Source organism: Nicotiana tomentosiformis, chromosome 8 (genome assembly GCF_000390325.3).
Source record: "Nicotiana tomentosiformis chromosome 8, ASM39032v3, whole genome shotgun sequence".
Lineage (NCBI taxonomy): Eukaryota > Viridiplantae > Streptophyta > Magnoliopsida > Solanales > Solanaceae > Nicotiana > Nicotiana tomentosiformis.
Genome location: NC_090819.1, coordinates 102,044,009 through 102,116,097, shown reverse-complemented (window position 1 = coordinate 102,116,097; position 72,089 = coordinate 102,044,009). Strand labels below are relative to the sequence as shown.

The window sequence follows — 72,089 nt, the reverse complement described above, 5'->3', positions numbered from 1 at the left end:
CTTTCTTTAGTATTATCTTATATTAAATATTCTAAGGGTAGATTTTGACCCATACAGTTAGTACCTCCACTTATTGAGGTCGTGCCCACGTATGAGGTTGATGAGCGGACAATGTCGTTCATAGTTGGCAAGGGTCGTGGTTGTGGAGATGGGACTATGTGGCTTTTTGGTGTCCATATATTTTGAATTTATCAAATTTCCCGGAAAACTAGTTGGAGTTATGTGGGCCATGAATAGAGGTGACATCATGGCCTCGTGCGTCATAATGGCGTCGTTTCCCGATGCATTGCATCGATTCAGGTGGAGCTCTTGATTGGCTTTGTCGGTTCGATTTTTGTGCTAATTATGTCCCATATGGTTTTGAAGTGCCCTCCAAACTTCTAAACAGAGGAAGATTTTCAAATTCTAGAACTTTTCAAACTCTTTCTTCTCCGCTAGCACCAACTTGTCTTATTTATTTTGCAGAGCACTCCTTTTTCTCTATTTCTGAGGCTTATCATGTTCTTCATTCTTCTTCGTGTTCTTTCGAAACCCTACTCTCTTATTGAGGACGATGTCTAACATAACTTCTGAGTCCGGTGAGGGGAGTTATATGCCCTCTTGGCAGTGGTGTATCCTCCTTATGAGGAGGATATTCCTGCCACCGCTGATGACTGAGCCTTCCCGTTGGTGGAAGAGATAATTCCACGCAATCCCGATTTCCGTTCTGATTTCACCAAGTCCCCCGATGCTGAACCTGGGGCTTTTTCGGTCAGTGATGACTGTGAAAGAAAATGAAGAGCTCAAGGCTAAATTCAATATTCCCAATCATGTTGAGTTGATTCCAGCAGGGTGGGACGCCGTGTAGACTCACCGTCCTGGGTATTGCACCTTCTATGCCTACTCGTTCCAAGTCGGCTACACTCTTACTCTTCTTCCATTGGCGGAGGAATTCTGCCATTATTACGGAGTTTGCCCGGCTCAGCTAGCGCTGTACTTTTACAAACTTATTCGGATGCTAACCAAATTTATCGAGCTAGCCGGGGTCGAACTGATGCTTCGACATTTGATACATCTCTTCGCCCCTAGATTTTATAGGGGGTGATGGTAAATCTATGCCATTGAGGAGGTAAATGCATGGTGGTGAAGATGGATGACAAGGCCAACCGCCAATTCTGGTTCAATTTCTTCTTTGTCAAGACCGAAGACGTGGTGGCCAATGCCGACGATTTCCCCAAGACTTGTAGTTATACTTATAAGTATTCAATCTCCCTGTAGGTACTTGATTGTTTCTTTGTGCCCGACCATGGATTTTGACTTCTCGTCCCTTACTCGTGTAGCCAAGACTTTGCCTCCTCCTTCGGTTTCCCGTATTTTCAATTGGATTGGTCGACTTCTTATTCATATTGCAGGGATTCGCGAGTGGTCGGGTTTTTTGAAGAAGTTTGGACCTGCTCCCCTTTCAACTGGTAAGTTCCTCTTATTATTGGCATCTTGGGTTTCTTTTCCTTTTGTTCACCTTTGTTGACTTTCCTCTCTCATTGTGTTTTTTTTAAGCTTCGACTATGGGATCTTCAAGGAGGTCTAGAGCTCCCGCACCCACGTTCCGTAAGAGGAAAGATGATGCATCTTCGGCTCCCGTCCCTTCTATGACTGCGGTTGATCCCGCTCACTCCTTGGTCCCTCATGTTGTTGTACTAGTATTTGTTCCTTCTTTAACCGCGGAGACTTCAGCTGTAGAGCCTTTGGCTTCTCCCTTGCACCGTCTCATAGATGAAGAAGAGGAGTCGTTGCCATGCGATGGGGACTCGATTCCTCGTAATATGAGGGCCGTGGACATCGTGGACGAGAGGTTGGCAGTTGCTTATGTAAGGACTACGACTTTAGCCTTTGGGAGATCACCCTAATGATTATTGGGGAGAGCCCGAAAGATAGTCCCGAGGCCGTTGGTTTGGAGTATATGGATGTACAGTCTGTCAGGGATGCGGTTGACGACGTGGTGGGCGAACGCAACCCTGTTCTTCCAGGATGCGATGATGGCTCATCTCCCGGTGTTGCAGCGGATGCACCTCCTTATACGGGTGACAAAGGTAAGGCCATTGCTGAGGAGAATGTCGGATCCGATTCTGACATAGACGTTGAAGAGTTGAGGATGATTGACGAGGGGCTTACTCAACTCGAAGTGAGGTTGGAGGGGGGTTCGAAAATAATTACGATCCCGATGGACCGTAATCATCTTGTGCATACCGAGAAGATTATCCCCTCCCTTGTCCCTCTCAGTTCTGAGATTAAGAGAACAACCCTCCAAAGTATAAATGATCGCGACCTATCGAACAATATTACCCGCCTCGGCCTTGGGGTAAGCAACTTTGTTGTTGGTTGTTTTTCCATGGTTCTGCTCTTTCATAGTCTTTTAATTTTCATTGCCTCTTTTGTAGACGGTTGTCTAGGAGATCGAGAGTTCTCGTCGAGAGTAGAGGCACAAAGATATATATGTGAAGTTGAGGGACAAGTATTTCAGGGTCCTTGATAAGTATCGGGAGCTTCAGTGTCAGCTTCGTGAAGGCGGCGACGTGCGCCTGTTGAGGGAATATTTGAAGGCGAGGGATGAGGAACTGGTGCGGATAGTGCGCACGTGTAGCGTTCTGGAGGGGACGCTGAGGAGCAAAGAAGAAGAACTCGAGCTTAGCAAAGGGGTCGAGGTTCAGTGCAGTGACCTCCAAGCTTAGGTAGTTACGTTGCGCGACCAGCTCGAGGAGTGCCAGTTCAGGGTGGAAAACCTTGGTGGTGAGGTCACCGAAAACGTGGAAGAGCTGGAGAAGGCAGAGGCGATGCGGTCGGAGGCTCTGAATAAGGCGGAGTCCCTTGAGGTGGTGATTCGAACTCTTCATTCTGAGCGGGAGAATGTCTTAGCAACGGCCAAGATTAAGGAAGAATGGCTTGATGAAAGTATCAAGGAGTTGGAAAGAGAGACCTCTATTCTCCATGATCGAGTGGTTGCTTTGGAGGCTGAGAAGGCCCAATTACTGGCACAACCGTCCTCTTCCCGCACTTCGGATTTTCCCAACATTCCTCGGGATTTATACGAGGAGTGGATTCATGTCGAGGCCCAGTTAGATATCTTTCGAGATTTGCATGCAGTGGGGTCCGTCTCTGATGCTACCCTTGAAGGTGTTCGTGTGAAGGCTCGCGAAGCTCGACTTGCTTGTGTGTATGATCCTGCTACGCCTGAGGCCGGTGAAGGTGACGATGAAGATGTAGATCGACTCGAGGAGGCTGCCTGGTATAATATTGCATATTCGGAGGGCGAAGACGGCGATGGCGAGGGGGATCAAAATGACGAGGGCATCGGTGGCCAAGGCGGTAAAGGAGAAGAGGATCATGATGGTGGTGATCAATAGTTTTTCTTCTTCTTTTTTTTTTGGTTAACTTTAGTGTATTTTTGGCGGCGTCTTCACGAGCCTTTGTAAAAATATGTTTTAAGTATGAAATGCCAAATTTGTTCTCTGCATCTGCTTCTTTTCCTGTGGTTTGTTTTCTGTACTTGTATGTTTTTTTATTCTGTTATTTGGCTGCCTCTGCTCTTTCTTTGTCCATTGAAACATGGTCAAGGTCATCGACTTGTTTGGTCGTGATCTTTCATTAAATTGCGGCCGAGGGCCGATAGGTATTTGTTCGAACGAGGTCGAACATAACCTTTCGTTTAAGTTGCGGCTGAGGGACGGTAGGTGTTAGTTCGAGCGAGGTCGAACATAACCTGAATTTAATTATGGCCAAGGGCCGGTAGGTGTTAGTTCGAGCAAATTGGAATATAACCTGAATTTAATTATGGCCGAGAGCCGGTAGGTGTTAGTTCGAGAAAATTCGAATATAACCTGGATTTAATTATGGCTGAGGGCTGGTAGTTGTTAGTTCAAACAAGGTCGAAAATAACGTGAATTTAGTTTTGGCCGAGGGCCGGTAGGTGTTAGTTCGAACAATATCGAACATAACCTGAATTTAGTTATGGCCGATGGCCGGTAGGTGTTAGTTCGAACAAGGTCGAACATAACCTGAATTTTGTTATAGCTGAGAGTCGGTAGGTGTTAGTTCGAACAAGGTTGAACATAACCTGAATTTAGTTATGACTGAGGGACGGTAGATGTTAGTTCAAATAAGGTCGAACATAACCTGAATGCGAGAAAGATGTGTTGATAAATGTAAAGTTTATTTCCTTGACATTTTTGCTTTTGTTACATACTTGGAAAAATTAACAGTTTTTTGGGTGTTGCATGTCGTTCCAGTCCCCGTACCGGTCTATCTAGTCCTTTCATTGGTCGATCTGGAGAATAGTGAGAGGTTAAGAAATGAAATAGTAACCTTGGTCCTTCCTTCGTGTACTTCGACTCGAAATATTCCCTTCGACGCCTCATTAAAAACCTTCTTGAGAAAACCAAAATGGGACAAAACTCAAGTGAGGGAAAAAAGAATACGACTTGGGGGATGCTTTTTATCTCCGAAGTTAAAGTATTTGAGGTGGCTAATATTCCAATTGTTTGGTAGTAGCTTTCCTTCCATTATTTCTTATTAGAACGAACCCTTGATTGCTTCGGCTGTGATTTTATATGGACCATCCCAATTTGTTCCTAGCTTGCCTTCCCTGGGATCTTTGCTCGCTTGAGTTTTAGCTTTCAGTAAGTAGTCCCCGACTTTGAGTGGCATGACCTTTGCTTTCTTCTTGTAATAGCGTTCTGCTTGTTTCTTTTGGGCGACCATTCTTATGTAGGCCATATCTCTCCGTTCGCCGACTTCGTCAAGTTCCTGCCTTCTACTCTCATTCTTACCCATGCCGCTCTCATGGGATTACCTTAGGCTGGGTTCTCCAACCTCAACTTGTATTACTGCCTTGGTCCCGTAGACCAAAGAGTAGGGTGTCTCTACTGTGCTTATTGTCGGAGTTGTTCAGTAGCCCCACAATACTTCTGGTAGTATTTTCGGCCACAGTCCCTTGGAGTCTTCGAGCTTCTTCTTCATGATGTTTAGTATTGACTTGTTGGATGATTCTGCTTGTCCATTACTAACGGGGTGGTACAGGGTCGAGAGTATCCTCTTGATATGCCATTTCTCAAAGAATTCAACGATTTTCTTTCCTGTGAACTGGGGTGCGTTGTTATAGCTGATTTCTTTGGGAAGGCTGAATTGGTAGATGATGTTTCTCCATATAAAGGTGATTACTTCCTGTTCCCGTGTTTGGGCGAATGCTCCTGCTTCCAGACACTTAGAGAAATAGTCTGTTAAAACCAAAAGAAATTGTACATTACCTCAACCCCGTTAGTAGGGGCCCATGATGTTCATTACCCATTTGATGAACGGTCAAGGGTATGTGACTGAATGTAGGTGTTTGCCTGCTTGGTGGATCATTGGGGCATACTTTTGGCACTGCTCGCATCGACTTACAAAGTCTGCGGCATCCTTTTTCATCGTAAGCCAGTAATATCCTGCCCGTATGAGGTATATGACCAGTGCCTTTAGTTCTCGCAGGGCCTGGACGCATTCAGAAGTCTACTCAAGGCCGTTATCTTTCTTGAGTACGCCAAAGAATTTATGGCACCTATTCGACGACCGCGATATGAACCTCGATAAAGCGGCGATGTGACCGATCAACCTTTGGACTTGTTTCTTGGTGGTCAAGAGTTCCGGTATCCCCTCGATGGCTTTGATTTGGTCGGGGTTGATCTCAATCCCTCGTTGTGATACTAAAAACCCAAGAACATTCCCGAGGCTACACCAAATACGCATTTTTCCGAGTTCAGCTTCATTCCGTACCATCGGAGTATGTCAAAAGTTTCTTTTAAATGATCGATATGATCTTCTCCCCTTTTGGACTTGACCAGCATGTCTTCTATATATACCTTCATTGTCTTGCCGAGCTGGTCCTTGAACATCTTTGTCACCAACCTTTGATAAGTAGCTCATGCGTTCTTTAGTCCAAAAGGCATGACCTTGTAGAAATATGTTCCTTGGTGAGTGATGAACGCGGTTTTTTTATGATATTTTTATTCCATAAGGATTAGATTATAGCCTGAGTACGCATCCAAGAAGCTTAGTAGCCCGTTCCCGGCCGTTGCGTCGATGAGTTGGTCGATATGTGGCAACGGGAACTACTCCTTCGGGCATACCTTGTTCAAATATGTGAAATCTAAGCACATCCACCACTTTCCATTCTCTTTTTGACCATGTAACGATCCAGCCGGTCGTTTTGAGAATTAGAGCCCCGATCCCCTAATATCTACTTTTCCCACATTTGTTTCTGCTTTTGGGATTTACCAGAGTGGTTGGTTATGGAATTCGGGGAGTTTTGGGACATTTAGTCCCTAGTTGTGAGTTTAAGCCTTAGAAATTAGACCGTAGTCGGAATTATATGAAGACGGATCCGGAATGGAATTCTGTTGACTCTGTTAGATCCGTTGAGTGATTTTGGGGTTAGGAGCGCATCCGTAATGTATTTTGGAGGTTTGTAGTAGATTTAGGCTTGAATAGACGAAAGTTAGTTTTTCGGCGATTTCAGCCGATAGTGAAAATTTTGATATCGAGCTCGGAATGGAATTCCGAAAGTGGTTGTAGGTTCGTAGTGTCATTTGTGACATGTGTGTAAAATTTGAGGTGATTCGGACTAGATTTGATGTGGTTCGGCGTCAATTGTAGAATTTGGAAAATGCTAAATTCTTAGGCTTTAATCCGTGCTTAATTCATGATTTTGGTGTTGTTCGATGTGGTTTGAAGGATCGACTAAGTTCGTATGGTGTTATAGGATTGGTTGGTAGGTTTGGTGGAGGTCCCTGGGGCCTCGGGTGTGTTTCAGATGCTTAACAGAATGAAATTGGACTTAGGAAAATCTGGTGCCTTTGCTGGTTCTAGTGTTTCGCACCTGCGGAAGGGAGGCCGTAGGTGCGAGAGCCACTGGTGCAGAAGGAGTGAGCAAATGCAGAACTGGTGGGGCTGGTGATGTAGTGCAGGTGCGCATGGGAAGCTCGCAGATGCAGAAATGGGCTTGTCAAGCTGGGCTCGCAGGTGCGGCTGGTTTTCCGCAGAAGTAGAACCGCAAATGCGACCCAGGGGTCGCAGGTGCGGACCTAACCCAAGTAAGTAGACTTCGCACTTGCGATGGGTTTTTTCCGCAGGTGCGTGACCGCAAGTGCGGTCCTAGGTCCGCAGGTGCGGAAATCGCTGGGTTGAAGAGGCAGATTCGAGGGTTCATTCCTCATTTTTCACAAATTCAAATTTTAGCTCGGGAGAAGGCGATTTTGCAAGGGTTTTGAAGAGGAAATCAGTGGGTAACAATTCTTAACTCTAATTCATGTATATTTTATTAATCTATTATAGTTTTCCTCATCTAACTAAGGAATTTGAGGGTAGAAGTTTGGAAATGGGGGAAAAGGTTCCCCAATTAAAAACCTGAGATTTGGATGGGAATTTGACGTCCGATTTAGATGATATTTGTTTGAGTGAACTCATGAGTGAATGGGTGTTCATAATTTGTTATTTTTACTCGATTCCGAGACGTGGTCCTGGGGAGACGTTCTGGGCGTTTTTCCTAATTTCACGTTTTAGCTTCGAATTAGTTAGTAAATTAGTTACTTGTAGTTATATTTACATTATGCAATTAATTTGAATAGATTCGGGCCATTTGGTGTCAGATACTCGTGGCAAGAACGTGATATCGAGTTGATTTGAGCGGTTCGAGGTAAGTGGCTTGCCTAACCTTGTGTTGGGGACTTTTTCCCTTAGGATGTTTGATATTAATTGATGTGTGGGCGCCGTGTACGTAAGGTGACGAGTACGTACACGGACTATTATTGCAAAAATCCTGTTTTTCCTTTCTAAATCATAAACTGTCTTCCCTTATTAAATTGCACTAATACGTTTAATTGTTTAGCTTAGATTAGAGAAGCATGCTTACGTATTTTAATTGCTTATTTGACATTATGTGCGCCATGTTTAGTTAAGTCCCTACTTTCCTTTTCTGTGTTCAGTATAAACTGTATAACTCGATGCCATATCTGTCATTTCATCTTGCGTTGCATATTTAAATTGGGGCTACAGACGTATTCCGGGAGATATCCATGTCTTGCATATTTAAATTGGGACTACAGACGTATTTTGGGAGATCCCCTTGTCTTGCATATTTATTTTGGGACTACGGACGTATTCTGGGAGATCCCCCAGCATTGCATATTTACTTTGGGACTACGGACGTATTCCGGGAGATCCCCCTGTACTGCATATTCATTAGGAACTACGGGACGGTATCCCGGGAATTTCCATATTGTGTTTACCTTGTTCTGAGCTGGGGGCTCCCTTAACTGTTAAATTTTTGAGAATTTCTTTAACTGTGTTACCGTAAACTTTACTTATATCTTTTACTATTTAATTTATTATATTTACTCCGGTAGGGCCTTGACCTGACCTCATCACTACTCGACCGAGGTTACGCTTGGCACTTACTGGGACCATTGTGGTGTACTCATGCTACTCTCTGCACATGTTTTTCGTGTGCAGATTCAGGTGCACTTTATCAGCCGCACTATCAGTTAGCTAGGACAGCTTTGGAGACTTCAAGGTATATCTGCCGCGTCCGCAGACCTCTGAGTCCCCTTCTACTCTTTCTCATGTCCATTATCTTATGTATTTTCCTTGATAGACTCTGATGTATAGAGACACTAGATCTTTCCTTCTGTAGTTTGTGATTCACGATGTTCCGGGTTTTGGGATTTGTTGTGTATTTTTGAATAGTCGATTAAATTTATATTTTTATTTCATTATTCTGCAAAATGTTAGGCTTACCTAGTTGTAGAGAATATGTGCCGTCACGATGTCACACAGAGGAGATATTGGGTAGTGACAAGTTGGTATCAGAGCTCTAGGTTCATAGGTGTCGTGAGTCACAAACCGGTTTATTAGAGTCTCGCGGATCGGTGCGGAGACGTTCGTACCTATCTTCGGGAGGCTATGTAACTGTTAAAAACAATCATATTTCTTTGATCTCCTTGTCGTGCGAGTTATTGACATCAAAAATTCTAAAATTCTATTATATTCTTTCTCACAGATGGTGAGGACTCGTACTGGGAGGACCAACGATCAGGCACCCGAGCCCCCTGCCAGAGACGCCAGAGGCCGGGGTCGGGGTAGAGAACGACCACGCGGTGCAGCCCGAGCACCTGTGAGAGCTGCGTCAGAGGAGCCCCCAACAGCTCCAACTGGAGGGCCAACATCGGAGATCCCTATTGCTACTTCATTCCTCTAGGAGACTTTAGCTCAGTTCATGAGCATGTTCCACACGCTGGCTTAGGCTGGACTATTTCTGATAGCTCCCGCTACATCTCAGGCCGGGGGAGGGGCACAGACTCCCGCAGCCCGCACTCCTGAGCAGAGGGTCCAGGTTGATCAGTCCCTAAAGTATATTCCTATACCCACAGTGGCTCCGGTTCAGCATGAGACCAGGGCAGTTGCTTCTGAAACAGAGCAGCTCAGACTCGAGAGGTACAAGAAGTACCACCCACCTACTTTTAGCGGACTAGCTTCAAATGATGCTATGGGTTTTCTTGAGGAGTGTCATCGTATTCTCCGCACTATAGGCATTGTGGAGACGAGTGGGATTTATTTCACCGCTTTCCAGCTGAGGGGAGCGGCATATCAGTGGTGGCGTGCCTATGAGCTGAGTAGTCCAGACGAGGCAGCCTCACTCACTTGGACTCAGTTTTTAGAGATGTTCTTGCGTGAGTATGTTCCTTAGATCCTCAGGGATGCTTGGCGCGCAGAGTTTGAGCAGTTTCGTCAGGGTGCTATGACTGTGTCAGAGTATGCAATCTATTTCAGTGAGTTAGTTCTCCATGCACTGGCTCTTGTTGCTACAGTCAGAGAGAGTGTTCATCGTTTCATTGAGGGACTCCACCCCAGTATTCGGACCAGTATGGCCAGGGTGTTGGAGATGGACATCACTTATCAGCAGGCAGTGAGCATTGCCAAGAGAATGGAGGGCATGTTCGCCCGGGACAAAGAGTAGAGAGAGGCCAAGAGGTCTCGAGAGACTGGTCATTATTCAGGAGCTTGTGCATCAACAGCACACTATGGTAGGGGTTTTGTGAATCGACCTGTTCATTCAGCTCTTCCAGCAACCAGTGATATTCCAGCTCCTCCTAGACCTCAAGAGCCCTATTATGTACCGCTAGTATCCAGTATGCCTCCTACTCGAGGTGCTATTACCGGCCAGTCCAGCAGGCCAAGTCTGAGTCAGTCTCAGCAGCCGTGTCCTCTGAGGGGTTATTTTGAGTGATGTGACACTCGTCACATGGTTAGAGATTACCCAAGAGCCAGGAGGGGTGCACCTCCACAGACTTATCAGCCTCCACGTGCTCCACCGGGTCCTCCGGCCATTCTTCCATCCCCAGCTGCCACCCCACCTCCTCAGCCAGCTCGAGGTGGAGGTCGGGGAGGTCGAGGTCACCCTAGAGAGGGATGCCAGGCTAGTACTTTGCCCTTCCAGCCCGTTCAGAGGGCGTTGCTTCAGATTCAGTCATCACAGGTATCGTCCATGTCTGTCATAGGGATGCATCAGTATTATTTGACCCAGGCTCTACGTATTCATATGCGTCTTCTTATTTTGCTCCATATTTGGGGATATCTCTGGATTCTTTGAGTTCCCATGTTTGTGTATCTACTCCCGCGGGAGATTCTCTTATTGTGGACTGCCTATATCAGTCGTGTTTGATTGCTCTTAGTGGTTTTGAGACCAGAGTCGATTTGTTATTACTCAGTATGGTAGATTTTGATGTTATCTTGGGCATGGACTGGTTGTCGCCCCATTATGCTATTCTTGATTGTCACGCTAAGACCATGATGCTGGCTATGCTAGGCTCGCCTAGGTTAGAGTGGAGAGGTACCTTGGAGTATACTCCCCGCAAGGTTATTTCATTTCTTAAGGCTCATGGAATGGTTGAGAAGTGGTGTGATGCGTATTTGGCCTATGTGAGAGATGTCAGTGTTAATACCCCTACAATTGAGTCAGTCCCAGTAGTGTGGGACTTCCCTGATGTGTTTCCAGCTGATCTTCCGGGTATGCCGCCCGATAGAGATATTGATTTCGGCATTGATTTGTTGTCGGGCACTCAGCACATATCTATTCCTCCTTACCGTATGGCTCAACCTGAGTTGAAGGAGTTGAAGGAACAGTTGCAGGAGTTATTTGATAAGGGTTTCATTAGGCCCAATGTATCTTCTTGGGGTGCTCCGGTCTTATTTCTGAAGAAGAAGCATGGTTCTATGCGTATGTGTATTGATTATCGGCAGTTGAACAAGGTTACAGTGAAGAACATGTATCCTTTGCCTCGCATCGATGATTTATTTGATCAGTTACAGGGTGTCAGGGTGTTTTCCAAGATTGACTTGCGTTCTGGCTATCATCAGTTGAAGATTCGGGAGTCAGATATCCCAAAGACTACTTTCAGGACTAGATATGGTCAGTATGAGTTTCTTGTCATGTCATTTGGGCTGACCAATGCCCCAACAGCCTTTATGCATTTGATGCACAGTGTGTTTTGGCCTTATCTTGGTTCCTTCGTCATTGTGTTTATTGATGACATCCTGGTATATTCTCGATCTCGGGAAGATTATGAGCAACACCTGAAGACCGTGCTTCAGACTTTGAGGGAGAAGAAGTTGTATGCAAAATTTTCTAAGCGTGAATTCTTGCTTGATTCAGTGGAATTCTTGGGCCACATAGTGTCTTGTGATGGGATCAAGGTAGATCCGAAGAAGGTGGAGGCTGTGCAGAATTGGCCTAGACCATCATCAGCTACGAAGATCCGCAATTTCCTTGGTTTGGCCGGGTATTACCGTCGCTTTATGGAGGGATTTTCATCCATTGCAGCACCTATGACCAGACTAACCTAGAAGGGTGCTCCGTTCAGGTGGACCGAGGAGTGTCAGGAGAGCTTTCAGAAGCTCAAGACAACCTTGACTACAACCCCAGTATTAGTATTGCCTACATGTTCGGGGTCCTACACTGTCTATTGTGATGCCTCGAGAATTGGCCTTGGAGCGGTATTAATGCAGGATGGTAGGGTGATTGCCTACATGTCTAGACAATTGAAGGTGTATGAGAAGAATTATTCGGTCCATGATCTCAAGTTAGAAGCTATTGTTCACGCCCTAAAGATCTGGCATCATTATTTGTACGGTGTTCCTTGTGAGATTTACACTGATCACCGGAGTTTGCAGCACTTGCTCAGGCAGAAGGACCTTAATTTGCGTCAGCGGAGGTGGTTGGAGCTACTTAAAGATTATGATATCACTATATTGTACCACCTGGGGAAGGCCAATATAGTGGCCGACGCCTTGAGTTGCCGGGCAGAGAGTTTGAGGAGTTTGGCATATCTTCCGGCAGCTGAGAGGACCTTAGCCTTAGATGTTCAGGCCTTAGCCAACCAGTTTGTGAGATTGGATATTTCAGAGTCTAGCTGGGTATTAGCTTGTGTGGTTGCTCGATCTTCTCTTTATAACTGTATCAGGGAGCGCCAGTATGATGATCCTCATCTTCTAGTTCTTCAGGACAGGGTTCGGCGAGGTGATGCCATAGGTGTGACTATCGGTGATGACGGTTTGATGAAGATGTAGGGCCGGATCTGTGTGCCCAATGTAGATGGGCTTCAAGAGTTGATTCTCGAGGAAGCCCACAGCTTGCGGTACTCCATTTATCCCGGTGCCGCAAAGATGTTCCAGGATTTGAGACATCACTACTGGTGGAGAATGATGAAGAAGGATATAGTTGGGTTTGTGGCCAAGTGTCTCAACTGTCAGCAGGTCAAATATGAGTACCAGAGGCCGGGTGGATTACTTCAGAGGTTAGATATCCCAGAGAGGATGTGGGAGCGGATCACCATGGACTTTGTAGTTGGACTTCCACGGACTTTGAGAAAGTTTGATGCTATTTGGGTGATCGTGGATCGGGTGACCAAGTCAACTCATTTTATTCTAGTGTTGACCACTTATTCTTCTGAGAGGTTGGCTGAGATTTATATCAGAGAGATTGTCCGCCTTCATGGTATCCAGTATCCATCATTTCAGACAGAGGTACATAGTTCTCATTACGGTTTTGGAGAGCCGTAAAGCAGGAGTTGGGTACTATGGTGGAGCTGAGCACAACCTTTCACCCTCAGACGGACGGGCAGTCCGAGCGCACGATTCAGATTCTTGAGGATATGCTCTGTGCCTGTGTGATGGAGTTCGAAGGGTCATGGGACCAATACTTGCCACTTGCAGAGTTTGCTTACAACAATAGTTACCAGTACAGCATTCAGATGGCACCGTATGAAGCTTTGTATGGTAGGCGGTGCCGGTCCCTAGTGGGATGGTTTGAGCCGGGCGAGGCCCGATTGTTGGGTACAGATTTGGTCCAGGATGCCCTGGATAAGGTGAAGGTAATTCAAGAGAGACTTCACACAACTCAGTCCTGGAAAAAGAGTTATGCAGACCAGAAGGTTCGTGATTTGGCATTTATGGTTGGTGAGCGGGTCTTGCTTCGAGTATCGCCTATGAAGGGCATCATGAGATTTGGGAAGAAGGGCAAGCTGAGCCCAAGGTTTATTGGTCCTTTTGAGATATTGTGGTGAGTTGGGGAGGTTGCTTATGAGCTTGCCTTGCTTCCCAGCCTAGCAAGAGTTCACCCGGTATTCCATATGTCTATGCTCCGGAAGTATCACGGTGATCCGACTCATGTATTGGATTTCAGCTCAGTCCAGTTGGACAAGGATCTATCTTATGTTAAGGAGCCAGTAGCCATTTTGGACAGGTAGGTCAGAAAGCTCAGTTCAAAGAATATTGCTTCAGTAAAGGTCTAGTGGAGGGGTCAGCCGGTCGAGGAGGCAACTTAGGAGATCGAGCAGGATATGCGTAGCCAGTACCCTCATCTTTTCACAGTTTCAGGTATGTCTTTATACTCGTTCGAGGACTAATGATTATTTTAAGAGGGGAGGATGTAACGACCCGACCAGTCATTTTGAGAATTAGAGTGATCCCCTAATATCTGCTTTCCTAATATTTGTTTCTGCTTTTGGGATTTGCCGGAGTGATTGGTTATAGAATTCGGGGAGTTTTGGGACACTTAGTCCCTAGTTGTGAGTTTAAGTCTTAGAAATTGGACCGTAGTCAGAACTGTGTGAAAACAGATCCGGAATGGAATTCCGTTGACTATGTTAGCTCTGTTGAGTGATTTTGGGATTAGGAGCAGTTCCTGAATGTGTTTTGGAGGTCTGTAGTAGATTTAGGGTTGAATTGACGAAAGTTAGTTTTTCGGCGATTTCGGCCAATAGTGAAAATTTTGATATCGAGCTCGGAATGGAATTCTGTAAGTGGCTGTAAGTTCGTAGTGTCATTTGTGACCTGTGTGTAAAAGTTTGAGGTCATTAGGACTAGATTTGATGTGGTTCGATGTCGTTTGTAGAATTTGGAAAATTCTAAATTCTTAGGTTTGAATTCGTGCTTAATTCATGATTTTGGTATTGTTCGATGTGGTTTGAAGGATCGACTAAGTTTGTATGGTGTTATAGGATTGGTTGGTAGGTTTGGTGGAGGTCCCGGGGGCCTCGGGTGTTTTTTGGATGCTTAACAGAATGAAATTGAACTTAGAAAAATCTAGTGTCTTTGCTGGTTATGGTGTTTTGCACCTGTAGAAGGGAGGCCGCAGGTGCGAGAGCCGCAGGTGCGGAGGGAGTGTGCAAATATAGAACTAGTGGGGCTGGTGATGGAGCGCAGGTGCGCAATTTTGACCGCATCTGCGAGCTCGCAGGTGCGCATGGGAAGCTCACAGATGCGGAAATGGGCTTGTCAAGCTGGGCTCGCAGGTGCGGCTGGTTGTCCGCAGAAGCAGAACCGCAAATGCGGCCCAGGGGTCGCAGGTGCGGAACCAGCCCAAGTAAGTGGAATTTGCACCTGCGATGGGTTTGTACGCAGGTGCGTGACCGCAGGTATGGTCCTAGGTTCGCAGGTGCGGAAATCACTGGGTTTAAGAGGCAGATTCAGGGGTTCATTCCTCATTTTTCACCAATTCGAATTTTAGCTCGGGAGAAGGTGATTTTGCAAGGGTTTTGAAGAGGAAATCAGTGGGTAACAATTCTTAACTCTAATTTGTGTATATTTCATTAATCTATTGTTTTTTTTCTCGTCTAATTAAGGAATTTGAGGGTAGAAGTTTGGAAATGGGGGGAAAGGTTCCCCAATTGAAAACTTGAGATTTGAATGGGAATTTGACGTCGGATTTAGATGATTTTTGTTCGAGTAAAGTCGTGAGTGAATGGGTGTTCATAATTTGTAATTCTTACTCGATTCCGAAACGTGGGCCCGGAGAGATGTTTTGGGCGTTTTCCCTAATTTTACGTTTTAGCTTCGAATTAGTTAGTTAAATTAGTTACTTGTAGTTATATTTACATTATGCAATTAATTTGAATAGATTCGGGCCATTTGGAGTCGGATATTCATGGCAAGAACGTGATATCGAGATGATTTGAGCGGTTCGAGGTAAGTGGCTTGCCTAACCTTGTGTTGGGGACTTTTTCCCATAGGATGTTTGATATTAATTGATGTGTGAGCGCCGTGTACGTGAAGTGATGAGTACGTACATGGGCCATTATTGCAAAAATTCAGTTTTTCCTTTCTAAATCATAAACTGTCTTCCCTTATTAAATTGCACTAATACGTTTAATTATTTAGCTTAGATTAGAGAAGCATGCTTACGTGTTTTAACTGCCTATTTGACATTCTATGTGTCATGCTTAGTTAAGTCCCTACTTTCCTTATATGTGTTCAGTGTAAACTGTATAACTCAATATCATATCTATCATTTCATCTTGCGCTGCATATTTAAACTGGGACTACGAACGCATTCCGGGAGATCATTCTATCTTGCATATTTAAATTAGGACTACGGACGTATTCCGGGAGATCCCCCAGCATTGCATATTTACTTTGGGACTACAGACGTATTCCGGGAGATCCCCATGTACTGCATATTCATTCGGAACTACGGGACGGTATCCCGGGAGTTTCCACATTGTGTTTACCTTGTTTTGAGCCGAGGGCTCCCTTAACTATTAAATTTTCGAGAATTTCTTTAACTGTGTTATCGTAAACTTTACTTATATCTTTTACTATTTAATTTATTATATTTACTCCGGTAGGTTCTTGACCTAACCTCGTCACTACTCGACCGAGGTTAGGCTTGGCACTTACTGGGTACCATTGTGGTGTACTCATGCTACTCTCTGCACATGTTTTGCATGTGCAGGTCCAGGTGCACCTTATCAGCCGCACTATCAGTGAGCCGGGATAACTTTGGAGACTTCAAGGTATATATGTCGCGTCCGCAGACCTCGGAGTCCCCTTCTACGCTTTCTCATGCCCATTATCTTCTGTATTTTCCTTGTTAGACTTTGATATATAGAGACACTAGATCTTTCCTTCTGTAGTTTGTGATTCATGATATTTCGGGTTTTGGAATTTGTTGTGTATTTTTGAATAGTCGATTAAATTTATATTTTTATTTCATTATTTCACAAAATATTAGGCTTACCTAGTTGTAAAGACTAGGTGCCGTCATGACGTCACACGGAGGGGAAATTAGGTCGTGACAGACCATCACTACGTTAGCGACCCATTTGGGGTATTTCGATTCCCTGATGGAACCATTTTGCAGCAGTTTTCCACCTCCTCGCGCACTGGTTTAATTGTGGAGTTGAATTTACGCCTGACTTGCCTCACTGGGGTGGAGCGGGTAGACGTTTAATTTGTGTGGCGATTTCTTTTTGGATGCCAGACATATCTGCATGGAAAGCAAACAAATCTGTGTTAGTTGTTAAGAATTGACTGAATTTACCTGATTCCCGAAGCTTGCAGCTAACATATGCCTTCTTGATGTGGTCTTTGAGATCCAACTGCATGGGGTCGAGATCTTCTATGGTCGAACTAGCGGCTTTAGCCGTATCTAGTTCCTTGATGACTTTCTTTGTTTCCTCTTGCTCCGACCTCGACTCTGTTGATTATTATGCCCTCTTTTCTTTATCTTTTCTCTGGTGGGTGGTCGTGCCGTCTAAGTAAATGATGTAGCATTCTCGTGATGTGCGTTGTTCTCCTTGTATACTGAAAATCCCCCATGGAGTTGGGTATTTAATTTCTTGGTATAGGCTGGAGGGGACGACTTTCATGGGATGTATCCATGGCCTTCCTACTATGGCGTTGTATGCGGTGGCCTGGTCTATGATTTGGAACGATTTCTCCTGAGTTACGCCGCCGGCCAGAACAGTTAGTGTAATTTCCCTGGATGTCCGTTCAACTGCATTGTTAAAACCAGTTAGCATGATGCAACGCAACACTATATTATCTTCGAGTCTCATTTGGGTAAGCACTCGGGGATGGACAATGCATGCGACGCTCCTGTCATCCATCATAATGCATTTAACATTGGTATCTAAAATACGTAAAGTAATAATGAGGGCGTCATTTTGAGGAAAGGTCAAACCGTCGGCATCCGACTTGTCGAAGATGATACTTTCTTCGAGTTCGTCGTACCACTCGCGGGGTGATAGATCGCTTGAGTTTATGGGTAGTGGTGAATTTCACGTTGTTGATAGACGCGTCATCACTGCCGCCGATGATCATGTTAATTGTACGAGCTGGCGAGGGTGGTTTTGGCGGTCCTTGGTCACGTTCTCTAGCGAAGTTGGTTCTTCCCCTGTTGCTTAGTAACTCTTTGAGGTGCCCTTGTTGCAACATGTTTACGGCTTCTTGCCTTAGGGCGATGCAATCTTCAGTTTTGTGTCCTCGTTCCTGATGGAACTCATAGAGGGCGTCAGACTTTCTGGTGTTCAGGTCTGATCTTATCTTCGGCAGCCACTTCATTTTTTGTCCGAGTTTTTCCAGAGCGTAGACTATCTTTGTAGGTGACACACAAAAATTGTGAGCCCATAACAAGGAAGGCATACCTCGGTCATTCTGATGAGTTCCCGTCCTTGGTCTGGATAGACCTTCTTCGTAGTGGGAGGAGGGCACAACGGTCGTCCTGATATATGGTTGATGTCGTTCCCTGTTAGGTCGTGGAATTGGATTATCTCTTCTGGCGGTGTCTCCTCAGTCTTTTCTTGTTTCGACTTGTACCGAGGTTAGACGGTGAGTTGGTCCGTTGAGGTCGTCCTCATCTGCACGGACCTTGGCACAGTAAGCATTGTGGATTTTGTCCCAAGTGGTTGGGGAATACTTCATCAACCGACTCAACAGTTTTCTAATTGCTCTTGAACCATCTCTACTCAGCCCATTCTGAAAGGCTGCGACTGTCATCCCTTCAGATATGTTTGGCAGAGTCATTCTCACTCGGATGAACTGAGCGATGAAGTCCCTTAGTTCCTTTCCCAGGGACTTTTTAATAGTAAATATGTCGTTCACTCGTGCCTCGGCCTTCTTGGCTCTAGCATGGGCCATTACGAACTTGTCGGCCATTTTCTCGAAAGTCTCTATGGAGCGTGCTGGTAGATGCGAATACCATGTCAATGCCCCTCTTGTAAGGGTTTTGCCAAACCTCTTCAGCAAATGGAAGATACTTGTTCTTTGGCGAGATAATTGCCTTTTACAGTGGTGACGTAATGAGTCACGTGATCTTCAAGGTCGGTTGTGCCGTCATATATCCTGAGGTAGGGCTGCATTTTAAAGGTTTCTGGCATAGCATGTGGGGCTGCGTCATCACTGTATGGTTGTTCGATGAACCGACTGGCGTCTCTCTTCGGCAACAGCTTATGAGCGCCTGGTATTTTATCTACCCGTTCTTGGTGTTCTTTCATTTGATCTCGGAGCGCCTTGTTTTCATTCTCCATTCTTCCATCCTTTTTAGAATGGTTGCAAGGGCATTGTCACCTACACTATCAATGACATTGTGAGTAATACCTCTCGTTAGAGGAAGAGTTGGTTGCATTGCTCGACTACTTGTTGTATTATGCTAGTCCTTGCATTTTCTGTAGTCCTGCCCCGAGCGCGCTTGTTGAGGATGTTGGTTAGCGTGTCAGTTAGCCACGTTTTGCGGAGCTTTTTTACAACTGTGGGCGTCTCTTCTTCCACGGACGTGGAGGCTCCCTTACCACGAGATTTTGTTATACTGCAGCGAGGGGGCGGTGACCCATCTCGTCTAGGGGAAGCACTGGGCATCACGCCCTCGTCTGTTGTTTCACAGGTTTCATTAATGACGTTCATAAGGTTGGTTGGGAGGTCACTTATTATTCTTGTCATTTCTTCTCGGTTACCTGCCATGTTGGGATTTGTGTACACAAAGGAAGGAGATCTTGTTTTGTTTCGTTAGTGGCGTGTGCTAGTTGTAGATCTAGAAGGAACTAAAAGTTTAGCTAAGAAATCCCCACAGACGACGCCAAATTATTTGACCAAAAAATACGGATCTTGGTTCAAATAATAAAATTTATGTAATTAGGAGTTAAACTTAGCTAACAATATAATCTCTAGATGAAACTTTCAAGGGTGCAAAAAACAGTATATGGGTTCGGTCAGATAGTGATAACAACATGCAATAACTGTTCTAAAAAGCACGAGCAATAATGTAACATCCAACAACAATGAATAACAATAAATGTCATTTAAGTAAATATGAGGAATGATTCACCCAATAAATGATGAAATAGATGGATGTCCCTCTTGACAATAATGAGTGATTGGCAATCCTTGAATATTCGAGTTATTCACGGATCTGATGGAAAAGTATGGAATAATATAGACAAGAATCTTAGTAAAAATGTGGTATTTGTATCTTAGCAAGAGAGAATCTTTTTGTCAAAGTGTGTCCTTACAAATGAATATCACATAGCCTTATCATTATCTCTCTTTTCTATTTATATGGAACATATTCCTATGGAACCTTAATAGTACAAGTGCAAGGAATATCCAATAAAATATTCCCTTTCAACATCCTATCTGAAAACTAACCGTTACAGCTAAGGGTGGCAAGTGGGCCGGTCCCGGGCCTAAACGGGCTAAGTGGTCCAGTCCAAACGGTCCCGGTTCCGGACCGGTCCCAAATTAAACGGGCTAAACGGTCCCGGGTTAAACGATCTTTTTGTAGGGACCGGTCCGGGACCGGGACCGTTTGGTCCCGGGCTAAACTGTCCCGGCCCGCGAGCTAAATGAGCTAAGTGGGCCCAACGGATTTTTAAAAAAATTAAATAGAAATTAGAGACAAAAGGATGTTAAAAATAATATCTAAGTCTAAAGACAAAAATATTGTAAAGAGATATGCCTTGTAATTTTATTATAGCATTAAAAAATATGGCAATATCTTTCTTAGTCTTCATCCCCTATGGAATGAGCACAACAAAGTGCTAATACCACCATTGAGAAGAAAAAGAAACTAATCAAGATGTGCCAAAATATAAGTTACATAATACATACTAATTTTTGTTGATACAAGTTATATGGTATCACTTACAAACTTCATAAATCTATCAAGGTCCGGAGGAATTTTTATTGGTGGTGGCGGAAAAGTAGCTTGGTCATTGCCACTTTCGGATGAAGCAACATCCTCCGCAAGTTCAGCTAGCATTTTTTCGTAAGCTTCGTCTTCATCTGGTTGTGATTCAGCAAGTCCAAAATTTCTTCTTTCCGACCGGATCCAATCTCTGAAAAGTACTGATTTTTTCAAACTCTCCCTCATAGACGCTCTATAATCACCGAGTTGAAGTCTTGCTTGACTGAAAGAGCTCTCTGATGCCACTGTTGAAGCTTGAATAGTTAAAATGTCTCGGGCCATCCTTGAAAGAACCGGAAAGTATTTTTCTTTGTCCTTCCACCATTCCAAAAGATTAAAAGAACCGTCGGGATTCACTTTCTCAATTCCCTGCGACAAATAAACTTCAAGCTCATTTAATTGTGAAAAATCACTACTACTAGAACCTTGAGAACCCCTAAACCCCGCCCAAGAACTAAGTGCTCTTACTCTCGCAGTTCTTTTAGATGATTGAGAATCAGAAGAAGAATGAGTTGGAACATTTGGTCTAGCATGATTTAATGCAACTTGATAAGTATTAAAAATAGTTTGAGCATTTATTCTAATTGAGGCTATTGTTTCCGGAAGTTGAGACAATTCTTCATCTTTAAGTGCTAAATCATTATAAACAGTTTCATACCAAAAATGAGGACCTTCTAATTTCATACAAGGATTTAACAAAGCAGAAATACCATAAATAGGGGGAATAGGGAAAAATATTTTTTAAACTTTTTTCTCATAGAATCAATAGCAAGTTTATAAATTTCCCCACCCTCTGAAAAATGAGCAAACAAATTTGCAAGTTTTGCAATATAAACTAAACATTTTGAAATAATAGGATAATATTGTCCAGAAAATTTATTTGTAGCAATATGAAATTTTTTTTAAAAATCTACAAGTATTTTAACATTAGCCCAATCCCCATTTGTAAGGTGCTCATCATCATAACTTACATGTGCATTAAATGTTGAGTTTATGGGGTTTCTATATTCATATGCAACAACCAAACTTTCATACATGCAATTCCATCTAGTTGGACAAGGTTTAGGAACCTTTCTTTCTCTTAGGCCAAATTCATCGCATCTTTTAAAATATTCTCTAAAATAAATAGCGCAAATATTGTTCATATTCATGTTTATATTTATAAATATCGCTCTTTACGGTTGTGCGAGAAAAACTTTTATAAGTAGGATTAAAAAAAATTCAAATATAATGCACAAAGTTAGGGTCAGAAGGAAAACTATAGGGTAAACACATAACAATTACCATTTTTGCCAATTCTTCCCGATCTTTTTTTGGATCATAATATAAAATACTACCGGTAACAGTGTTAATTTCCGGTTGAAATTGATTTGAACCGGTACTAGGGTCAACCTGACTAGGAGTAGGTAAATTTTTCCCCTCGGCCAAAGCTTTCAGACGAAGATATCTCACTCTATCTTGAGGGTGTTTCATTATGTGTCTAGCCAAAGTTTCACCCTCCGCGATCTAAAATATTTAAAAACTAACTCCGCGCCACAAGTTTTACACTTAGCCTTATTTTTTGGAATTAGTTGCGTAAAAAATGACCAAACGGGAGATGTTTCCGTCCGTTTACTAGGTTGTCTAGAAAAAGTAGGGGCAGTAACAGGAGTATCAAATGGGAAATCATTTGTATTAGCAGGGTTATCACTAGTTGGGTTAACATCAGGAGCAGGACTAGTTGGTGTATCATCATCCGATTGAGTTTCATCAAAATCTATTTCCTCGTCATCATTTTCATCAATAGTTGGATTAGAATAAAGAGCATTCATTAATTCATGGTCTAATTGTTCACCAGCTCTAATATTATGACAAAATTGACTTTCAGTAAATTGTAATAAACTATTATCGCTATCAAGAATAGCAAGTGTAGGACGTATATGGAGTTTGGTTCGGGGAACCCAGGGCAGTGGAGGAGGAACAGATTGAGCACTAGATTCGTCACTCTTGGATTTTCCCTTATTTTTACCAAATTTTTTTTTAAGGAAGCCATCTTAATTAATAAAGTAATAGAAAATAAATAAAACAAACAAAATTATAATATTAAAACTTAAGAGTTGGAACGAGTTTACCGAATTGACGAACAACTTGTTAAAAATTGATTATCGTTGAAGACTTCAATTCACCTACTTCACAATTGTTCCATAAATTGTAACAATAAAGTAAGCAATAGTAGCAATTATAGAAGAAAATTAGAGAGAGATTGTGATAGATTGATGATTTTGTAAGAAAAAATAAAAGAATAATGGGGTATTTATGGTTGAAAATAGGAAAAAAGTGTAATTATAAAAAGTTTGGGATTAAAACAAAGTTGGGGGGTTAAATGGCTATTTTATAAATAGCCAACGGCTATTTTTGATAGCCGAACGACAATATTTCTTTTTTAAAAATAGCCGTTGGGACCGTTTGGCCCGCTAAGGGACCGGTCCGGTCCCGGGCCCTGGTGGGCTAAATGGTCTCGGGCCTGGCAGGCCCAAATCATAGGACCGACCCACAAGACCGGCCAAGGCCCACTAAAACCGGGCCAAACGGTCCTGGCCCGTTTGGCCCATGGTCCCGGGCCTGGATCGGCCCACTTGCCACCCTTACTTACAGCTCTATCAACGGTGTTCGATCTCGATCTTTATTGACATCTCAATCACGGCTCTCGTCGTCTCTTCGACTATGAATTTTGCTGCTTCTTGGCCCATTTCGACTAACGACGACTCGAGAATTCTTTCTTTAGTATTATCTTATCATAAATATTCTAAGGGCAAATTTTAACCCATACAATGATACGATCAAACGATCTCAAACAACCTTATTTCATTTTATTAGCGAGAGAACCCCCCAAAAAAAATTCACTAACTAGCCTAAAGGAAACCTGATGCGTGACTGAATCAAATATAAAGCCACTTTCCCTTTCAATTCCGTAGTCTCCATGAAGAATCAGAAGGAAAGCAGAATAGAACAAGAAGAGAATGAGCATCTGCAAAAAAATCTTTTATATGGTAAAATAGTAGCGTTAGAGAAATTAAAAAGATATAATAGCCCATTACTATATTAGTTCTATATGTAGTTCTATTAATGACACGAAATTTTAGCGCTGATATATATTCCTCTGTATGAAAAAGAAGAAACATATCTATATTTTCGTCTAGTTGTAGGGCTTGGACAACTTCTGAAAATAAATTCTGAAAAAAAAGTTTGCGAAAAAGAAGACTTGTTTGAGTTGTAGTTTTGTTTGAAGATTTGCGAACAAACAAAAATATCTGCGAAAGTTTATTTTAAGAAATGAAACAAAAATGTGAAATTCTTTTTCTGTCAAAATTATCAAAGAACAAACAACAGTTTTTGTCCTAATTGAAGACCATTTGCATAAGGACGCAAGAACATGGGCGGCTGAACCCTAAAGCAAGTGAAAGCAAGTGAAACACTTGCTTTAGGCCCCAAATATTTATGGGTCCTAAAATTATTAGTATTTATATTATTTATATAATTATTTTTTATTATTGATAAATTTAATTTTTTATTGTCATATTAATTTTTAATAACTCGATTTATTCCTCTAATTAATATAACTAAAATAGTTTTCTGTCAATCTTATTTTACTTAATTATATTTTTTTATTCATTAGTTGGCACGTAACTATATCTAATAATCTAACTTATTATTTATTTTTCTTACATAAATTATACTCTCTCTGTCCCAATTTATATGAAAGTGTCACATGGATTTTATGAAATAAAGGAAGGCTTTTGAAACTTATAATCTTAAATAAATCATAGAAGTTTTTGGGCGAGAAATCATCTCATTAATGGTAAAAAGAAAAATCTAAAGTTGAATTGTTACCAAATATAGAAAGAGACTTACTAAAAAAAAGGAGTCACTTATGTTTTCTGGGTTCTCCCATTTTAGTTGTGATGCAATCAACGTTAAATTCATTTAATTTTCTGTATTTTATAAAACTAAGTTCTCATTTTTTAAAATTCTACATCCTCACTTGTCTAATTTTTTTTAAAAACGATGTTCATTATATATATATATATATATATATATATATATATATATATATATATATATATATTAAGGCCTCTTATTAAGATTTTGTTTTAGGCCTCCGATGAGGTTTGGGCCGCCCCTGCTTAAGAATAAGTCGATGTAATTATACAATATTTTTTTTAGGCCTCCGATGGTAAATAACTGAATATATAAAGGGACCTTTAAGCAATCAATTAAATTTAGCCGTGTTATATTATTTTATTATAATTAAACAATAAGTCGATGTAATTATACAATATTTTTTTTGTCCCTTTCAGGAAAAAGATAAGTTTTAATTTTAATAATTTAATTTAAACTTCTTTTTTTTTTTACTAAAATAATTTTCTTACACTAATATTCATGCTTGTTTTAGATCATAGATTTTTTAAATATAAAAATTTCGTGTTTATTATAGAACGGAAAATAGCATTTGACGTCCATGTCTCCTTTTTAAGGCCAAGTGGCAAAAGCACTGTTTGACAGCAGCTATGTTTCACTGTAAGGAGCATTCTCTTAACAAAGGGGGACACTTTATAGGATTAAAATATGCTTATAAATCAGCCCCCTACTCCTAAATTATATAGTAGTATCAAAATACTAAAAACAAAAAGCACAATTGAAATGATGGAATTGATACGAATTTGACAGTTTTAAAAAACGAGACTAATCTTTATTCAGATTTTATTATTATAAAAAAGAAAAGACATTCTTTAATCTTATCCTTACTTTATTCTAAATTTCTATTTACTCATGAAAAACAGCCAGGAAAAAGAGTGTTCACCAGTGAGAGGGACTTCGAAAAGGACTTGTTGATAAGACATGGACGTTAACGGCGTTAGTATCCGTCAAATAGAGGTGCTATATGACAGGCTTTTTTAAATAGTGGGGCCTAACTGTATAATTACCTTTCTTTACTTTTTTTATTGTCAGAAAGACGATACAGATGACCTTCCCGAGGTGAGAAAAGTGCCCGGTAAATTTTTCTGACGGCAGGTTAAAAGTGTGGGTTTTTTACTTTTTACAACGAGAGGGAGAAGTACAGCTAGTGGGCCTTTTATGGGCCTCACTTTTTTTTATCTTTCTTTGCCCATTAACGCCTACTTTCCATTTTAATTACTCTATTTTCTATTCAAATTGAGGAATTTTCATAAAACAGCCTAATTATCTTACATAACTATAGTTTTCTTAATTACCATTCGTAGCTACTATTCAATTGTTATCAATTTGTATCATTTGTATTCAAATACGCAACAAATATAACCTGTATCAATTATATTCGTTCGCACAAAAAATACAATCAAGGCGAAATACAAGGGTTTATACAAGGATATAACCTGTATCGATTGTATTCGTTCGCGCAACGAATATAATCAAGGTAAAACACTAAAATACTAAAAAATAGAATACTCTCATTAAGAGTCAAACTCAAGACCTCCGCTTACCAAGTGGGCACTCTAACCAACTGAGCTACAATAGCGTGTTGCTCTCTTGTTTCAATTCAAAACTATTAATCTCTTGTTTTAGTACTATATGTGAATTTGCTATAAAATACAAATGTACCTACGAATAATAATTTTCTGAAATTATAACTACAAATAATAAAAATAGTGTATATGTGTCACGACCCAAGCTCCCTCCGTATAACGACGTGACAACACCTAGTCTCTACGACTAGATAAGCCTAACAAATCCCTCATCTGAGATCTCTGGGGAAGAGGATCAAGTTGGCCCTTGCGAACATTGCAGAAAATAACAAAACGAGAGTAAAACTTAGCAACTAACGACAATGGACAGTTGAATAACTAGTAACAATGTCGCTCGACATGTACAATTACCAATAATCTATAAATACACAGTCTTCCCAAAACTCGGAACATCGTAAGTCACAAGCTACAGAAGGAAACTAGTATATCTATACATCAAAGTCTAATAAAAGAAATGCGGAAGGTACATAATATAGGAGAGAATAGAGGGGGACTTCGAGGTCTGCGGACGCGACAAAGGTACCTTGAAATCTCCGTACAACACCAAGCACTCTCAGCTAATAGCGGGGCTGATAAGAAGCACCTTGATCTGCACACAAAATATGTGCAGAAGAGTAGCATGAGTATACCATAATGGTACCCAGTAAGTGCCAAGCCTAACCTCGGTCGAGTAGTGACGAGGTGGTAAATAATAAATAAGGCAGGAGAATATACAGTATAATGAGAGACTAAATTTAACAAAAGGAAATACAGCAAGGCAACAGTACAACACACAGGGGTAAACAGCAGAGGATCTCCCGAGATACCGTCTCGTAGTCCCAAAATAAATATGCAGGGAGAACTCCCGAGATACCACCTCGTAGTCTCAAAAGTAAATATACAGGGAGAACTCCCGAGGTACCGCCTCGTAGTCTCAAAAGTAAATGTGCAGGGAGAACTCCCGAGGAACCGCCCCGTAGTCTCAAAAGTAAATATGCGGGGAGAACTCCCGATGAACCGCCTCGTAGTCTCAAAAGTAAATATACAGGGAGAACTCCCGAGGAACTGCCTCGCAGTCTAAAAAATAAATGTGCAGGGAGAACTCCCGAAGATAAGTACAGATGTCTCCGTACCGATCCGCGAGACTCTAATAAACCGGCTTGTGACTCACGACACCTATGAACCTAGAGCTCTGATACCAATTTGTCACGACCCAAACTCCTCCCGTATAACGTCGTGACGATACCTTTTTTTTCATTTTTTGTACTATTTTGTGGAATAATCCTAATTCCTAGGGGGTCGTTTGGTTTGTATAACAAAGAGATTCAATCTTCATATAAATCAAACATTTCACTTTAACAACTACAATGTCAAGTTTGGTTAGTTTTAGCTTCAAAAAAAAATCTATAACGTTATCAAAGGTTTTCCAACCACCTATGTTATTTTACATATATACGTGTATGCATAAATGTAAATATTCTGCAAATACATATACCAATTCCATCAATTAACTACATTATGATTCTTACTCACTCTTTGATAATTTAATGTTCAATTAATTATGTCCAGGAATATCCTTTTAAGATCGAGCAACTTGTTACCTTTGTCTCCAATAATAATAACCCTCCCTCCTCATGTAACGTTTTTTTGTGTATAATCCACAATACCTACAGATAAAAATAGTTAAATGGAAGGATAAGATGTTACCCTAAAATACATAAACATATATGTACAAAGTAGTTTTTGCTATTAAAGTGACCATATTTAGAAATATTACAAAATATTGGACCCCCAAGTAACAGTACATAATATTATTGTTGCACTGGCATCTTCACCAACAAAAAACCTGATAATTATCTGTTAAAAGGATAGTAATATTTCCTATGATAAGTTTCACCTAGAACAACTTTTCCACTATAAGAAATGCAACCACATGTGCATGAATAATTGTAGTTAACTACACCATAATGAAGATTTCTCTAACATTATCATTTCCCCTCTCCATTGTCATAATTTGCAGGGGTTAACATGTGGTTTGGTGCATGTGAATTGTTTTTTGATTCTTCTTTGTTTCTTATACTATTTGGTTTGACATGTGAAAGAAAATGAGAATGCCTATAATCAAATAAAGCAATTTAAACCAAGTTCCAAGACCTGAATTATCCTTATTCATGATCTCATACAATGAGTACCAATTTCCACACTAGGAACTTGGAAGGTTCCTCTCAAATGTTTTTTTTTTTTCCTTAAGCGATCATTCCATGATATATAATACATAAACTCAGGAATAAATTAACTTTTTACGTGATTTATTTTCTACATGGAATGAGATTCCCCATCACTTGATCATTTTGTGCAATGTTGGTAAAAGATAGACAACAGTGATTGCATAGTTTTTGATAACTTATATACTACTACTAAGTATTCTATTATTGTGTTCCGTGTCTATTTTGTATACTAGTATTAAAGTACGCGCTTTAATTTGTGCGTGTAACCAACTCTCAATATTATATTGTAATTAATGTTGCTCTAATTTTTTATTTCTTTCATATTCAACGCTCTTCTTATGGAAATAAATTTATGTACACTAAAAGTTTTACAATTATTTATATGATAAATTTGTAAAAGAATTAAATTTGATTATTTAACAAATTAGTTGATTCAAAGAGTTATTTTGTTAAATCAGTTAAAACATTAATTATTTTTTCTCAAAATTAGAGGAAGTAATTTTTCTTGATTAAAATTCTTAATATTTAGCTCATTCCAAGTTTTTAACGTTTAACTATAACTATGTTCCTATAAAATAAAACTTATATGTTCAAAGGATAACAAAAAATTGATCTGATATTTCACTTTAAAAAAATAGTTAATTTTTAAGTCTTAAATATTAAAAAGATAATTAAATTACAAATTTTTTCGAATATCAAATTTAATTTAACGGATAAAAGATTGACCAACATGTCATTGTAATAAATTCTAAAATTTAATTATTTTTAGCCACTGTATTAGAGTGTAAAATTTAAAATCCTTGATATATTTAAGACAAATACTAAACATAAAATTATTAGTACTCTGTAATATTTAATTATTTATGATTCATATTGGATGTCTACAAAGATTTATATTATTCTATTAAAATTAATAAATCTTAAAAAATTATATAAATATATTTCATCCATACCAATTTATTTTTCAACTTGGACTTTGAATAATTTTGATATAGGGTTTTAAATTTGTGAGTTAAGCAATTATCCTTTATAATAATGACATGCTTAATTGTCTAAATCACGAAGTAAAAAAGGAGATAATTCTTTTAAATGCTTCTCTCTTTTATGTCAAATAAAATTTAGTGCCTTCAAGTATTAGAAAATATAATTTCACCAACCAAATTTAGACAGCTGAAACCAGATTAGTTTGCTAGTAAACACCGTAAGTTTATTGATTAGTACCGTTTCAATACTAATAAATTCGTAGTTGCAGTCATCCATCATTATTTACCAATGATGTAATTTCTGATATTCAGCAATTATTTATTTGGTTAGAGATTTTATTGTTAAAGTAAATATTTCATATCACTAATGAATTCACAGTCTTACTACCAATTAGAAGGCTCTTGATTATTAATAAATAGAAATTAATCCTCATATATTTATCATATACTGACTTACTTTAACTCTTATTCCTCATCCAGCTTCACTTCCAGAATAATCAATAGTACTGGATCCAAAAATAAAAAAAAAGAAGAATAAATAGTAGTACGTTTCGTTCAAAAAATAATAGTAGTAGTACTTCAATTTTTAGGGTTCATAATAAAATAATTATTTTATTAAATATAAACTCTAATTTAAAGGGGTAATAGCACGTGTATCCCATATTTACACAACTTAAAAGAATTATGTAAATATTATTAAATAATATATTCGAGTTATAAATAATTAAAAAAAACATAAATTCGTAAAAATTAAGAATGTTAATCTAATTTAGCTAGCTTAATAATACAGATATTGGATGCCTTGTTGTGATTTCATGCCTTGCCTCCAATTACTAAAGTTGTTCAATTCTCTTCTTTTTTATGGGATCAATTAGCAGAATATACTTGATATAAAAAATTTAATGATAAAATTATTATAATATTTTATTCATAGTCTCTAAAATTACATTTTAAACTTGACATGAAATTGTTATGTGTCCTTTCGTAGGCATTTCTATAAGATTTCTTTTTTTTTTTAAAGGAAAATAATTTCGGTAATCATATCGAGTTTGCATGTGTTATATACGAATTCAATGGTTGAATTATAATTTATCGAGCTATATTTACTTGAACTTGTTTTTTGTGCAAACATATAATAAAAATACTAACCGTAAAAGAAAAGAAAAAAAAATAGTACGTGTGGAAAAATAGAATTCAAAAATCATATACCCTTTACAACATTCTAGTAAGGAAAACTTCATAATTAAAAATCTTATCATCTTTAAAAAAACAAATCTTCATAATTCAATCATCTTGTAATAGTTTAGCATTGATGTTAGGCCAAAAATCTATGTTTTTGCATGTAATTTGTCTTGCATTATACCTCAATCTTGTTAATTTTGGTGTAAATATTTGTGACTCGAGTTTAATAATGGTGTTTATATGTGTAAGAGTCAATTTGAAATGATTTGGCAAGCTTACATGCAAAGTGAAGTAAAAAATAGAAGAATTTGAAGAGAGTATAATTTTGGTGCCCAGGTTGGCGCAAGGCACCAACCAAAACGTCAATGGAAGAATAGCACATGAGTGGAAAAGGTTTCGGTGTCCAGGTTGGTGCCAGGCGTCAAGCGAGACGGATAAGGGCGGATTTCGTCCTAATTCGGCTAGGACTTGGTAGTTTCGACCCTACACGCCCCCAACATATATAAAAGGGGCTCTAAACCTATTTCTTACAGGAGAGACATTATTGGAAAGACAAAAGGCTACGAGAACACTTGAAAGCAACGAATCACAAGAGTTTTCTCTTTCGTTCTTCCTTACTTTGTATCTTAGTACTTTCAATTATTATCATGATTATTAGTATGGTTATGAATAGCTAAACTTTCTCATCTAGGGTTTGATAAAATCTCTTGGAGCGAGTTATGTGCACCAACTCAATCTCATGTGTGTAATGTGTGTGATATGTGTTGTGGTCAGGATGGTCACTTTTACGGTTGTACTTATATTTCATATCCTCCCCACCCCTTATTATGATGGTGCTACTTGTGAAGTTAATATGAACAAAGAACCTAGGGATGCGGACCTGAAGGAGATCAAGGATATGTTAAAGTGCCTTCTGAAACAAAATAATGAAAAATGATTGCAGATAGAAAGGCAAGAGGCAACTATTCGCAACTTGGAGGCTCAAGTGAGTCAAGTGGTTGAAGCTTTTAATGCTCAACAAGCCAATATTGGGGATAGTAGCCAAGAAGAGCGTGAATTTGAGGTGCTAATGAAGGAGGTCAGAGTAGAACACCAATAACCTAGCGAACTAGAATTTGAGGATGCCTATATTGAAGGTGTGATACTAGAGCCAACCGAGGATATTGAGAAAAAATATTTAGTTGACTATAGTATCATTAGTTTAGAGGATGTTGGACATCTCGAAGTTCATGTATTTGAGCGTGTTGGACCTCATTCCAGACACTTCTCTACATTGTGTTCGTATGGTAAAATAAGAATGCATCCTTATGAGCGTCGAAAGGAGACAAGAGAAGAGGTAGACGAGCCATATATTTTGAAATTTTTGAGGTCGTCTAGGCAAGGTGATACTCCTCAGCTTAAAGCCAAAAAATGCATAAGGAATTATTTAATTTTTGGCTCGCGAGAATTTGTACCGCCCCAAGAGAATAATCATAAGCTTGAAGCAAAACTTGGCTCAATTTTGCCCTCATATTTTTTAAATATTATATATACTGTCAAAATATTATTTTTCACTATTATATAATTTATTGTGATTATATAAGTGCTTCCTGTAATTTTTTCATAATTTTCAAAGCTTTAAAATTGAATTTTCTCGCATTTAAATTACTCGAACATGTATTAATTAACCCTCTAAATTATTTCATGACGACTTAATCATCCAATTTCATTATTTTCATAGACATATATATATATTTCATAATACCTTTACTTCATTTTTATATAATCATGTTGGTATTTTAAGCTATTTACATAATTTTGCAATAATATCCTATATGCAATGCATAATTACAATTATTACATTACTCATGCTAAAATAGAATTATTATATTTTTATAATATTAAGTTATTATTTTCAATTATTTTATTGCATAAGTAATATTTTATTATTTGTTAATTATTTTTATTTAAATAATTTCGTCTATTTAATTTGTAGCCTAAATTTGGAGTCAATTCCGGACCAATTTAATGGCCCAAACACCCACACCTTAGCCCAATAATCCCCAAAACTCAATCCAAACGACCCCTGCAACTGACCTGGTCATGACCCATTTAACAATCCACCCTGTCTATTCCTTAATCCTGGCCGTTGATCTCTCAAGATCAACGACTCAAGATCACCACACCCTTTTAATTAACCAAACCCCTGAAACCCTAAAGACCAATCCTCCCAAAACCGCCACTTTTATACCCTCTCGAACCATCTCCTCTCTTCTACAAACCCTAGCCGTCCCACTCAAATCCCAGTCCCAATCCGATAATCACATAGAAATCTTTCGTGATTCCTTTTGTCATGACCCAAACTAATCCTGTCTTGATGGCACTTATCATGGAACTAGGCAAGCCGACTCATTTTCCAAAACAAACTGATATTTTCATTTCAAAGATAATTTCAAGTCTATTTAACATAAAAACCTTCGTAAAAGAGTTCAAATTAAAATAAAAGTGCGAAAAAGAAAAATTCGACATCGGGGTGTCACTAGTCATGAACATCTACTATAACTTGTCTGACAATATCGAGACTAACATAGTCTGAAAAATAGCTAAATACAACTAAAGGAAGATAAGAGGGAAAAGAGCAAGGCTGTGATCACCAGACAGCTACCTTGCTATCCCCGAGAAAATCTGTAACCGGAATAGTCAACAGCCTCTACCGTGTCCAGATACACCTGGATATGCACACAAGGTGCAGGGAGTAACGTGAGTACGCCAACTCAGTAGATAACAACAGTAAATAAAGACTGAGAAGTAGTGACGAGCAATAATGCAAGTAAAGTTCATATCACAAAAATTTTGTAAAATATAACATGTTTTTAAAGCCAGGGTTTGAATCAAATCAGCTCTTTTAAATCCAGTTCCAGTAAAATCATTTAAAGATATCTTTCAACAGTTTTCAAACAAAGGCTCAATGCAAAGGTGAGCAAAAATAATAAAATCATAATCAGCCCCTAGGGCAACATCACTCATATACAGCCCCTCGGAAAAACCTCACAGTCACTCGTATATAGCCCCTCGGGCAGACCTCACCATCACTCATGTCTCCCAGTCACTCAGCACTCGGCACTCGCACTCAGTAGGTACCTGCGCTCACTAGGGATGTGTACAGACTCCGGAGGGGCTTCTTCAGCCCAAGCGCTATATCAATCCAATCATGGCGTAAATCAATGAGGCCCTCGGCTTATATCAAACATGTTGCGGCGTGCAGCCCGATCCCATAATATCCTCACAAATCAGGCCCTCGGTCTCACTCAGTCATAAACTTCTCCAGCCTCTCGGGCTCTCAGAAAACAAAGTATTCAGCCCAAACAACATTTATATGATGCATCAAAATAGAGTAATAGAGACTGAGTTATGCTGTAAATATGTATAAACATGACTGAGTATAGATTTTTAATCAAAAACAATGAGAGGATAGCAAGAAAAGACCTCTAAGGGTCCAAACAACACTTGTATAAGGCCTAAACATGGCATCCAGCCCGACTTATAGAAATTCTTTCTAAAACATATAAGAATCGTATAGTTTCAACAAAATATTCAACTTTACAGTTGATACGGGACGAACGAAGTCCCAATCCCCAACGGTGCACGCCCACATGCCCACACGCCCGTCACCTAGCATGTGCGCCACCTTCAAATAGTAAAATAATACAAAATTCTGGGGTTTCATACACTCAGGACCAGATTTACAATCGTTACTTACCTCAAACCGATCAAATCCCTACTCCGCGATGCTCTTGCCCCTTGATTTGGCCTCCAAATGCTCTGAATCTATTCACAGTCGGTACAATACAATCAATTTATGCTAAAAGAATAAATTCTACAAGAAAAATTACCAATGTAGACCAAAAATCCGAAATTGAATCAAACCCGCCCCCCAGGCCCACATCTCAAAATCTGACAAAATTTACAAAACTTGAAAGCCCATTCACTCACGAGTCCATACATACGAAATTTATCATAATCCGACATCATTTGGTCCCTCAAATCCTTAAATTAAACTCTTCAAAATTCCAAGCCCTAACCCCTCATTTTCACCCCTAATTTCCACTAATTATATGATTAAATGACGGAAAATCACCATATATAGGAGTATTAGAGCTCAAGCAACTTACATTAATGAAAACCCCATGAATCTCTCTTCAAAATCATTCCAAAAGCTCCAAAAACCGACTTGAAAATGGTGGAAATGAACCAAAATTCGCGAAGTGTTCTTTTTATACTTTCTGCCCAGGGCATTCGCACCTGCGGCCAAATATGCGCACCTGCGGAAAATCATTAATTTCCCTAACTTCGCACCTGCGCTCCATATCCACATTTGCGACCACGCAAGTGCGGAAAAGACCGCGCACCTGCGGACGCTGTCTAACCTCCTCACTTCCGCTTCTGCGGGCACCTATCCTCATATGCGGACCCGCAGATGCGACCTCCCCTATGCACCTGCGGACCCAGCCTACTTCAACTCTGTCCGCACCTGCGAACTCCCGCGCGCGTCTACGACCTCGCAGATGCGGGAACTTTATCGCACCTGCGCCTTCTGCCCAACTCCTCCAATCTCGCATCTGCGATCTCCCGCTCGCTTCTGCGGGCTCGCACCTGCGATGAGATATCCGCAGGTGCGATTATGACAGATGAGTTCAACTTCAGCAATTCCTCCAATTTTCAAACTTGTTCCGTTAGTCACCCGAAATCACCCCGAGGCCCTCGGGACCTCAACTAATATACTGATATAACCCAAGACATCATATCAACTTAGTCGAACCTTCGGAACACTCAAAATGACATCAAAACACCAAATTGCCCTCGGATTCAAGCCTAAGGACTTCTAAACTTCTAAATTCGACAACCGATGCCGAAATCAATCAAACTACATCCGAATGACCTCAAATTTTATACACACATCACAAATGACACCACGGACCTACTCCAACTTTCGAAAATTCATTCCGACCCCAATATCAAATTTTTCACTGCCGACCAAAATCACCAAATTTTTAACTTTCGCCAATTCAAGCCTAATTCTACTACGGACCTCTAAATCATATTCCGGATACACTCCTAAGTCTAAAATTACCTAACGGAGCTAACAAAACCATAAAAATTCAAATCTGAGATCGTTTACACATAGATCAACATCTGGTTGACTTTTCCAACTTAAGCTTCTACTTTAGATACTAAGTGTCTCAATCTACTCCGAAACCACTCTGGACCCGAACCAACTAACCCTATAAATCATAACATAGCTGAAAAGCATAAAAGGAAGCATAAATGGGAGAAACAAGGCTATAACTCTCGAAAGGATCGGCCGGGCCATTACATCTTTCCTTTCTTGCACACACGGAGACGCTTACCATCTCTTAAAAGTTACAAGTATTTGGTACTCGATTATTTATGAAAACTGAGTCATTGGTGTTCCTTCAACTCCGATTCTATATTATCATCATGTTTCTGACTTGATACACTCACTACTAGGCCCCGTTGGGTCCTATTCAGTGAGATCTTTTACTATTTTTGTTCTTCGTTTCAAACTAGGGTTTGCATGATTCCTCTTAAATTGATTCTAATTGATTTTGCATGCTATTCTTTCTATTTTATGTTTAATTGACTATTTTTCCTTATTTGTGTGTTTAATTTTGCTGTTATATAAACCCCTCCCCAATTTCCCCTTGGGACGGACTTTATGACCACTACTATACTCTCACTCTTACTCATTCTATACTATTCTGAGATTGATTTTTGGCCGGCTGAAAGCCAAGGCCACCGAAATCCGTTCATTAGCCTCCCCCAGTGCAAGCACTGCTCGGAGCCCACTTCGAGGCTCTTGTGAACTCTGAAGCATTGGGGATTTCGGAGTTTCCATTACTCTCCTGCAATTGTTGCTATTCCTAAGATTCTGAGTTTCTTATTCTTTATTCGCTTCGTTTGCAACTGGTTAGTGCCTTATACTCTCGCAATTCTACTTCTTTCTGTTGGGGTTATGTGCATTAGTGCTACTTGGAGTTTCCTGAGTTAATTTCGCTTTTATGCTACTTCGTATGCAATTCTGCCTATTTAATACAACGTTGTAGTTCCACTAGCCTCAATTCTCTACAAGCCCTGATTTTAACTCGTACGTGGATAGCCAAGTTGATTCATGATGCCTGCCTGATTCGTAATTGAAACCTAATTGATGGTTGTTGAACCTTGTTTTGATTTCTTGTACTAAACCCTCTTATGAAACTATGTTCTTGCTTAGAATTGCTTTCTTCATGTTGAATCATTTATGCATAATTTGCCATTTCTCTGCAAGTCTATCTAAATACTTGGCCTAATATGCTAGCCTTAATGCATGCTCATTATGTGTGTCCAACCTGGATGATTTCTGATCATTATGTTTATGAATAGTTGATTACTTATACCTGATACTTATTCTGAGTTTGGATTCTTGCCTTGTTCTGTACTATTTAGATAATAAACTCATGCCCATAATGTGTTCTAATTTATATTGAGATATTCATGCCCAACTCTTTATCCTTCTGAAGTTCTACTATTAGCTTGACCCGTTCCCATGCTATTTGTAACTCTATTGTGTGATTTTCTTAACTTGCTCGGCCCTGTGTTCTCCAGTATTAGTTAAGACCTCTAGAGTAAATCTCATAACCACCATTTTCACCTATAGGTAGCCAACTAGTATAAGGTTTGATGCTTGTCTGACTTATTGATTTGAAAATTGGCATGTCTTATGTTTACTATAAGTCTTGCTGATACTCAGCATGTTCAAGTTTTCTCATCCTCAACTAAGTAATTGCTCGATCATGAACTTGTTCTGTTATGTTATTTTCACTAAACCTTCATGTTAAAACTTTTGTGTGAAGGCTATGCCCTATTTAACTCGATTAGATTTTCAATTGTTTAAAGTCCTTTAGGCTAATTCTGAATCATTTTAATTTTGAAACTCTTTGAATAGTTCATTATCCTATGATCCTCTAGCTCTATTTCTGAGAATACAAACATGAACCTGCCTTGTAGACTTGTCAGTATTTCATGTGATCTTGTCTATGTGCTTTGGCTAGAATTGTTGTTAGTTACAACTTTAGGAGTTAAGTGTGAAAAGGTTATTTAATTAATCATATGAGTGGTCTGTCATGCGCATGGTTAAGTTTGGCATTCATTTGGCTAAATAAGTTATTCATTAGGCTTGGTGTTGGGCCATATGTGTTATTGGACTCGGACACTGGATTCAGGAAGATTCTATTGTCCTTATGAGCCTGAGATTTGGGTTTGTTAGTTGGTGAGGCCGCTGAAGGCCAAAATATTCACTGGGTTATTTTATAGCGGGCATGTACTGTTTGATGGAGGCCCGTACTTGTTTCAGTCTGTATTTCTGTCATTTTTGAGTTTGTATTATTCTATTCTGGTCCTGTAACTTGTAATAATGAATAATTGTGGGTATAGTGAACTTGGGGAATGGATGTGCTTTTTTCTTGCATAAAGGGTAGAAAACATGCCTATAGGGTATATGTGTTCTATTTGCTATTTTGTTCAACATATCTTATTTGTTATTTCGTACACTAATAGAAATCAAGTTTCTAGGAATTGCACACATCTCACCTGATTTTGTCTAATACTATACATTATCTTAAACATGCTATTAATCGCCATACTTGTTATTACTGTATGTTTAGACATCATGCCTATATGATGTATATGCTTTTGCTAACCTAGCTATCATGCCTATAGGACTTCATATAGTTAATTGATCAAATTGCTTTTATTTTTGGTGTACTGTCCATCTAGGTATCATGATTATAGCACATTAATTTCTTAATCAACTGCTCCCCCCGTTTTATTACACTTCTACCTAGATAGCATGCATATAGGAATAAGTATGATAAAAGTGAGTTCAAATACCAATTATTAGAAATCTCGATTACTGTTATTCGCCTAGAAGGCATACCCATAGAATCAAACGCTGGTAATTCCCAGTTTCTAATAGCCTTCACTTCCCATTACGTAAACAACTTTGAAATCATGTCTATAGGTTTGTAATTCATGTAACCTGCAAACTAGTTAACTTGGAACAGATGCACTGCCTATGCGACACCTGAAATCAGTCATCCTGTCTATAGGAATTTACACTGATTGTTGAGTAGTTCAAATCACATAGAAACTATGCCTATAGGTCTGGAACAATTTAACATACCAAACCTGCTTATCTATAGTTGTCCGTTTAAATAATCTGAGCATCGCTAGTGTTGTCTGCCTAATTGACAGCGTGCATTCCAGTTTATATGAGGAGGTGAATTTTAGCCTTTGGTGTTTATTATATGTAGTCTTATTTATTTTGAATGCACGCCTAGTTTTCTCATTTTTTTTGAGCAGCCTAAGGAGAGTCTAGAACTACCAAAGTAGTAGGTCCAAAGCCTCATGTACCATATGTATAGGACAGGTAGTGCACGCACAGGATACGATTTAGAATTGAATTAGAACGCCTTTAAGTAACAACTTCGACATAGTAATTGGATAACAGGATATGATAGTTTGTATCCGCTGAATAATATGATCAATTCCTACCTTAAAGGGAGTTGCGAAGTATTATTTATGTCGCACGAGGTGATTCTCTAAGGTAAAAAAACATAGCCCCCCACCCCACCCCACCCTACCCCACCCTTTTCTTTTATGCACTTGTTATTTACACTTAGTCATTTAACACAGATCAATGTAGTTGTATTTTTATAATCATTAAGGATTTGTACCAATTCTTATATGTTATGATAAGACTCTTCGACTTTTATGTTTCCCTTTGTTTATTTGATCACCTATCTTAATTACATAATCCACATAGTTTAAGGTTCGGCCGGGACCCACAGTTGTGGACCTCGAAGAGTACCCAATACTTTTTCTTTGAGATAATTTGAGCCCTTACCCGATTTTTGGTGAACACGGACTAGTTAAAACAGAATTACTTGCAAATAGGTGCCCTAACGCACCTTAAATTCGTTAGGTGACGACTCTTCTCTTTTGATACCTCCTTAAAAGAGTTGTCACACGTCGAAACCCGCTTTCGCGAGAAAACGGGGCGCAACAGGCTCTTGTTGGGAGGCAACCCAAATTTACTACTTTTTATTTATTTATTTATTTTGTTTACTTTTTTTTTAATTGTGTTATTTTTGTAGTATAGGTTTTTTATTTTGTAGGAGCATAGAAAGGAAAGTCATTAGAAGGAAGAAAAAGCAATCCAGATGGTTGGAACTAAGTGTGAGGTATCCGCATGAAGGACCAGGCTTAGGAGAAGCATGAGTATCCCATGAGTTGCTAATACTTCGGCCTTTGGCCTACCAGGGAGTTTCTTTCACCCTCTTGTTATTTATGGTGTGCATTGGGGAGAATGCATAATTTTAAGTGTAGGGTGAGGAGATTGTTTGAGTGATTTTCTATGATACTTTAGTAACGTTAGTTTAACTTTAAAAAAAAAATTGAATTGTTCCTGACGATGGATCTCTTGAACAACTTTCTTGAGGAATTAAGGTCTAATAAAAAAATTAAAAATATTTTCTTTATTTTTAGTTAGTTGTAGGTAGATAATAATCCCTCTTGCTTTTTCTTTTGGCATCGGTTCTTTTCCAAGGAATATATCTTAAATTGGGTATTTTTTTTTATTTTTTAGGAAACCGAGGGAAGAAAGCTTGAGTATTCTATATGCCTTTTGACTTGTTTGATACTAGCATAGTTAGACCTTAGCATGAAAATTACCTTCCTAACATGTTTTAATAAAAATTGATGCCATGAAAGATTGAATAGCTTGTTTGTGACGCTTTCTCTCAGTTACTTGACTCATTGTTCATGTAGTGCTTTATTGCTTAATACTTTGTGACTTTTTTATTACTAGCCTAAACTTGAGAGTTGGAATGAAATTGTCCCGACTGGGGTCATGTGCATTGTGTGATGTGAGGTTTTGATTACATTTTATACTATCTTGTGTTTGTCTAGAACTTGCCTTGTGTGTTAGTCGAAGTGAAATAAGTAAGATTTGTGAGTCAAGGAGATGATGTAGGTATTTATTTGATTGTCCATTGAGCTATTATGCCACAATATATAAAATTATCCATAGATAGACCATTTGAGCCTATAAGCCTTTTCTTTGGCACCCACATTACAAGCCGATTTCCATTTTGCTCTTAATTAAATCTTTTCGAACCTTTACCTCTGAAAGCACTTAAGTCGCTAGAAGAGTAAGGTAAGAGTTGGGGTAGCTTTTGAGTGAAACCATAGAAAAACCAAAAAGGTGCACGTATGTTTGAAAGATCATTAGCCGGACAACCCAAATTTATGGAGAGTGTTGAAGAAAAAAAGAGAAGAAAAAGAAAAGCAAAGAAAATACAAAAGGAAAAAAGAGAAAATTATATATATAGAAAATACACCTCATATTCATTGTGATCCGGGCTAGTGAATGCATAGTTGTGCTTAAAGAATAAGGTCCAAGTTGTATATGGTTTCATGGCATTGCTTGAATTGGTCATAAAGAGTGTGTATTTGAAAGTTAAGTGTAGTGTATTAAAGTTCTTAGGAGGGTTAGTCACTATACCCAAAATATATTCTACCCATCCCTTAGCCTACATTACAATCAGTAAAGACCTAATTGATCTTCGATTGTGCGAGCTTAGATTAATGGAGATATACACTATGACAACTCTACGGTACAACCACGGAGTGCATATGAATTTCTTTGTAAGAGTGAGTGAATCTTTATTCATATATGTGATGTCCTTAAATTATATTCGAATGCATATTTGAATGTGTGGACAAAATACCCTCTTATTCTTTGGTGAGGCACATGATTCCATGACAGATAAGTGACGTTATTAAATATCTCTTGTTGGATGAGTGCACGAGTTGAGAGTGCTTATTGGAGACAAGTCGGTCTTTGAGGTTGGGTGTTTATGGGCAGGTTGTTTGAGTGTTTTTAATTGGTCACTAATATTCCGGCATGTGAAAGTTTGAAAAGGTATAAATGCGTGTGCAAGGGCTTAATTGTTGATATCAACCATGGTTATAAGTGTAGTGTGTTGAATTTTCAAAGGTTCCTCGATTGTATGATATCTTGCATGCATTATTAGGTTAACGAGGTTTTAGGTTGCTCAAGGACGAGCAAGAGCTTAAGTGTGGGATAGTGATATTAGGATAAAAATCTATATTTTTGCATGTAATTTATCTTGCATTATACCTCAACCTTATAAACTTTGGTATAAATATTTGTGACTCGAGCTTAATAATGGTGTTTATATGTGTAGGAGTCAATTTGAAAAGCTTGCATGCAAAGTGAAGTAAAAAATAGAAGAATTTAGAAGGAGTATGATTTTGGTGCCCAGGTTGGCGCCAGGCACCAACCAAAATGCCAATGGCAGAATAGCACAGCAGTGGAAAAAATTTCGGTATCCAGGTTAGCGCCAGGCGCCAAGCGAGACGGCTAAGGGCGGATTTCGTCCTAATTCGGTTAGGACTTAGTAGTTTAGTCCCTACATGCCCCCAATATGTATAAAAGGGGCTCTAAACCTATTTCTTACAGGAGAGACATTATTGGAGAGACAAAAGGCTACGAGAACACTCGGAAGCAACGAATCACAAGAGTTTTCTCTTCCGTTCTTCCTTACTCTGTATCCTAATGCTTTCAATTATTATCATGATTGTTAGTATGGTTATGAGTAGCTAAAGTTTCTCATCTAGGGTTTGATGGAACCTCTTGGAGGATGACTTTTAATTACGTTTAATATAATTTAGCCTTTGGATTTCTCTACTTGTTCAACTACATGTTTATTATTATTGATTGAATGACCATCAATTGACATACTTATTTAGTGTGTATTGCTTGAGAGAGGGTACATATTTAGGTAGTTGTTGAATAACATCACTCCCACTACCAAAAAAACAGCATTTAGGGACGGATTTTAGCGACAAGTCATATTCCGTAGCTAAATAACGACGGATTCGCGATGAATTTTTTTGTTTGTCGCCAAATAAGCTACAAAAGATTTAGTATCAAATATAGCGATGGATTAGCGACAAAAATTTACATCCGTCGCTAAAAATTAGCGCCTTTATTTACCTACAAAATTAGCGACGAAAGTGGGGCGACAAAAATTATTAAAAAATAGCGACGGATTTAACGACAAAAAACTTTGTCGCTGCGTTTATTTTACTTATCAAAACATTCCAAATTTAATTGCGACAAAAATTCCGTCGCTAGATTCGTAAAAATAATTTTGCCCAAGTTATTATTAGCGACAAGATTATTTCCGTAGCTAGTTCCGTCGCTGTGTCTTTTTAAAGTTAAAGTTTATCTAGGGCACAAATTTGCTTACGAACTCATATTCTCTCTATCTATCAAACTCGCCCACTTTCTCTTATCTTCAATAGTGTGAGATTCTTGCTTCCAATACAACAAATTGGGCATGAATCTAAGGCTCATATACAATGGGAACATAGATATCCATATTTTGTTTTCTAATTTTGCTGGTTCATAGTTTTTCCTGATTTCTTTGAACATGCCATCAAATGGGTTTGAGTGGTTTCTTCAAATGAGTCTTTTGGTGAGTTCAAGATTACTTTTTTCCACTGTATTTTGGTTTTATATACACTTTAGTTCTACCACTTGTACATAATTTGATGGCTGCTTTGAATACTGCTTTAACCCTCTAGATCTAGTATTCTCTTTATTAATCTTTTGATTTGGAGGATTACATAGTGGACCCCAGCTATTTAGAATTGAGTTGTAGTTGTTGTATGGCTGTGTTGAAATACTTTTTGGTTCTAGCAATTTTGTTGAATTTGACAGTAACTTATTTACTTTTAACGATGATGTTTTTTTTTTGGATAAGGTAATAATGCTGCTTTAATCTTCTGGATCTGGTATTCTGTTTGTTAATTTAGATCTTAGTTCAATTCTAAGTTAGATTTAGGCTATGTGATATATAGCAGGTGAATTTATACTTCCTCCTATTTTCTTGATTTGGTTCTACCTGTGCTGTAAGTTTGCTTCAATTTTATGTCTTTCATTGAATGGGATGTTAAAAGTGCTTTATATTGTCGGGTTATTATTTGAGCTTCTATTCATGGCTTGTGTTTACTTATTTTTTGTTATAATTTTTTATTGTTCTGATTATTGTAGATTAAATTGATATGATTTTCATGCTTCAATGGCTGGTTGATACACATTTACTCTAGTCTCTTTCAAGTTAGATATTGTATATGAAATTATTATGCTTTATCTCATAAACATGATGAGATTGAATGCAACTTTTTTGAAATATTCCTTCAGGATTTTTCAATGAAAGTGAAAGACGGATTCGCCCTTTGAAGTTCTTCGTTAGCTATCTCGACGGTATTTCTACAATAAGTACTATTATTAAATGATGGTTAAAGTTCATCTAGTTGACTATTATTAATCTCAAAAGTAAAAAAGTTGATCTACTTGATTGTCATTTTCTATTTGTAGTTTGACCAATTATTTTATGATTTCTTGTTATTTTCCAGTTATGCAATCTTGAAAATGATCTAAGGTTCTAATTCTTTCCCAAAAGGAAGGATCAACAGCTACTGCTAGTTTAGCTGCCAGTTATATTAGAGAAGCTTGTGACAGCATATATTTAAATAGAGACATTAATTAATTCTCTTTCATCATTACAGTTTGCTTTCGTGGGCCATAAAATTATATAAATTGATATTTATTTGTCCCGCAAAAAAGAAATTTTTGGAATGCATTAATAACCTCTCATTTGTTTCCTATTATGCTACAAGTCTTCAACATCCTGCTACAACACTCATTTTAAAATGTTTCAGTGCAAGTCATTTACATGTTAAATGTATTATGAACACATTAGAGATCCCAATTGCTTTACTGTTTCCTGATGCGTATATTGGTTGCATTGCTTTGTTTATCCATGGATTATTGTTTCTTGATACTGCTCCAGTGGGTACATAAATAAATGTATTGTTGTTCTATCTCACTATTTAGGCTATTACCTCATCTAGTGTGAAGAAAGGCGAGTTCCTTTTAGCTGATGTAAACGCTCAGCTAAAGAACAAAAACTTCATAACTGATTGTTTTGTGAAGAAAGGCGAGTTCCTTATAGTTTATTTCTCTTTGCTCTTATTCGGATTGTTTCATGTTCTGTTATAGTGATGTTCATGTCTGATGTGATTAGATAAGCTACTTGAGACCATATTTGGTTTCGACCATTTATGGCAAGGATTTGTAGCAAGTAACCTCATTGGATTTTGGTATCAATCAACATTTTTATGATTAGGTTAGGATTTAAGAAAAAAGTTACGAAAACAGGAATAAGAAAGCTATGTCCATTCCTTTTAAAATTAAATAGGAGGAAACGTTAGGACTCAAGTTTTTACTCTGCTTTAATATTATATGTTTTGACTCAAGTTTTTACTCAAGTTGAGCTGTCTGTTTACAAGAGTGTACCTAGGCTGATCTATTTTCTTGGATGATAATATCATATGATATTCTTTTTTGCGCCATCCATGTCTACTTACTTGACCTATATTCTATTTTTTTTTTCATCTATCCAGTTCACTTGCACTTTTTTCCCAAAGAAGAAACTATATTTCTTACTTTGTCACCTTTTCACTGTTACATAAACTTCCATGTTAAACTCTTTAGTATTAATATCTAAAAAAAGCTTCGTCATTCTACATTTCCTGAAACTGAGCCGTAATTAAGTTAGAGTAGTGAAGGCTCACCTGAAAATTCATGACATAAGTATCAGCAGCAACATAAAGTGCAGCAACACGAGTGGTTGCTGAAGTCCATAGTATCGTATTTGACAAGTTAGAATGCTGATTTAGAAAGTTGAGAAGTGCTTTAACATAAGGCACCTTATTGCTCTTGGATCCAACTGAGCCAATAAGAACCTTAAGCTTCTCTCCTTGCTATCTTTGTCAATTTAATGTTATTATCATCGCCTAGTAGAAAGAAAAAAGTTATATGTCTTTTAAGTTGTCTTGCTCTAAATACTTTGCCCACATTGGAGTTGATTTCGGAGGTGGAAATTAAGATTGGGAGCTTCAAAACCAGTTTGGAGATTTCTCTGCAATCAAAAGCTAGCCATGTCACTAATGAGCTTTGAAAAGTCTTTAATTTACATGGAAGTTCAAGAAACAAATTAAAATATTCTTTCTAGGTGCTTCCTTAAACTAACAAGATTTTGAAGGTGGGAACTTGTTTAGTTTTTAGTTTCTCTGTTCTACTTAAGTTGCTTCCTTTTCTCTATGTTATTTTTCAATTTTATTTTTATACAAACGTCTTTTTGCCAATCTTTTGAATTGAATATATTTTATATACGCTATTAAAAAGAGTCGAGATCCAACACCAAATGAAATACATTTGCACATTCATACACATGGTAATGATGAAAAAAAATTTATTGGTGAGAAATCCCGAATTGTACATGTAAGTCAACTTTTTAAATAATTTTATTGACTTTACTTTCATATCTTTTTTTTTTATTTTGTAAATTGAATACTCAATATTCTTTAATGTTTCAATTTCACTAATTATTAACTCTTCTACGGGAAAACTATCAGGAAATATTACATCAGCAAACACATAGCCAATCTGATATTGATCAGTGTAAAGCATATTACGAAGTTACGGGAGGAGAAAAGAAAAGAAGAGTATATGGTCTTGGATCTCAAGCAAAATGCTACTACGGGCCGAATCTTCATGACTCTTTTGGATCTGATGCAATATCCTCAGCAACACCTTCAAATGCTCAATCAACACCGATAGGGAATATGGATAACTTAGTGACACAATTGATTCTTGTACTGACAGATCATATAGTTCCTGTAATCATTGAGCGGGTACGCGAATTAGTTTCTTTACCCTCGCATCAGCCAAATATTGATCTTACCAACCACCCATCAGATGTGACACCTATAGTTCCTACCTCTTCTATTGCTGCTAGCATTGATGAGGTTCATGCATTAGGTTCTGATGATGACCATGACTCTCCGGCCTCACATAGTTAGCCTATTTTGTTTAAACTTTATTGTTGGTGCTTGTGGATGTTTTGTACTTAACGATACAATTATATGCATTATGCTATATATTTTGGACCTTGTTGAATATTTATTTATATTAATATCAGTCACTTTTAATTAAGTGTATTTAATAGCATTTATGTAATGTGCTCGAACATGATACACTTAAAATAATAAATAAATAAATAAAAAATTTAAAAAATCAGCGACATATTTTTCGAAGCTAAAATTAACTCATTAAATAAATATTGCGACGGATTGGCGAGAAAAGATTTTTATCGCTGAAACCAGTAAGAACTAGCGACGGATTATTTCATTGCTAATAAGAACAAATGACGAATTTTGTTATGAAGTGTAGCGACAAAATTAGTCAAAATAGCGACGACATAAAGCAAAATAACGACAAATATTTCGGTCGCTAAACTTGGCTACGGATATATTGCATCGCTAATCCATCGCTAGGTTTGCGACGGTTTTGCATTCTTCGTCGCTATGAGCTTAGCTACGAGCATTTTAGCGACCAACTTGAATCCATCGCGAATTCGACGCTAAACTCTTTTAGCAATGAAAATAACATGTATAGCGACGGAATACATCCGTCGCTAAATGCTGTTTTTTTTTGTAGTGTCCTAACGTATGTGAGAGATCAATACAGAGGGTTTAAAGGCGGGATTAGAGATAACGAAACCTTGGTGTGATCGTAATGAGCGGTGAATTAGTGTCAGGTAGCGTAGTTCGAGAGTATACGTCTAGTAAATTATGGTAGTTGCTCGAAAGAGAGCTACGACAGCCAAAGTAATCACGATCGGTAGAGAAAACTTAGGCGACATTATAGAAAACGTAGGGGGAAGGACTCCGACAATTGAAAAAATTATAACTCTATACCTCTCCTTAATCTTTTCTCCAACCCTTAGTATCTTTAGTTGTTAATCTACTCCTTTAATTTGTTAGTTAATTAGATATAAAAATCTTAATATTTATAACGTAGGAATTGTTCGAGCTTGTCTTCTTGGTGATAGTAAACAGTTGTAGTAAAATCTTAGTTCTCTGTGAGATTCGACTCCGGACTTTTAGACCGGATTATATTTACAGCGGCCGCTTAATCCTTTTATAAGGCATAGATGGGCGTGATCAGGCATCCTGTCACTTCTCTCTCGTTAAAGAAAGCATCAAAAACAAAGTCTAGGAAGGAAAAGATTTATTTTACCTAACATGGAAGAAAAAAATTCTATATGGTTTTAAAGTTTTAAATATTAAGATTTTTTATATAATTGAAATAAGGAAAGATTTAATTAGTAACATTTTAGTTGGTTTTAAATTAAAGTTCTAAATATTAGAAAAATAATTAAATTATAATTTTATCCAATATTAAATCTATTTTTAGAGGGCAAAAAAGGCAAACGATATTTCGCTAATGGCTTTCGCGCTTTTAATATAATACAGATTCTTCTAAAGCCTCACATCATTAAGAGCCTATTTGTCCAAGCTTCTCGGAGGCCAAAAGTATTTTTTTGTTTGGGTCAAAAAAGTACTTTTTGAAAACTTTAAGATGTTTGGCCAAAATAAAAAAGGACTTTTGAGCAGTAGAAGCAGTTTTTTCGCTTTTGGAGAGAATCTATAATCTAGCTTCTTCCAAGAAACAGAAGCAGAAGCAAAAAAATAATTTATTCAAGACAAAAATAACTTTACAATAAATTTATATTTTCCTAATTATCCCTCCTTAACTATCCGTAGGAATCAAAATAGTTGCATGACAGGCTAGATCCACAAATCTGGTCTCTTACTGGGTGACAGTCATACCACCCTATTGGAGGCGCTCGAACTGCCTGCGATACTCCTCTCTCATAGTGAAAGGAATGAACTTATGCAGAAATAGTTGTGAAAACTGATCCCAAGTAAGTGGAGATAAACCAGCTGGTCACCTTCGCACATAATCCTGTCACCACCACTTGGCAGAACCGGTAATCTGGAACACTTCAAATTCGACTCTAATGGACTCCACAATACCCATGTTGCGAAACACCTCGTGGCAACGGTCCAAATAGTCTTGGGGTCCTCAGAAATTGCACCACCAAAGTGAACAGGAAAGAGCTCGGTGAACTTATTCAACCTCATCAATCCCTCAGAAGACATCGCGGGCCTCTCCTCAAGATGTGTAACAATAACAGGCTAAACTATCTAACTGCTGGAGTGTGATATATGGGAGCTATCTGCTCCGAGGTGTGAGTGGCAAGAGTCTATGCTTCTCCCCCATCCTGAGAGACAGCTGGTGCCATATGAAATACTCCAGCCTGAGCCATACTCTCCATGAGTCCAACTAAGCGGACTAGAGCGTCCTGAAGTACGAGAGTAGCAATGAATCCCTCCGGGACCTGAGCGGGTACGACTGGTGCGGTCTGAACTGGGATCCCTTCCTCGTGCTCGGTCTGAGGCTCTACAACGGGTGCTGTTGCACATGCCCTAGGCTAAGCTCTGCCTCGGCCCCTACCCTTGGTAGTGGATGGGGGCTATGGCTCCTGCCCGACTGTAGATGCTATGCTTCTTCTCGCCATCTACGAGAGAACAAGAATAGAACAGTTAAAACTTCACTAATAGAATAAGTCGCACGATAGAGAAAGAATAAGTGAAAGTTTCCTAAAGCCCTATAGCCTCTAGGAGATAAGTACATACGTCTCCATACTTATCCTTCAGACTCTACTAAGCTTGCTCATGACTCGTGAGACCTAGGCAATCTAGTGCTCTGATACCAACTTGTCACGACCCGAAATCCCACACTCGAGATCGTGAGGGCACCTAACATTTTAATTGCAAGGCAAGCCAACATTAACTAAATTACTCAACCATTTTTAATAATTAAAATCAAAATGTCAACAACAATAACCGTAAAAGTCTAAAATAGAGTGATATAATACTGAACACTGTAATCAAAATATATCTTAGAATTTGGAGTCACGAACACATGAGCATCTAGAGTGTTACAGATAAAGTCTGAATAAAATAGAACTGTTTTGAAGCTAAATAAACAGTAATTATGGAATGAAAGGGGGCTTCAGGGCTGCAGACACCATGCAGTTATACCTAAAATCTCCACAAATAGCTGAATCCGAGCAGTCTCGCTACGGGCCGCTAGGATCAACTCCGGTATTGCACAAGAAGTACATAACTGTAATATGAGTACAACCGACCACATGTACCCTGTAAGTATCGAGCCTAACCTCAACGAAGTAGTAACGAGGCTATGGCAAGCCACTCACAAATAACTTGTACGAGGTAATAACAACAAAAAATGGGGATAGAGATAAAGCAATAACTCGAATAAGCGGACCCGAAAGTCAACTACTAGAGAGCCCAGAATAACAAAGGCTCAAGTCTCATATCACAATAATGAGGATAACTTAACAATTACAAATAATTACAACATATCCAATCTGGTGCGGTGCGTAACTCGATCCCACCATATCATCATCTAATCATATCATAATCTGTCCTTATTCCTTCTTTCATCTCAATACCATTCAATTTCGTTAGGGCGTGCAACCCGCTCCACAAATAATTTTTAAATCATCAACATAACAATTCAACAACAATATTTACAAAATATCAATATCAAAGAAGTGAATGTACAAGACAGTAGAGAACCACATAATAATTGGAGAAACAACACTTTAGGGTGCATCAAATAAATAAGAACAAGTAAAACATGTGACAATTTATATATACAATTAAAGCAAGTAGAAACATGTATCAAATAAGCAGAAATCATGTGAGGAATGAAAAAAGTAAGGTAAAGTAACAGTTAAGTGACAAGTAACAAATATAGCATGGAAGTCAAACAAAAGCATGTAACAATTAAAGCATATAACAAGAGATGCCATGGAATAAATGAAAACATGAAAATAAATATCTGAATTCCGCATGCTAAGTCTCATGACGACGTATATATACTCGTCACCTCGCACATATGTTGTTTCCCACATAATTCACATAACAATTAATTCAACAAATTTTAATCCCCTCAAGTCAAGGTTAGACACAACACTTACCTCACTCTGCGAATCAAACAATCATTTAACCACGTCTTTGCCTTTTGAACAAGCCTCCAAACTAACCAAATATAGCAGATTATCGACCCAACGATTCAAAATTAGCTTTAGAAACTACCAATTAATGAAAAAGGTTCAATTTTGATTGTTTTTGAAAAAGCCAACAAAAGTCAACCCCGGGTCCGCTTGGTCAAAATCCGAAATTCAGACCAAATCCCAATTACTCATTCATCCCCGAGCCCGGTTATGTGATTTGTTTCGAAATCCGACCTCAATATGAGGTTTAGATCTCAAATTTACAAAATCCCCAAATTTTACCCAAATCCCTAATTTCCACCATGAAAATCCTAGATTTGATGTTCAAATCTCAGCAAAAGTAATGGGGAATTAAAAGAAAGTGGATTAGAGTTACTTCCAATGATTTTGGGAAGAAAATTCTCTTGAAAAATCACCTCTCGAGTGTTTAGGGTTGAGAAATGGTGTAAAATGAGCTAAGTCTCGATTTTTCTTTCTTTTACCTAACTGCAGATGTCGCAATTGCGATGTCTTGTTCGTAATTGCGACCATCGTAAATGCGAAGCACAAGCCACAAATGCGAACTCTGCATGAGAAATCCAGATGTCGCAAATTCGACAAAAATGATTGCAAAAGCGAATATCCTACCTTCGCAAATGCGGCAAGATTCTTCGCAATTGCGAAGATGTTCTATTTTTGCCAGGCGTCGCAAATGCGATGAAATTCTCGCAAAAGCGATCCTGGACTGTTCGCAAATGCGAACTCTTTCCTCGCAAATGCGAGGTTGCCCAATCCCAGGCCCTTCTCGCAAATGCAAACTTTTGTCGGCAAAAGCGAGGCTCGCAATTACGAGCCAGACCTCGCAAATGCGAGATCTGCAACTGAAAACCAGAACTCGTAAAGGCACAATCATACTTCAAACCATGGAAACGCATTCAAAACGCGTCTGAAACTCACTCGATCCCTCGGGCTCCAAACCAAACATGCACACAAGTGTAATAACATCATACGAACTCGCTCGCACGTTCAAATCACCAAAATAACTTCTAATACTACAAATCGAACATAAAAATGAATGAAATTTCAAAGGAAAACTCAAGAATAACTAAAATCACAACTAAGCGTCTCATTTACATTAAACCAACTCTGAATTGCACCAAAATTTATAGGCAAGTTTCAAATAGTAACATGCCTATACCAAGTCCCAATATCAAAATCTAAACCCGATAGCCATAAAGTCAACTTATGGTCAAACCTAGAAAATTTTCAAACTTTCAAATTACTAGCTTTCGGCCAAATGAGTCAAATCAACTTAGGGACCTCCGATTTCAATTCCGGGCATACGTCCTTATCCGAAATAACAATACGGATCTATATTGTCGAAACACGATTCGGGGTCATTTACACAAAATATTGACTGTGATCAACTCAAGTTATTTTTAAATCCAGAAATCATATTTTCTTCAAATTTTTAGGAAATACCTTTTCAAAAAGCGACACGGACCACGCGCGTAAAGCAAGAAACATCAAACGGAGCTAATGGATGTCTCAGAACACAAAAATAAGAGCTAGTATTCAAAATGACCTATCGGGTTGTCATAGTTCACACGTCCAGCAATCTCCCTCTCGAACTAAGTTCAACAAGTCCCTGCTATAATTGCCCCATCAACAAGTCCCTCGAGTCTATGAGGCAATTTTCGAAATTAAGTTATGCGTGGTTTATCACTAGCCTCCGCAACAATTTTTCATCAATAATCCCCTCGAATTAAGTTTTACATGGATCATTATCACGATATATGGATAAATTTTTGACGTCCGCTATATCTCACCCATATGACCTAGTATTTATGACCACCGAACCTCTGAGTTAGCTTCTTCTTGTGCATGAGTGTCTCCAAACTATCTTTGGCATGGTAGTAAATTGTACCCTAAATTATCACTCTTTCATTTGCATGTTCATCCCAGCCATCGCATTTGACACGAGTTTATTGTGCTCAGCCAATACAAATATACTTTTGACATGGTGTTATATCATCCATTTTGGTCCAAATCCACACAATTTTCCTTAAAACCCCTTTTATACCTTTAGAAATATTCATAAACCATATCTTCCTTTTCTTTTCAATTATCAATGTAATATATACTTTGTCACACACCCAACACTAAATTTGGAACTTATGGCTTCAATTTTATTGTCTTACTATCATTCTTAAGTTCATTTTATACAAATTAGTGCAATAATTGGGAAAAACAGACTCCACTCTTAAACATGTTTTCTCAGAACACTTTTCGAAGTAGAATTAAGATCTTTTAAAAATAATAACATCCACATACCTGGAATTAAAAAATGTCCAAATACCCACTGGTCGTGTTTTGATCATTCCATAAGTGGAAAATAACATATTCATCATTTCTCCACTTCTTTTCTTCTATTTCTGTTCCTTTCCCGGAGCTAATCATTTCATTATAAATAAAGATTTCAAAGTCAAAACCTTAGTTTTTTTTATAAAAAAAAAATCTAAGCCTCTCGAACATTGTTTCGTGCAAAAGAAACAGTTACAAGTTGCTTTGAAATCCTAGATAGACACACAGCTAAGTTCATGTAACTAAAACTTTTATAGCATACATTTTTCTTCCTTCATAAAGAACAGTGTTTTATTACATTAACATACCTTTGATTTCACTCTTTTCCTACAATTTAAGTTATATATACTGATAATGATAATATATATAAATTTTACACTATCAATATATTACTACAACTTATAATAGTCGAAGGTATTTATTTTATTTTTCAGTTATTAATCTTACTTTTTCATAGATGTTTGTTTGTATCTTTAAGAAGCATCAATGTATAAAAGTTAAATTCAACTTAAATCAATTATTATATGGTCACTTCCATTTGAACAAAGCAATTTTGGTTAAAAATCATAGTGACATTACACCTGCAATATTGCCTTTGGCACTTTACATGTAAGTCCATTTTTATTCATCTTTGCCATAATGGTTTCTTGGTAAAGAATCAAATAATTACATAAGGGTGTAAAGTATGATGAGTAACTACTTTTTTACCTTATCAACTGATATGACAGTTATTACCTTAACAAGAAAACAAACAAATGTCTTTCTCTTTTCCCCCACAGCTAATACCCTCTTCTCACTCACCATATTATTATTAGGGCCGTACAATGTATTAAACTCTTGTTATGTATAGGATTTGACAAAGGACTGGATCACAAATTGACGATTGTACTTAATTTTACCTTGTATTTTTATAAAAGATTATTTTTACGAATCGAACTTCATCATTACTTCTCATAAAATCCCATAGCTTCATAAAACAACACACACCCTTACCCCACACAAAAATCCAAATCCCATTTCTCGTGAGTACATAACTGCATATGTTGAGGGTGGTGATGTGGTAGGTGGGTTTAAGAGGGGGGGGGGTAAGAGGGTTAAAGAGAGAAGAGTGGTCGTTATCAAACTTGAGAAAGGATTACCCATTTGGGCTTTCCTTCTTTGCATAGACAGCGACTTATGATGAAGTGAAGCCTGAGAAAACTCTGCTTCTACCATTACACACACACATAATGAAATAATAAAGATAAAAGAACAGTACTTTTTATAAATAAATGTGTATGAGTAGTAGCAATAAAAAGGCACTAGTAAATGAAAAGCAAGTGTATAGGGAGAGAGAGAATAGTACTAATACTAGTATCCATAGCTGTAATGTTGCAGGTCTGATTTTTGCAGACAGAGGTCCTTCTTGGGCACAACCTCTTTTAACTTTATCTTCTCCAAATAATTCTCTCTTCCCTTCTTTCTTTCTTTTACATTTTACATTTTACATTTATTTATTTATGTACATTACATTTTCATCCTCTCTCTCTCTGTCTGCCAGATAACGATGTGATTGAACACTACACTACCCCTTCTTCTGCTCTCTCAGCTCACACTCCCCACCCCCGTAACCCCACCACCCCCACAAGGCCAAAAATACTTCTTTTCTTTCTTTCTTCAAAATTTTACATAATTCTAAGTAATTATTCCTCCATTCTCTATCTCAAATATCAATGTCGGTAAGCCCAAGAAGAAGTGGCTTTCATACTTTCCATTTCAAAGCAACCATTTTTGCAGAGTCAGTCTTGAGTTAGTCAAAGCTTCATTTCTCCAGTAGTAGTCACCATAATAAAAAGTTTAAGTCTTTGACAGTGACTTGTTAGTATTAGCTTCTTTTATGTTTGCTGGTTCTAAACTCTCTTCTTGTTACAAAAGCTCTCAAGAACTTTGTGAGATAGAGAGGGCAAAAAAAACCAATGGCAGCATTTTCGTTTGTTATGTTTCAAAGGTGCAATCTTTTCTCTGAGTTTCTTCTTGTGGGGTTCTTGCTGTTTTTGAGCTTTGGTCCTGTGGTTTCTGATGATGGTGAGTAGGGCATTATTCTTTATGTGTTTCTTTAATCTTGGTAGGTCTTTATTATTTTAATGTTAAACATGTTTAAAAAAGAAGTTACCTTTCTTTATTTTAATCATTTTTTTAATTGGTCTTTTTGACGTTATTATGATTTGATTAATACTATGTTTGTCCTTGTTTTTAAGGTTTATTCTTTTGTCTTATTAGTAGTTTTTTTTTATTGGAAAAAAGGTTCAACATTGTTGGAGATTAAGAAGTCATTTAGAGACGTGGAGAATGTTTTGTATGACTGGACAGACTCTCCCTCTTCTGATTACTGTGCTTGGAGAGGTGTTACCTGTGACAATGTCACCTTCAATATTGTTTCACTGTAAGTTATACTAGTAACTTTTTGATGCATTACATTGTTGAGTTTAAAGTGGTAATCTTTTTTGTTAATTGGTTGCTTTTTATGTATCTTGTAGTAATTTTTCTAGTTTGAATCTTGATGGGGAGTTATCTCCTGCAATAGGACAGCTCAAAGGCCTGATATCTATGTAAAATCTCTTTCCCTTTTGGTCTTGCTTGCTCTTTTTTTTAGGTTTGGACATGGTACATTTTATAGTAAATGTTAATTTATTTTTTGTTATATTAATAGTGATTTAAGGGGAAATCGCCTTACGGGCCAGATACCGGATGAGATTGGTGACTGTTCAGCCTTGAAAAACTTGTAAGTCTTTTCTTTAAAAAAAGGTGATGACTAATCCATAAGTTGTTTTGAAAAATAATCAATTTTTCCTTATTGTTAGGGACTTATCCTTTAATGAGCTTTATGGTGATATTCCCTTTTCCATATCAAAACTTAAGCAGCTGGAATATCTGTAAGTTTTGTTACTTTGCTTAACTAGATGTTCTATTATTTGGTTTCCAAGATTGTTAATTACTCAAGCTTGTCTTAATTGAACTTAGGATTTTGAAAAATAATCAGTTGATTGGCCCAATTCCATCAACATTGTCACAGATCCCAAATTTGAAAGTTTTGTAAGTATCATCTCTTCTACTACTTTATGACATTGTTAGATTATGAATGATTTCAACATAATAATGCCAAAAAAATTGTTCCAGGGACCTGGCTCAAAACAAGTTGAGTGGAGAAATTCCTAGGCTTATATATTGGAATGAAGTCCTGCAGTACTTGTAAGTGTCTTTGGTATATTATACCATCAGGTCAGTATTTATGAATGAACATCATGTTGTATAATTTTTATTCACATAATAGGGGACTACGCGGAAACAACTTGGGTGGATCACTTTCTCCTGATATGTGTCAGCTTACCGGCCTGTGGTATTTGTAAGTTCCTAATCTTTTCGTTCTTAAGATCATGCGTTTAACTCCTTTTAGAGATAATCTGAATCGATTATCCATCATTTGTTTTGTTCAGTGATGTTCGGAACAATAGTTTGACTGGTTCCATTCCTCAAAACATTGGCAATTGTACTGCCTTCCAAGTTCTGTAAGTATCTTCACCCAAATGAATGAAGTCAGCTATTTTTCTATTTATGTTTTGTTCGACATATAATGCCTTGTTTTATGCTGTCAGAGATTTGTCTTATAATGATTTGACCGGAGAGATTCCTTTCAACATTGGTTTCCTGCAAGTAGCTACCTTGTAAGTTTATGCTGCTGCTTCTCTTTTTTCACAAAGCAATTGCATGGTTTATGGTTATATATATCGAATGTGAAACTTTGTTGTGCCAGGTCTTTGCAAGGTAATCGTCTTTCAGGGCAGATCCCTTCCGTCATTGGATTGATGCAGGCTCTTGCAGTTTTGTGAGTGCTTTCTGACCATGCATGAGATTTCTGGAGATCAAATAATGCATCTTTTGTCTAAGCTTTTTCGACTGTTTTATATCCAGGGACTTGAGCTGCAATAATTTGAGCGGAATAATTCCTTCAATTCTTGGGAATTTGACCTACACCGAAAAGTTGTATGTACTAAAATTTTTGTTATTTCAATATCTTGGGAACTATTCACGCTGTATCTGTTATTTTACTTTCCCTAGGGATCTAACTTTATCTTTAGAAGCAATTTGATTATTTTGTTCTACCAAAATACTGTACTTGATTGATGTACTGTAATTTTTTTAATTGCAGGTATTTGCACGGGAACAAGCTAACTGGCCCCATTCCACCAGAGCTTGGGAATATGTCAAAGCTACACTACCTGTATGGATGCTTTCTATCAAATATGATCAGTGCACTTAATATTTCTCCGGCTTTGTTTAGTTTGCATTTGAGACTCTCGTCAACCCTGAAAACGGTATTTTGCAGGGAATTGAATGATAACCAACTTACTGGATGCATTCCACCAGAATTGGGGAAGCTAAATGAGTTGTTTGACTTGTACATCCTCTATCTCTTTAGCTTCTACTTTGGACTTGTTATCATCTGTTTTTTGAGTTGCTTATGTGTTATGTTTCAGAAATGTTGCAAACAATCACCTTGATGGGCCCATACCGTCCAATCTTAGCTGCTGTACTAATCTGAACAGTCTGTAAGTGTTTTTTCATGTCTGTTGTGTCTTAATTATGACTAGCCAATCTTGTAGGAGAATTTATTCATCCACTAGTTTGGTTGCAGCAACGTTCACGGAAACAAATTGAATGGAACGATTCCACCCGCCTTTCAGAAGCTCGAAAGCATGACCTATCTGTAAGTTCTTAGTCTCTGGTTTAACGTCAACAGTTTTAAACTCTGTATTTTTTTCATAAAAGAACTATTCTCAGCATCATCCCAGTTATGTGAACTTCAAAATCCAATTTTGCGTACCACGAGCATTTATTGTGTCTCTTCTTTGTTACTTTCTTCAGGAATCTTTCCTCCAACAATCTCAAAGGTCCAATTCCAATTGAGCTTTCTCGTATTGGGAATTTAGACACACTGTAAGTACAATTTTTTTTTCATCCACTTTAATTTCTTCCCTCCAATTATGGTTGCAGCAAAAAAACCTTTTTCTCAGTTTTAGTACTCTTCTACATTTGGTGGCTTAGGGACTTATCAAACAACAGGATCAGTGGTTCTATACCTTCTTCCCTTGGTGATTTGGAACATCTTCTTAAACTGTGAGTGCATATCTGTTTGATTGTCTGTTAACTATTGTATAACTCTTGTACTCACATTCATTTTGTGAATTTTCTGTAGGAACTTGAGCAAGAATGATATAAATGGATACTTGCCAGCAGAATTTGGCAATTTAAGAAGCATCATGGAGATGTAAGGACACCTATTTGCTAAATTCAGGGAGCTAGATTTTATGGTTCGCTTGAGTTTCAGCTTCTTTGTCCACTTAATTGCAGTGACTTGTCAAGTAATCTCCTCTCTGGTCCCATACCTCAGGAACTTGGTCAACTTCAAAATCTCTACTTGCTGTAAGTATTTTAGAATTATTCATTTTTGCTAGTGGCGACAATTTTTAATCAGCACTATGATGGAGTGGCAGTTGATGATACTGTACAAGGAACTAGGATGAACTTCTAAACTTGGAAACTTGAGAAGCACTTAATTTGGGAACTTTAAGAGCTCATAAGCTACTGATCATATGATCCTGTCTCAATTTTTCTTATTGATAAGCGTGGGACTCATACATAGCATTTCTCTATCTTTATTTTGTTGATGCTTGATTATTCTACAAAATAATTAACAGGAAGGTAGAGAACAACAATTTATCAGGCGATGTCATGTCATTAGCCAGTTGCCTCAGTCTAAATGTCCTGTGAGTATGCGCACTGGCAGTACTACACGTGCACGATTAAGTGTTGTTCGGTATAGCTAATGCAACTTTATCTTGGCAGGAATGTCTCGTACAATAATCTGGGTGGGAATATTCCAACAGGAAATAATTTCTCTAGATTTTCACCAGACAGGTAGGGGAGCTATAAATATTTCCACTCACCAGTCAAAAATTCATTGGGTATTGGTTCATAGCTTCTAATCCTTTTCTTTTGTTTTTTGTTGCCTTAAAAGTTTCATAGGAAATCCAGATCTGTGTGGATATTGGCTCAGTTCTCCTTGTCATGCATCTCATCCAACAGAGCGAGGTGGGAACAAACTCAAACCGAACTTTCTAAAACTTGTTCTGTTGCATTCCTGAAGTTTTTTTTACCTTAGACACCTGCAAATTTTATTAACCGCGGCAGCCAGATACATTGATTAATGTGGAATTTCTTGGTTGAGCAATCCTTTAGGCTGTATTAGGGAACTACTAATGGATATGGATTGAACTGAAATCATATTCAATTGGTTGTAGTAAAGTTGGCTTAAAGATGCTTCAGCTATGAAATGAAAGTGCATTGGTCATATCCCGCATCAGTATATTAAGTTGACAATTTTTTTAGCAGTTGTCTAATTAAAAATCTGACTCATTGGACAATTGCAGTTTCAATTTCTAAAGCAGCTATACTTGGTATTGCTTTGGGTGCGCTGGTGATTCTTCTGATGATACTGGTAGCAGCATGCCGACCACAGAATCCTGCACCCTTCTTGGAAGGATCTATTGACAAACCAGGTATTATTTTTTCCCGTAACAGATGAACCATCCTCAATATATTATTGTAGTACCATTCACTGATCGTTTGATGATTTTATCAACAGTCAATTACTCATCTCCGAAGCTTGTTATCCTTCATATGAATATGGCACTTCATGTTTATGAAGACGTTATGAGGATGACTGAGAACTTGAGTGAGAAGTTTATAATTGGTTCTGGGGCATCTAGCACTGTATATAAATGCGTTCTGAAAAATTGCAAGCCAGTAGCTATCAAGAAATTGTACTCTCACAACCCCCAATACTTGAAGGAATTTGAGACTGAACTTGAGACAGTCGGGAGCATTAAGCATCGTAATCTTGTCAGCCTCCAAGGATATTCACTTTCTCCGTGCGGCCATCTTCTTTTTTATGACTACATGGAAAATGGTAGCCTTTGGGATTTGCTTCATGGTTAGTACTCTAAAGCAGTTGAGATTATTGGCGCGTTGAATTTATGTTAAAGGTCAGTAATCAGTCATCTTTGGCTTTATACTTTATTCCAGGTCCTAGTAGTAAGAAGAAAAAGCTTGATTGGGATACTCGCATTCGAATTGCATTGGGATCAGCTCAAGGCCTCGCATATCTTCACCATGATTGTAGCCCTCGAATAATCCACCGTGATGTTAAATCATCAAATATTTTGTTGGACAGAGACTTTGAAGCTCACCTGACTGATTTTGGCATTGCTAAAAGCTTATGCACATCCAAGACCTACACATCCACATACATTATGGGAACCATTGGTTATATTGATCCAGAGTATGCTCGTACTTCTCGCCTCACGGAGAAGTCTGATGTCTACAGCTATGGAATTGTTTTATTGGAGTTGCTCACCGGAAGGAAAGCTGTGGATAATGAATCAAATCTACACCATGTGGTAAGCTCTTCAAGTTATTTGACATATCCCTTTTCCAATCTTAGAAAACCTTTTGTTGTTTTGCTTTTAATTAAACTGGCGGATCATGATGTTTTCTCCTTACATTAGCTCATCAAAGTAACTCTTTAGTTGCTTAATGGGACGCAAGAAATGTAGTAAATGTGGACTTGTGCTATGATAGTCACTTTATATAAAGATTCGGATGATCTTGAACAGTTTTACATATTTTTCAGATTCTAACAAAGGCAGCAAATAATGCTGTTATGGAAACAGCGGATCCTGAGATCACAGCCACATGCAAAGATCTTGGAGATGTAAAGAAGGTTTTTCAGCTTGCCCTTCTATGTACCAAAAGACAGCCAGCTGAAAGACCTACAATGCATGAAGTGGCCAGAGTACTCGAAAGTTTAGTACCCGTAGCTGAAACGAAACAGCCGAATCCAACTCCACCTGCATTGCTCCCATCTGCTAAGGTTCCTTGCTATATGGATGAATATGTCAACCTCAAGACACCACACCTAGTGAATTGTTCATCTATGAGCACTTCAGATGCCCAACTTTTTCTTAAATTTGGAGAGGTGATATCCCAGAATAGTGTCTGAAAAACATATTGAGTGTTGTGTTACAATTCAGTATTTTGTTTGGAAGAAAAAAATATCTATCTTGAAGAATCAAGATTTGGTGAGATTTTGTATAAAGATGTAGTGGCAAGTATAATATTATTGTTAGATAGTTGTAGTAAGATGCATAGTGGACCAGGCTTTTCCACTCCTATAGGTCTTGTGTTTGTGTATCTCAAAATTCATGTATAAATATTTCACTTTTTACCCTTGTCAAAATGGAAGAGGTAGTTTTAAATTATTGGTTTTGGAGCCACTGGTGTATGAGTATGGACTGTACTGTCTGCAAATTTTTTGGCTCACACTTTGAGGTGGCCTGAGCACTGCATCTGTTGTATAGCAATAATGGATTGAATTGTGGACCTAAGTTTGACAGCATCTCTGCTGCTGTTTCTTGGCTGCTATTTGTGCATTTATTTGGTGGACTGTAACTTCCTCAGAAACATTGAAACCTTCTGCTAGCCAGTAGCTACTATGGTGTGACAGTATCGATAAAATATGGGAGAGTATCGATAAAATATGGGAGAGATGTTATGTATATACGTAATATGCCTTAAATTTTAGTGACGCTTTTTAAAATAGTACGGATTTAGAATCAAAATGGACAATATCACTAGTGTGTTGGGCTGTCACATATGGCTAAGTTACTATATACATGGATAGTGAAATCTTTTTTAACATGTTCATTATTATTTCTATCAAGTTGTTAATCAAATCATATAGATATTTATTTATAAAAAATACACCTAATGTATTGAAAATGATTCAAAAGTACCATACGTTAACCTATTGGTCCGCAAATGTCCCTAACGTTTATTTTTGGGCTTAAACTTACCCCTATATCTAACAGAAAGGCCAACAATACCTCTAATGTATTAAAAATGGTTTAAAAATACCCTCCGTTAACTTTTTGGTCCGCAAATGCCCCTAACGTTTGTTTTTGGGCTCAAACTTACCCCTATATCTAACAAAACTAACCTTGTCAATTTTTTGACTTTAACTTCGCCATGTGGCATTTTTTTAACCCGTCACGTATATTATTTGTATTAAATAAACTCACCTATTTCTTTTAAAATACCCAACGACCCTGACCCGCTCTTATATATTTGGACGGTCGGCTAAAAATAATTACATTCGCTAGTTAAATATATAAAAAATATACATTGATTATATATAAAAATATGTATATTATACATTAATATTTTAATATATATTTTACATGATATTATTTTTAGGAGAAATTATACGGTGTAGTTTTCCCTTCAAATTTTGCAGATCTTAACAAGTTTAACAAATACAAATTTTAATTTGCAAACATAAAAATGATAATGTCGTATGTATATGATTCTAAAGGAGAAGTAAAGAAACAGATAGAAAGGAAACTATTTAAAACCTTTAATTATATACATATCCAACTGCTTAGCACATTAATGGCTTCGCATGATCTTTTCAATGGGAACTAATAGTGTTTTAATATATAACGATATAGCTAAAATATTAGCAAAAATTATCGTTTCATTGTCAAATTTGCTTAATAAATTCGAGTTATAATCATTTTTAGCTAGCGAATATAATCATTTTTAGCCGACCGTCCAAATATATAGGAGCGGGTCAGGGTCGTTGGGTATTTTAAAAGATATATGTGAGTTTATTTAATACAAATAATATACGTGGCGGGTTAAGAAAATACCACATGGCGAAGTTAAAGTCAAAAAATTGACCAGCATAGTTTTGTTAGATATAGGAGTAAGTTTGAGCCCAAAAATAAACGTTAGGGGTATTTGTATACCAAAAGATTAACGGAGGATATTTTTGAGCCATTTTCAATACGTTAGGGGTATTGTTGCCCCTTTTGTTAGATATAAGGATAAGTTTGAGCCCAAAAACAAACGTTAAGGACATTTACGGATCAAAAGATTAACGAAAGGTATTTTTGAACCATTTTAAATAAGTTAAGGTATTGCTGGCCTTTTCCGAAATTTATTAATAATTTAATTGTGCAAGTGTTTTTACTTAGAATTTATACTCATAAAATATTTGGTTCCCTAGTATTCTGATCTTGACCTGCTGCTGTTTGAGGAGGCATGCTTTGAGAATGCAGTGGCTAAGGATTTCCTAAATGTCTGCACTCAGCTATCCCATACATTTTGGTCAGATTCTATCTTGTCTGAATTTTAATAAATATTCACCCAAATGTTGAATTTCTTATTGTCACGATCCCAAATTCCCTCTGTAGGATGTCGTGATGGCACCTAATCTCTAAAACTAGGTAAGCCTATCAATACGGAATAATAATAAATATGAAATAAATAAACTACAATTCAAACAATTTCAACTCCCAAAACCCGGTAGAAATAAGTCACAAGTTTCTTAGAATTTATTCTCTATGTCTCTATACATCAGAGTCTAAAGCAAATAAGGAAGACAACATAGTAAGATAGAAGGGGACTCCGGAATCTGCGGTTGCTGACAGATATACCTCGAAGTCTCCTCGTACAGCTAGTTTACTGATGCTTGGTCTGATAAGATGTACCTGGATCTGCACAAAAAGATGTGCAAAAGTGTAGTATGAGTACACCACAACGGCACCCCAGTAAGTGCCAAGCCTAACCTCGGTAGAGTAGTGACGAGGTCAGGTCAGGCCCTACTGGAGAATAAATAATGGCATAGTAAAATGTGTAAACAATATTATAAGATAAAATGATAATGTAAATGACTCAAGTAATATGTCACATTTAATTACACCAAATAATGGTAAATAAATACCTCGTGAAAACAAAACAGAATTCTTTTCAACTTTAAGAAAATCACAATAATAATCAAAGGCAATTGCGGCCATAAATCAATATCAACAAGGGCACTCCCGAGGTACCGCCTCATAGTCCCAAATCATAAACAAATTTACAATATCTCATTCTCACCGCGGGAGCCTTCACAATTTATTTGAAAGAAAATATTTTTCCTGAAATAACATCCCGCGTTTTAGCCATCCTTATCACATCGCATGACTTCTAGTAGTTCCCCCTACTAGCCACGCGTATCAAGCCACCATTATCTCACCGCATGCGTTTCAATACCCAGACCTTATACCACCGCATGCGTATCAATATCACAATATATCACAATTTGCACTCAGGTGCTCAAATAATTTAACTTGCCAAAATAATTCAACAACAATATTTTTCCACAATAAAGAGCTCACAGCTCATGTCAAAATAATTCAACAATAATATTTTTTCACAATAAAGAGCTCACTGCTCCATCACAATGAGTACGAAAATCTTACAAAAATATTCAGGAGTAAATAATTCAGGAAAATAATATTTAAAAATCTTTAATACGTTGCTTCAATATCAAGTTTAAAAATGTCAAATACTTCGTATTAATAATATTTAATTTAAAGAAAATCAACCTTCAAATAGTGCACAGAATAAAAGAAACCAAGTTCCAACTAAACAGATAAAACAATTAGCAGGAAAAGGTCAAACAAATTTAAGGCATATATTTCAGATCAATGATGAAGAATATAACAAGATAAAATAATTTAATAAATACGCAACAATGATCTACACAATTTAAAATTTTAATATTTCACATTTAGCCCGTATACACACTCGTCACCTCGTGTACACGACTTTCAACACATTCCAATAATCACACCAATACCAATCTTAGGAGAAATTTTTCCCACACAAGGTTAGACAAGTCACTTACCTCGACTTGCTCCAATTTAACCAAGTATTATGCTTCTTTCTCGATTTTTCGACTCTGATCGACTCGTATCTAATCATAATTAATTCGATACAGTCAACAAAAATTATAGAAATCAATTTCATAAGAAAATAGTATATTTTTCAATAAAATCCGGAATTAACTCAAAAATTCAGCCATACCAGTTTCACTCAAATTCGACTCCGGATCGACACCGAAATCTCAAAAATTCGTTTATATCTGATTTTTAAAATTTTCCCAAATTTCTATCTCAAAATACTAATTAAATGGTGAAAATAATGATATATTCGTGTATATTGACCAAATCCGAGTTAGAATCACTTACCCCAATATTTTTCCTTGAAAATATATCAAAATCTCCTCTCCTCAAGCTCCAATTCGTCAAAAATGACAAATGAGATGAAGTCCCCTGTTTTTATAACTTACAGATCTGTCAGGGAGCCCGATTTGTCAGGAACTCGATTTTGTCAGGGAGCTCGATTTGTCACGGAGTTCGATTTGTCAGGGTGCTCGATTTGTCAGGGTGCTCGATTTTGTCAGGGAGCTCGATTTGTCAGGGAGCTCGATTTTGTAAGGGAGCTCGATTTTGACAGGGAGTCCGATTTTGTCAGGGAGTCCAATTTTGACAGGGAGTCCGATTTTGTCAAGGAGCCCGATTTTTGACAGGCAGCCCGATTTTGATAGGCAGCCCGATTTTGACAGCATTTCCAGCAGAAAAATTACAGCAGCTTTTGAAGTAGCTAAGTCCCACTTTTGATCCGTTAACCATCCGAAACTCACCCGAGGCCCTCGGGACCTCAACCAAATACACCAACAAGTCCTAAAACATCATACGAACTTATTTGAAACCTCAAATCACATCAAACAACGCTAAAATCACGAATCATGCTCCAATTCAAGCTTAATGAAACTTAGAATTTCCAACTTCTACATTCGATGTCGAAACCTATCAAATCAAGTACGATTGACCTCAAATTTTGCACACAAGTCATAAATGACATAACAGAGTTGAAAAATTTTCAGAACTGGATTCCGACCCCGATATCAAAAAGTCAACTCCCCGGTCAAACTTCCAAACTTAAATTCCCATTTTAGTCATTTCAAGCCTAATTTCACTACGAACTTCCAAATAAAATTACGATCATGCTCCTAAATCCAAAATCACCATACGGAGCTGTTGGAATTCATCATAATTCTATTTCGGGGTCGTTTGCATATAATTCGACATCCGGTCACTATTTGAACTTAAACTTTTAATTTTTCATCAAAATTCCATATCTCGGGCTAGGGACCTCATAATTAAATTCCGAGAATATGCCCAAGTCCCAAATCACGATACATACCTACCGGAACAGTTAAAACACTGACCCGAGTCAGTTTTCTCAAAATGTTGACCAAAGTCAACATAGATGAGTTTTAAAGCTCTAATTCACATTTTAATTTATTTTTCACATAAAATTTTTACGGACTGCGCACGCAAGTCGATGAATAATAAATAGTACTTTTCGAGGTCTTAGAAGACATAATTAATTATTAAATTTAAAGATGACATTTTGGGTCATCACATTTATTACCTTGTCCATACCTTTAGATGAGTAGGATTTTTTAAGAACTTTTGCGCTCCTTGCCTTAGGGGTGGGCGTCGGTCGGTGCGGTGCGGTTTGCAAGAATTTCGGTTCGACTTGTTCGGTGTTTGGTGCACCGACAACCGAACCAATATAACTTCGGTTGGTTCGGTATTTGAAACTACGGTTCGGTTGGTGTTTGGTTTTTGTTCGATCGGTTATAAGCTATCATATTTGGCTGTTTTTTTAACTGATTCTAACAATATATTTGAACATTGAACTTAAAAATATCAAGTTTCAAAACAATTATGGTAAAATCCAAGACAAAACCACAAGCAAACAATAAAAATAAGTCTGTAATCTTCCTATACATACGACCTTAAAAACTTGGCATCATTCTCTGTAGTTTCTAAAGAAAGCATGGTATACAATTTTGTGGACAACTGTAATCTATATACATCAAACTGTAATGCACTGACGTAGACAGTAGCAATTTCACTAACGCTACAATAGCATATGTGTGCACCTTCAGTGGAATTGCAGACAACACTAGTATGTTCCAAACTTCCAATTAAACTACATCCTCTCAAAATTCTGTGTAAAAGATCAATAATATATTTTCCAGAAATGGCGTCTGACTACAAAGGAAGCAAAAAGCCAAAAACCAAAAATTCAAACATATAGAATAGTTCGATTTTTCGGTTAACCCAACAATCAAGGAACCAAAACCGTAAACCGCACTGAACATAGAAATTTAAAAATTCGTAAACCGCACACCGATCGAATAACCGATTAAACTGAAAATCGAACAACCGAAATTTACGGTTCGACCAATTTTTTCGGTTCGACCGGTATTATGCCTATCCCTACCTTGCCTCATGGCACCCTGTGTTTAAAGCTTCGTATTATCAACACATGCAAGTTAAATAAGTATTATTTAGGATCAAGTACACTTTACCTAAACTTTAATGTTATTGTTTGTCAGTTATTTATGTTACTTTTCTAACGGCAAATCAAGTGAGTCATATTACTTATATACATATGCAATAGATAAAAAATAATTAATTTGGATACATTTTACTTGTAGTAATAAATATATCATGTGTTTCAATTCGTATGATACTCTTTTCATTTTGGGATGCTTTAAATAGTTTTTTACTCAGTTTCATTTTCTATGTATAATTTACTATTTTGCAATTTTAATCTCTCCAATGAAATATACAACTTTTGTAATTTGTATACTTTTTGTCAAATAAAAAACAGTACTAACTACCAATAGGATATCATATAATCATCATAATCTGAGATTAATTTTGTCCCGTTGAAAAAGGTGAAATGCAATTTAAAGGAAGCGAGAATAGTTTTTTTAAGTATAAAAAGGTAAAAAGTATAATGGTATTTTGGTTGAGTAAATAAATTCTATAAGTCTTGACAAAAATCGATTATGTAAGTGCAAGTTAGTCTAATTCGTTTATACTCGAAAGAAAATAAAATAGGCACATATGTTGACTACGTCGATGGGCCTGTTTTCGAGCCTAAAACTTTAAGAAATGAATATTTATTTTTGGTACGGTGACCACCGGCGGAGCCACATGCATCCAAGGGGTATATATATTGTTTAACTCGATAATATTTTTAAAAATATGTATTATATATATATATATATATATATATATATATATATATATATATATATATATATATATATAAAATAACATTCCTTGACTTTTTGGTGTGTCTTTGTATTTTGACTCCCCTTAATAAAAATTCTGGCTCCGCCACTGATGGTGAATTCATTTAATTAACCTTATGCGATTAGTCCGGGATTTCGCGCAAGTTCTAGATATCAGGTGGGGGGAAATGCTTATCCACTTAAGACTGTAATATAACTTAGGGTGTATTTGGTATGAAGGAAAATGTTTTCCTGAAAATTATTTTCGTGGAATATAAGTGGTTTTTAAAATTATTTTTTGGTGCTTGGTTAGGTAATAAAAAATATTTATGAAAATATATATAATTTAGGCAAACACTATGGAAGATGAAATTAGTAAAGGCGGGGAAGGATGGTAGGTCGGGGTCTAGGACTCGGGTGGCAGTGGCGAGGGTAAGGATGGTGGGGGTGGTGGGATGTGGACGCCTCGAGGGTGTGGATGGGGAATAGGATGAAAAAGGTTGAAAAACAGTAGGAAAATAATTTTTTTCCTCATGTGACCGCATATGCGGAAATGCTGGGTAGAAGCTATATATCGGGGTTTTGGGTTCTTTTATCATATTTTGAGATGCGGGACTCGGATTGAGGCAATTTTGGAGGCAAATTTCATTACAAGGATTGGGGTAAGTGTTTTATACTCGATTTTAATTATATTTCGTGATTCTATCTTCGTTTTTAACAATTGGATTATGAGTTTTAAAGTGAAAATTGGGGGTTTTAGCATAAAGTTTCATAGAGTGAGTTTTTGAGTTTTGAACATCGATTCGGAGTCGGATTTGAGTGAAACTAGTATGGTTGGACTCGTAATTAAATGGGTTGTCGGATTTTATAAGTTTCGTCGAGTTCCGAGGCGCGGGCCCGATTTGAATTTATTGGTTGATTTTGGGCTTTTGAGTAAAGATTCGATCTTTATCAATTGGAATTATTTTCTTAGGCTGCATTTGACGTATTTGAGTTGTTTTTGGCTAGTTTCGAGCTGTTCGGAGGTCGGTACACGCGAGATGGCATTCTTGGAGCATCGCTTGGCTTGCTCGGTATTAGATTTAGCTTGTTCGAAGTAAGCAACACTTTCAAACTTAGTGATGAGGGTATGAAACCCCGAATTACGTATTATGTATTTGGTGTTGAGGTGACGTACATGCTAGGTGACGGTCGTATGGGCATGCACCGTGTGAATTGTGACTACGTTATTTCTGTGGTACTGTGTAGTCAGCTGATCTTATCTGTAACCATGAAATCTCTACGTACTAGAGCTATTGAGCGGTGATCCATGTAAGAAACTATGTCTAGGCTACATGTTTATTCTGTTGGGACCTACTGAGGTCATTTATGTTGTTGAGTTATTTGCTTACATTGCAATTTTATACTCAGTTATGTTCATTTATTTCATGTCATATCCCAGTTTCTGTTGCTATATATTGACACATCATATCATCATTTTTTGGTGCTAGTTCCATGGTATTGTGAGCCCGAGAGACTGGAGAGATTGATGACTGAGTGAGGTCGAAGGCCTGATTGTGAGTAATATTATGGGATCGGGCTGCATGTCGCAGCTTGTTATATTGATTTATGCATGGATCTGGCTTATGGAGCTTGGGTTGAATGAGCCCCTTCGGAGTTTGTACACACCCCCAAGGAGCGCAGTTGATTATATTGAGGGATGGATCTTCCCTGGGCATGGATCTTGCCCGAATTATTTATATTTTGGGATAGATCTTTCCCGAGTTAGATTGACCTTATACAGTACCGAGTGACTGACTGTCAGTATATATATATATATGGGATGGATCTTCCATGGGTTGAATTGGCCATATATAGTACTGAGTGACTGAGCGTGTCGAGTGATTGAGCATGATGAGTGAAAAGTTTGAGACAGTGAGATCGAGCACTCTGAGAGTGTGAGTACATGAGATCATCACTGAGATACATTGCATTTGACATGCATACTTGAGATACATGCATAGAGATGCATTTTCTTTTGCCACTCCGGTTTTGGTGTCATTCATGATTTCACCTGTATATTGACTTGTAGGCATAAAGATGTATTTTTCTCATGCCATTTGATAATGAAACATCTTATATGTTGTTGAAAAGTTTTTGGGAAAAATTACAGTTTTCAAACTTATTATTTGGTGATTTCGGTAAAGGATTTGGGTTTTCACTGATATGTTTGAAAAGCATACCTATTTTTTTAAAATTTTAAATGAGCTGAGCATTTTATCTTTGATCTACTTCTTTTATTACTTCCATTATGTTGTTATGAACTGTTGTTGGCTATTGGTGTTGGACCCCAACCTGTGTTCCAGTTCGTCACTATTTTCAACCTAAGGTTAGGTTTGTTACTTATTGAGTACATGAAGTCGGTTGTACTCATACTACACTTCTGCACCTTACGTGCAGATGTTGGATGCTGATGTTGCTGTGGTCGATGGGATATGGATTTGAAGATGTACCTGCGTTCCGGTTATAGCTGCCTCTTGTTCATGGTAGCCTTAGATTTATAAAAATCTGTTTATGTACATTTCGAACATATGATGTATTTATTTCATACCAGCTTTGTAAATTCTAATCTTAGATGCTCATGATTTGTACTACCAGTCATTGGAAAATTCTTGTATAAAATCAGTTGTATTTTCATTTCTGTTCTTAATAAATCTCATTTAAATTGGATATTTGTTAATGGGATTACTTGATGGGTTGGGTCAGGTGCCATCACGACTTGGTGTATTTTAGGTCGTGACAAGTTGGTATCAGAGCTCTAGGTTCATAGGTTCTACAAGTTATGAGCAAGTGTCTAGTAGAGTCTTTCGGATCGGTATGATGACGTCCATACCTATCTTCGAGAGACTATAAGGCATTTAGGATAAACTTTCCATATTTCTTTCCTTATCGTGCGGCATTGATTCAGCTTGAAACATAACTCTTTGAATTTCCTCCACACATTTGTATGCGCATGTGAGCGCTCGATATCAGACGTGCATCTCCAGCTTGTGATTCCATTGATGAGGTACGAGATGTGATTTCTGTATGCTGATGATGGTCCAGTCTGGAGGACTTGAGGTCGGGTTTTGACTATAGTTTGAGCACAGTGATTTCAGTTGTGTGAGCACGTGTTGTTGGACTTATAAGTTCGGTAGTGTCCTTATTAGTGGAACTTGTGGCTCGATGAGTGGTTTGATGGCTATATGATGAGTTTGATGTGACTGCGGGATGCGTTCAGATGGATTGAATGTAACGAGAATGGTTTGCTTGAGATGTAAAAAGGACTATTGGGTGCTTGATTTCTGTCTTGATGAGACGTATAATCTCGAGTTATGAGTGTGTTGAAGGATCTTTCATGTTGTTTAACTGTGGAACGAATTAGGTTCTCATGCCTTGTTGGTGAGTTCAGACTCAGGAAGATTAAGTGATCGCGTAGTAGTTGTGGCTGTTAAATAGTATAAAGAGATGTCAGTTTGAGTCTAAGCAGGTGGGTTATAACCTACGAGATAATCTACGAATGTGTGATTTTATGATGTTGTGTGGAGGCTTTTTTTTTCTACCAATGGGTTATATTGTGCGATTCGAGTTTGGATCGGTTGTAATAGTTGACATAACCGTCACGAGGATGAATTCGATATTTGCAGATAATTTGAGGTATTAGACGGTTTGTGTTACATGAGCTTATGAAGGATTTAGTTGAATCTCATTACGGTATTATGGCAATATGGGGTATAGTTATTGTAAGTTATCAGATGTTTTATTCCATGGTTTTGAGCCAAGTGAGGGAGTCTGCTATCGACGAGTTGGTTGCACGGTTATGTGTTGTATTGGTTTCGATTTGAGGTATACTTGTGAATCAGTTATGACTTGTAGAGGTTGAGATCGAGGATGACTCGAGTAAGAAAATTTCCGGATACGGGTTGTATTACACTCTATGGGTATATGGGAATCATGGAATGATTGAGTGGTTATTCATGAAGGATGTAGTGTGCATGGAGTAAGAATTTGCTTGGTTGCGTTAACGTGGGGTTACTTCTTTGGGTGTCATCGTGCTAAT

General features: G+C 37.8%; 1 protein-coding gene and 1 long non-coding RNA gene across 3 annotated transcripts; both read left to right on the top strand.

The window, feature by feature from the left end:
* The first annotated feature begins 42,368 nt into the window (after nucleotides 1–42,368).
* LOC104099978 (uncharacterized) lies at nucleotides 42,369–46,625 on the top strand. Its single transcript, XR_001969975.3, has 3 exons — nucleotides 42,369–43,038; nucleotides 43,767–43,829; nucleotides 46,046–46,625. It is a non-coding gene; the product is annotated as an uncharacterized lncRNA (long non-coding RNA).
* A 7,616-nt stretch (nucleotides 46,626–54,241) lies between these two features.
* Nucleotides 54,242–61,283, top strand: LOC104099985 (LRR receptor-like serine/threonine-protein kinase ERECTA). Of its 2 annotated transcripts, none has more exons than XM_070182575.1 (27): nucleotides 54,242–54,990; nucleotides 55,210–55,348; nucleotides 55,443–55,514; nucleotides 55,616–55,687; nucleotides 55,767–55,838; nucleotides 55,927–55,998; nucleotides 56,083–56,154; nucleotides 56,237–56,308; nucleotides 56,400–56,471; nucleotides 56,559–56,627; nucleotides 56,717–56,788; nucleotides 56,875–56,946; nucleotides 57,113–57,184; nucleotides 57,290–57,361; nucleotides 57,441–57,512; nucleotides 57,599–57,670; nucleotides 57,829–57,900; nucleotides 58,009–58,080; nucleotides 58,160–58,231; nucleotides 58,315–58,386; nucleotides 58,662–58,730; nucleotides 58,810–58,881; nucleotides 58,982–59,055; nucleotides 59,394–59,522; nucleotides 59,609–59,960; nucleotides 60,056–60,422; nucleotides 60,656–61,283. In XM_070182575.1, exons 1-27 carry the CDS (start codon nucleotides 54,882–54,884, stop codon nucleotides 61,022–61,024), a joined length of 2,973 nt encoding a protein of 990 aa, XP_070038676.1. In that variant the 5' UTR covers nucleotides 54,242–54,881; the 3' UTR covers nucleotides 61,025–61,283. The 2 variants fall into 2 exon arrangements, with proteins under 2 accessions (XP_070038676.1, XP_009605434.1); XM_009607139.4 differs by having other exon boundaries at nucleotides 54,243–54,990; nucleotides 59,609–59,956; nucleotides 60,049–60,422.
* The last annotated feature ends 10,806 nt before the right edge of the window (nucleotides 61,284–72,089 follow it).

Excerpts from the sequence above, each read along its gene's own strand:
- LOC104099985 (XM_009607139.4), top strand. The coding sequence starts at position 54,882 with ATGGCAGCATTTTCGTTTGTTATGTTTCAAAGGTGCAATCTTTTCTCT. Across the intron at positions 55,349-55,442 it reads ACCTTCAATATTGTTTCACT|TAATTTTTCTAGTTTGAATC; the intron begins GTAAGTTATACT and ends TGTATCTTGTAG. Across the intron at positions 59,523-59,608 it reads AGGATCTATTGACAAACCAG|TCAATTACTCATCTCCGAAG; the intron begins GTATTATTTTTT and ends TTTTATCAACAG.